The 72,089-nt window shown below is 30.9% G+C and overlaps 1 protein-coding gene across 1 annotated transcript; it reads right to left on the bottom strand.

Moving 5' to 3' along the window:
- Positions 1-42,352: 42,352 nt before the first annotated feature.
- On the bottom strand, positions 42,353-46,916 carry LOC127277395 (kinesin-like protein KIF20B). The gene is made up of 7 exons (XM_051298496.1): positions 46,764-46,916; positions 46,100-46,663; positions 45,599-45,898; positions 43,482-45,521; positions 42,928-43,421; positions 42,704-42,861; positions 42,353-42,649 (listed from the first exon to the last, which is right to left on the bottom strand). Exons 2-7 carry the CDS (start codon positions 46,649-46,651, stop codon positions 42,603-42,605), a joined length of 3,591 nt encoding a protein of 1,196 aa, XP_051154453.1. The 5' UTR covers positions 46,652-46,663; positions 46,764-46,916; the 3' UTR covers positions 42,353-42,602.
- Positions 46,917-72,089: the final 25,173 nt, after the last annotated feature.

Genomic DNA, 72,089 nt, shown 5'->3' with positions numbered 1-72,089 from the left:
TTGACCTCAAGGAATGGTGAAAAAAAAAATTTCTACTGTGAAAATGAACAAATTCCAATATAACTTGAGGCAAGTTTCCTGAGAAAAAAAAAAAAAAAAACAATGTCGAAGGATGAAAAATCTCGCGATTGGTCCAAGCACAAGTATGGCTGAAACTGGCATTGAGGATGATCATTGTTCGACACAATAATATTTGTCGCTGAAAATAATGCTTCAAAAAAAAAAAAAGAAAAAAAAAAAAAATTCTAGAAAGAAATAGAGAGGTGGGTATCCATTCAAACGCAGACAATGCGAGAGAGATTCATCTGGCTGCTCGCTCGTTCCAAACCCAGTCCTCCTCTCACTCTCCCACTTTGGGAAACGAAACGGACCAGCTCTAAAGAGTGAGAGAGAGAGAAAGAGTGAATTTTCCAACCCCCATCCGCCCCCACAATTCCAACAGCATCGTGTGCCTCCGACCCCTGTCACGTGACACGCGCCAAATTAAAAACTCGGTTTCTGTTCCGTTGCTCCTTTTACAAGCGACAGCCGCCGTCCGATATCGGTATGTTTCCTGTCCCTCTTTCTCCCGTTTTCCAACAAGAATTTTTCTACTCTTAACCAAATCAGAGATTGGGACAACTTGAGAATTTGTTTTTTTTTTTTTTTTTATTTCCAAATTGGATTTAAGTCAACGATTAAAAAAAATTACTAATTGTAAATGCTCATAAAATTTAATGAACATGCCCCGCTACCAATTATTTGGAGTCTTTTAGAAAAAATTAAGATAAAAAAAAAATTTGAGGTGTTAGGAAATGATGAGAATTCATTACTTGTATTCTTGAGTAGACAAGGAGTATTAAAAAAAAAGAAACAATTTTAATTATTATAAATAATAATGGTCAGCAGCGCGAGAAAATCTTTAAATTTTGCGTTTTTTGAAAAACGATAGGAATTGTTAATAAAAAAAAAATGTTAATAATTTTTTCTTACTTATTGCCAACTTAAGTTGATAAAAATTGTAAATTTTTTTTCTACACTCGATTTTCTAAAAAATACACAAAAATTTCAGATTTACCCCACGCGGCTGGGCATTAATTATTGCTATAAAAATTGTTACTATTTTTTTTGTTACTTATTGTCAACTAAAGTTGATAAATATCGTATTCCAATCGTTTCCTACCCCCCTAAATTTTTTCTACACTCGATTTTCTAAAAAAAACGAAAAAATTTCACATTTACCCCACGCTGCTGGGCATTAATTCTAGCAATAAAAATTGTTACTATTTTTTTTGTTACTTATTGTTAACTAATGTTGCTAAATATGATATTCCGATCGTTTCCTACCCCCATAAATTTTTTTCTACACTCGATTTTCTAAAAAAAGCCAAAAAATTCACATTTACCCCACGCTGCTGGGCATTAATTCTTTCAATAAAAATTGTTACTATTTTTTTTGTTACTTATTGTCAACTAAAGTTGATAAATATCGTATTCCGATCGTTTCCTACCACCCTAAATTTTTTTCTACACTCGATTTTCTAAAAAAAACCAAAAAATTTCACATTTACCCCAAGCTGCTGGGCATTAATTCTTGCAATAAAAATTGTTACTATTTTTTTTGTTACTTATTGTCAACTAAAGTTGATAAATATCGTATTCCGATCGTTTCCTACCACCCTAAATTTTTTTGTACACTCGATTTTCTAAAAAAAACTAAAAAATTTCACATTTACCCCACGCTGCTGGGCATTTATTCTGGCAATAAAAATTGTTACTATTTTTTTTGTTACTTATTGTCAACTAAAGTTGACAAATATCGTATTCCGATCGTTTCCTACCCCCCTAAATTATTTTCTACACTCGATTTTCTAAAAAAACCAAAAAATTTAAAATTACTCTACGCTGCTGGGCATTAATTCTGGCAATAAAAATTGTTACTATTTTCTTTGTTACTTATTGTCAACTAAAGTAGATAAATATCGTATTTCTATCGTTTCCTACCCCCCCCCCTAAATTATTTTCTACACTCGATTTTCTAAAAAAACCAAAAAATTTCACATTTACCCCACGCTGCTGGGCATTAATTCTTGCAATAAAAATTGTTACTATTTTTTTTGTTACTTATTGTCAACTAAAGTAGATAAATATCGTATTCCGATTGTTTCCTACCCCCCTAGATTTTTTTCTACACTCGATTTTCTAAAAAAAAACCAAAAAATTTCACAATTACCCCACGCTGCTGGGCATTAATTCTTGCAATAAAAATTGTTACTATTTTTTTTGTTACTTATTGTCAACTAAAGTAGATAAATATCGTATGCCGATTGTTTCCTACCGCCTAGATTTTTTTCTACACTCGATTTTCTAAAAAAAACAACAAAATTTCAGATTTACCCCACGCTGCTGGGCTTTTTTTATGGCAATAAAAATTGGTACTATTTTTTTTGTTACTAATTGTCAACTGAAGTTGCTAAATATGATATTCTGATTGTTTCTTACCCCCCTAAATTTTTTTCTACACTCGATTTTCTAAAAAAACCCAAAAATGTCAGATTTACCCCATGCTGCTCGGCATTGTTTATTAATAAAAAATAAAATAATATACCCAAAAATAATTGTATGTAATGAAAAATTAAAAACAATATTTTTCTAACCTTAGTCTGAAGCTGTTGTATCATGTATTTCACAGTTTGAGATCTGTTGGAAAACACACGCGTTTTAAAAAAATTTACTCCTGAAGCGAGGTTAAAAAAAACAATACTTTTTCTAAAAATTTAAACGATCACGATTTTAAAAATTTTTTAAACACTCCCGAAACGTAAAACTTTACTAAAATTAGACAAGAAATAAAAATTTCACTAAAATTTACTCGTTCGCGTAGTAACACATCAAGCACTCCCGAAAATATTTACTATTTAAATGTAAAAAAAAATGAGATAGATAACTGCTTTTAGAATGACAAAATTTGTACTTCCGTTAATTATGTCTAAACAGGTCAAGACATGATTTGCAACTGATTGAATTATCTTTGGTTTATGGTAACCTTAAATGTAAACAAACGATACAGGTATAAAAATAATTCCAAAATCGATATAAAAATAAAATTCTAAACTTTCTAAACCACATTTTAGAATTAAAATATTCTACTTTTTCTAATTTATCGTGATTTTGAGAATTATAAAATTAAAAAAATTTACAAGAAAATATATTTTTATTAAATAGACTCGATGTAGAACAAAACAAATTTTTTTTTCTCCTCTCTTTCCTCCTTCATTAATTAAATCCTTTAACTGATTGTTCCTTATCTAATAACAGTCAAATCATCTATTTGTCGGTATAGATGATCCTACTTGAATATCTTATGATTCTTTGCCGAATTAATAAATTCAAATAAAATTGAAACGAACAAATTTTTAGATTAAAATATTTTTATATTAAATAGACTCGATATAAAACAAAAAAAATTTCTTCCTCTTTATTAGCAAACTACTCTCTAAATCTGAATTAGTTAAAAATAACTAATTAATAGTAGAATCTTACTAATTCAAAAAGCAAAAAGTGAGTCACTAATAATTAGTAAAAACTTACTAATTCAAATAGTTATTTTGGTTTAACTAATTCAATTAGTAACTTTTTAATGCGGCTCCCGGGGGCGCAAATTACTAATTGATTAGTTAAAACTACTAATTGTTTACTAATTCATTAGTCATTATACAATTTTAACGCCAAATCGTAAATAATCAATAAAAATTTATCAACTTATTCATACTAAAATTTAAAATTTTAAAAGTCAAGTTTCAAAGATAAAATTTTTTGCATGTAGTTTCTTCATGATTGTATAAAAAATATTTTATTTTTAAAAGTCAGCTTTCATGGGTTAAATTGCATAATATTGGCAAAATTCATATAAAATTTTTTACGTTCTGGTGGTTCATTTGATATATTATTTCCGATTTTTTTTGAGTAAAGATTTTATTAAAATTTTCACTTTATAGTAATTTATTAATTTACTTAAAGACAGTTTAGATACACATACATAGTTACTTTTGGTGAAATAAAATTAATAAAAAAATTTTAACGGTTAGTTTATATCAAAAAATTTTTTGAAAAATAAATAATTTCAAAAGTAATATTTAAAGCACTAAACAAAATATTTTGAACATAGTACAAGCTATAGTATCACATAATACTTCAAAAAAACAGAACAATAATTTAAAAATAATAAATGCTTTCAAAAGTAGTATTTTAAGCATCAAACAAAGTATTTTGAATAGAGTACAAGCTATAGTTTCACATAATACTAAAAAAACAAAAAAATATTTTTAAAAAAAACCCATAGAAGATGACATACGTCATGAAAATAATAGAGGTTACGTTCAACTGACTAATTCATTTAGTAACTCGGGTGTAATAACTAATAGAATTAGTTAATTTGATTACTATTTTAAATTAGTAATGTTCAAATACTAATTTTTTACTATTTTATTAGTAAAACTTCCAAAAATAACTAATTCATTAGTTGAAATTTAATTTACTAAATGAATTAGTTAATTTTTTACTAATTCAGATTTAGAGAGTAATGTCATTTAAATGAAAATCAAATAATCTATTTATTCGGGTTATATTTCTATATATTTATCATTGTTGCAAGTATATGTGAAGCATTTCGCGTAGAGAATATGCGTCTCGTTGTCATTTCAATTGTACTTAGCGAGAGATGATCAGCATATACAGAAGGCAATATTGGAATTATTGTGATTCGCGGAACGCGGTGGGCGAACGCCCTGAGGCGAGCAATCTATAGGAAGCAGACATTATACTCCCATCCACTGGCATGGATTTGAATATTGCGCAAGTAATATCGCTCCAGGCTCTAATAGTTACTGAGAACGGAACCGTATACATTTCTCTCTCTATCTCCCTCTCTCTTTCTCTCTCTCTCTCTAGGTACGTATATACACGTTCATTCGTGCGTGCTAAGAGATATCGATTCCGATAAAGGATGAGATCGCAAAATGTCAGGAAGTCAAATCTAAGACAATATGATGAGTTCTGAATTTATGGATTGCTAGCATGTCTATCAATGCATCATATATGAACGTTAAATTGCAGTTCATTTAATAAATGAAAATTGATGAGAAATTCTAATTAAAGAAAAATGTTGAAATTACAACGATAATTTTGTATTTTCAGATTTAGGAAATAAGTTAAAGGAAAATTTCAGGGAAAGGGAAAAGCCAGGTACTTGCAGTACCTACCGGCATTTTGGGTGTTAGTCGTACAAAATCGGTCCTGCGGTATGCACATTGTACGGTTCGCCTCAGGTCAATTTCAGTCTAAAGTTATTTTTCTCAAATTTTCATGTATTTAAAGCCAATTTACAATTATTCAATAAAGTGTTAATTTACTCTATATTAATCCCTATTTTTATCTTTGGTACGTGTTTTATTCCACTCATTCTAGCTGAATTTCAACAAAAAATATAATCTATAATTAGAAAATTACAAATTTTTATCCAAAAAGATCAATTTGTGAAAAGAAAATTAAAAGGCATTAAAAGCTGCAACGCTTATTATTTTAATCCAATTTTGCTTATTTTAATTCATTTTGCTATTAAAATAAGCAAAATTGGATTAAAATAATAAGCGTTCAAGCTTAATTTAATACCTTAAAATTTTCTGTGAAATAAATAATGAAATCTTAGTAAAAAAAACAGTTCTTATGTCGAAAAATACTTTTTATATAAAAAAAAACCTTTTTATGTTCCTTTTCTCTTTTTTTTCACATATGTGCCAGAGGGAAAGTTTACACACCAAAAGTCAGTCTGATTGAGATGGAATCGGCAAATAAAAAGAGTTGTAAATAAGAAATAAAAAAGAAAAACCCAACGTGAGAGTGACTGGTCTTGTCTAGTCAGGACGAAAGTGTCCTTTTTATTGGTACATAAGAAAAAAAGAGAGAGAGAGGGAGTGTTTGCCAATAATTCCCATTTATAGCTTATAAATGATTTTATACACTCACCATTCTCCCTATTCTCATAAAAATGCATTAGTTCGTGCCCTAGTGCTACATGTTTCGGATCAACTCAAAAAAAAAAATAACCATGAGACTCTTTTCATAAATCCCTATTCGTCAAAATGTTCACAATACTCTTATATAAGGAACTATAAAAAAACATCAAAATCTTTTTAGTCGCAAATTACTCTAATAAATGGAATTAATTAATTTATAATTTCGCAAATATCGTAATCTAATTTCACGAAAAAAAAAATATCTTAGAAAATACTTAAACGATAAAAATAAAATTTTTTTATCAAAAAAAGCCACTACAAAAAATTATACAAATAGTAAAAAATATTTTAGCAAAAAAAATACAATGTATTAAAATTTTCATCACAAGAGAAATAAAGCTTTATATATAAAAGGAAAAGATAAAGATTAATTTAATTCATTAGAATATTATATATATATATTGTTTTACGACTCGTAAAAGTATATAAAAGGGTATAATGTGAAAACATTTTTTTTTCTAAAGAAATGACCACATTATATATATAAAAGTATCACATTAGTGAAAAAAAAAAAATCAGTATACAATGTTTATATTAGAAGATTTTCTGATGAGAAAGAAAAAAGGGGGGGGAAAGGAGAAACTTGATCGTAAAAATGTTATGAGTATGTTACTGCTTTTATACGAATATATACACGCATTCTATGCGTGAGAATGCTAAGAACCGGAAGTACCAACTCGAGGAAGTGGCTGCCCACGAGGAAATACGAATGGATGTAAAGCGTGGTTGTAATTTCAAAAAGGGAGTAAAATGCCAAACGCTTATTATTCCATTAGAAATAAAAAAAAAAAAAAGGAGGAGAAAAAAAATTGAGTTCGTCGCTTGCTCCTACGTCAATTATACAAAAAAAAAAAAAGCGATGCAAGTCAACGTTGAGGCCAAGTTGACGAACACCGCTTGTTTCATAAAAAGAGAAAGAAAGAAAGAAGAAAAAATGAGAAAGCAGTAATGCTGAAGAGATTCAGATGATTGTTTTTATTTTACATTTCATATTTCATTTACGTTCATTTTCTAACGAAATTACCTTCTTTAATTAAATATGGAAATATTTCTTAATGTACATACACAAAATAAAGTTTAATATATCTACTTTAATATAATGGTTAATTATTATTTGCACTGATTCTTACTTTTTTTTAGGGGTTTTTAAAACGTGGTACATACAATTCTACATGTGTAGGATTGCTAAACATTTTTTTTTAACATTTAAAAATATCACAATGGTATAGGGTTTTTAAATGTTTTGCTAAATTTGTTTGTCTTTTAAGGAGTTTCAAAAAACAATTTTTCAAGGTATTCCACTTGGAAAGATTCCCTGGAAAGTGCCACCTGGAGGTTCTATTAGAATTCCGCTGGAACTTCCAACGGAATTCCATCGGAGTTCCAAAGAATTTTCGATGGAATTCCGCCCCCTGAACGTTCTATCACAATTCCGCCAGAACTTCCAACGTAATTCCGTCGGAATTCCATCGGAGTTCCAAAGAATTTTCAATGGGATTCCGACGGAGTTCCGATGGAATTCCGATTAATTGTTATCAAAATTTTTAAATTCCTAATTCCGCCGGAATTCCGTCAGAACTCCATCGAAATCCCATCGGAAATTCTTTGGAACTCCGATGGAATTCCGCCCCCTGGAGGTTCTATCACAATTCCGCTGGAACTTCCAAAGTAATTCCGTCGGAATTCCATCGGAGTTCCAAAGAATTTCCGATGGGATTCCGACGGAGTTCCGATTAATTAAAAAAAAAATTTTTAGAGTCCTAATTCCGTCGGAATTCCGTCGGAACTCCATCGTAATCCCATCGGAAATTCTTTGAAACTCCAATGGAATTCCGACGGAATTACTTACGAAGTTCCGGCGGAATTCTGATAGAACCCCCAGGGGGCACTGTCCAGGGAATCTTTCCAAGTGGGATGTAGAATTTGTAACTTCTAAAAATATTCTTCTTTCCCTATCCACTGGATCCTATCTTAGAAAATTCTAAATTGAAACCAATGTTCCTACCTACTTGGAAAGATTCCCTGGAAAGTGCCCCCTGGAGGTTCTATCAAAATTCCGCCGGAACTTCCAACGTAATTCTGTCGGAATTCCATCGGAGTTCCAAATAATTTCCAATGGGATTCCGACGGAGTTCCGATTAATTTTTTGTCAAAATTTTTAGAGTCCTAATTCCGTCGGAATTCCACCGGAGTTCCAAAGAATTTCCGATGAGATTACGATGGAGGTCCGACGGAATTCCAACGGAATTAGGACTCTAAAAAATTTTTTAAAAAAATTAATCGGAACTCCGTCGGAATCCCATTGAAAATTCTTTGGAACTCCGATGGAATTCCGACGGAATTACGTTGGAAGTTCCGGAGGAATTGTGATAGAACCTCCAGGGGGCGGAATTCCATAGGAGTTCAAAAGAATTTCCGATGGGATTTCGATGGAGTTCTGACGGAATTCCGGCGGAATTAGGAATTTAAAAATTTTGATAACAATTAATCGGAAATGAAAAATTGAAAATTCTTTGGAACTCCGATGGAATTCCAACGGAATTACGTTGGAAGTTCTGACGGAATTGTGATAGAACCTCCAGGGGGCGGAATTCCATCGGAGTTCCAAAGAATTTCCAATGGGATTTCAACGGAGTTCCGACGGAATTCTGAGGGAATTCCGACGGAATTAGGACTCTAAAAATTTTGAAAAAAATTAATCGGAATTTCGTCGGAACTCCGTCGTAATCCCATCGGAAATTCTTTGGAACTCCGATGGAATTCCGACGGAATTACGTTGGAAGTTCCGGCGGCATTGTGATAGAACCTCCAGGGGGGCGGAATTCCATCGGAGTTCCAAAGAATTTCCAATGGGATTTCAACGGAGTTCCGACGGAATTCTGAGGGAATTCCGACGGAATTAGGACTCTAAAAATTTTGAAAAAAATTACTCGGAATTTCGTCGGAACTCCGTCGTAATCCCATCGGAAATTCGTTGGAACTCCGATAGAATTCCAACGGAATTACGTTGGAAGTTCCGTGCAGAATTCTGATAGAATCTCCAGGGGTTCAATTTCCAGGGAATCTCTCCAAGTGGTATCTGTATAGGATTTTCTAAATGTTTTGTAAAGTTTTTGTCTTTTAAGGTTTAAAAAAAAAAACATTTTTAGGGGCAAACAAGGTATTTTAGGGTTTATAAGGTCAAAGTAGAACACAGTGCGGATATGGGAAAATAAAACGTTAAAGTGAGGGAAAAAAAAAATTTCGAAGAACAAAAACGATTTTCCTTCGCTCTGTGGATGAATTTTCTAGGATAAAAAGAACGTCCGACAAGGGTAGGGTTTTTTTATTCCTTTTTAAATGACACCCGAAGGCGAATTCATAGAAGGTAAGCGTTGAATAAAAGGACAGAGGACTAACAATTTCAATTACGGTCATATTCTTCCTCCAAACGAATCTTTTAGGTTGCCTCCGGTGTCCAGAGGAGATTCGCTGCTCTAATAGTGGAAAAGTAGGAGGGGTCAAAGGTTGGGGGGACTAGCGTTGTCTACATAGAATAGGTATAGGATGATAAGCAGCGGTTGGCAGGACAGGGGAACGTGTCACGCGATCCGTGAGTAATTTGTTCGCGAGCCGAGGCCTGCCTGTTTAACAGAGTGTTATAATCTATTTACGTTAACATTACCAACGTTTAACGTGCTTGCTTGGTTCGACTCTCTCTCTCTCTCTCTCTCTCTCTCTCTCTCTCTCTCTCTCTCTCTCTCTCTCTCTCTCTCTCTCTCTCTCTCTCTCTCTCTCTCTCTCTCGGTAAATAGGGTCAAAAAGGGGGAAAGGGTTTATGGAAGCGAAACTAGGGGGTGGACGAACGTGGTAACAGTAGAGCGAGAGAGAGAGAGGATATATACAATTCTGCATTAGACAGCACTCAAGAATTGTCGCAGGCACGTTAGGGCTTTTGGAAACAAGCGTTAATTCGTGCGGTCGCTTCTCTCGCGTTGTCTGCATTAGCTATGCTTATGAGTCTCACTCTCAATATGGCCGCGCATTAAATGTCAACAGAAATTGCAACAGAGGCTGAAAATTCATGTCCCCTAGATATAATCTCCAGATGTGCGTTTAATCCAAAGATTGTAATTAGCCTTCAATTTTAAATTATAAATTTTATGAATCCTGTTCCCGGGATAAAATAAATAGTATTCGAATATAAGTATACCTGAACACGTCTTTCGTAATATTCGAAACGCATATGACAGTACACTGAGTAAACTATAAGCTGAATCTTCAAATGGATATTCTTAGTTTCCTAAGTATACCAAAGTATTCAGAGTAATCTCGATGGTCTTCAGAAGTCTCTTAAAAATATGAAAATCTTTCGGAGTAAATAAAATGAATACTGCAGTCTCTGAATTTTTGGATACTTAATTGGTGATACAACACATAGATGGTGTGAATTTTGAAGATGTAAAGAGACGAAGAAAATGTTTTTAAATGTTTAGTATTTTTTCAAAAATTTTCCTAAGGCAGGCCTTCAAGTTTTCAGTTGCTTTCTAGCATTTGCCATAGGAACAAAGGGGAACCTACAGTCGGTAGTTAGTGAGTTAAAGTAAAGAATTTATTGAGAATTTATTTATTAATTATTATTTTAATGTAATATTTACAGTTTTTTATTAAACGAAATAATTTGAAGTGTAAGATAATTCTTATAAACTAAAAAAATCCTGCACTAAGTGACACAATTCATTAATGACAAATTACCCATCGAATGGTACGAAATCATATTCTGAAAAAATTATAAGCAAATCAAGTAAGTTTTTCATATATTTTTTATTTACTTAACTAGAAATTTATATTTTATTAAATATTATAATATAATATTAATATTATAAATGTTAACCTTGTATTCACTGCCAATTGTAATAGTTTATTTAATAAATTATTGTATAAAATATTATAACACAAAAATTTTGTATAAAAAATAATTTAATAACATTAAAATATATCATTGATTAGAATGCAACTTAAAGTTGACATTTTTTTCAGGTACGAAATTATGAGTTTTATAAAGGATATACCATATATTACTTATCGCTTCAAATATTTAATTCAGATAGTTATTTTTCTTTATGTTTATCTATTTATTTATTTAACTTGTATATTAATTAATTAAGTATTACATATTATACCCAGGTGAAACGATTCTACGGAAATCACTCCACGGAAATTCCTTCCGCAAAAATTCTATACGGAATTCCGCAAAATTTTGAAAGTATTCCCTTCGTAATTTTGCGAATTTTTTTGGAAGAATTCCATACAGAATTGCACAAAATTTTTCAATAAAATTCCACAACTTTATTTTTTGCTGATTTTTTTGTGATTTTAAAATAACTGCTGCTACTATAACGAAAAAAAATACACTCTAAAACTAGTAGATTTGACTACTTTTTAACTACCCTGCATAGTTCAATAGGTCCTTAATTGAATTTAAAAAGTTGTATGGACTATTAAAAAGTAGTTAAAAAAACTAAGAATTTAGTTGGGTCAAGGAGATTTTGTAATTGTTCTAATTTTTAAAGTTGATTTAACTAGTTTTGTTAAGTACACTTAACTACTAATTCTTAACTTCATAAAAAAATAGTTAAATTGACTACACGCACATAGTTAAAATAACCAAAAAAAGTAGTTACTTCTACTACTTTCAAGTTAGTTAACTAAGGGGCCATTCATTAATTACGTAAGGGTTCTTAGGGGGAGGGGGGGTTTATAAAATCTCTACATGGTCTTACGTCGGGGGGTGGGGGGGTTGAAGCTATTCTTACGTAAGATTTTGCCAAGTATTTTCCATTTGTATTGTTTGTAATTAATTTTTTAATTACATTAATATTGTTAAAAACTTACGCAAGAAGGGGAAGGGGGGGTTCGAAAAATCTTATGTATTCTTACATGGGGGTAGGGGGGGGGGTCAAAATTAGCCAAAATCGTCCTTACGTAATTAATGAATGGTCCCTAAAGGTATTTGAGGATTTCGGCTAAATTTTTTTCAGTGTACAGTTGTGAAATTCTAAAAAAAATTTTGTGCAATTCCAACAAAAATTTTCTACAATTCTGTAAAGAGATTATGTGTGTAATTCTTATAAAAAATTCGCAAAATTACAAAAGAACTTTTTTCAAAAATTTTGCGGAATTCCGTATATAATTTTTACGGAATTCCGTGTGGAATTTCCGTACGGAATTTCCGTGGAGTAGTTTCCGTAGAATCGTTTCACCTGGGTACCATCAATTTACTTTAGTAAATTTTCTCAAAGTATTACACAGTCTACCTTTTGGCACGGAGGAATACTTATTCGAATACTATGTGCGACTCAAGTTTACTTTTGGAATACCTACATTTTTCATCCCGGGTTTTGTCAAGCTGATTTTTCCCACCTTGCCAAAAAAAAGGTCCTTGTTAATTTTTTTTTTTAAGACAAAACTTGGAATGGACATTTTGCACTGGGTATCCAAGCTTGTCGTTTGTGTATTCCTATATATATATATGGACAATAGGGGCTAAATGCCCGGTTCCCAAACCGACGACTAACTGTTGCGAAACGTCCCCAAAACTTTGGAATATACACGATTATCTGGAGGTTATGTCGTAACAATTATGAGGCTGCCACTCTCTAAAATCATGAGAGTGAGCAAGAGAGAGAGAGAGAGAGAGAGAGAGAGAGAGAGAGAGATGGCTTAGTGAATGAATGAAACTGCAAGAGAAGGCTTGCTAACTTGTTTGCTGTTTGTCCTCGCGTGCTCTAGTCTATTGTCCCTCTGTCACAAATAATTTTGTGTGTAATGGCATTATATATGGCCATGGGGTTCAATTTCAAAATTCATCCCTTTTTATAAATCGAACCACCAAATAATTTCCTCTATTTTTTTAAAAAAGAGTAAATTCTAAATTTTTTTCCCAACTAGGCAAATATTCAAAATTCACCATTTAATGAACGTAATTACAATCTATAAAGTAATAAGAGAGATAAAGTAGAAGAACGCAGTGGTATTCTGATCGTAAAATTCGAACGTCCAGGAACAGTAAAATTTTATGATACCTCGTCAAGGAAATGATGTTATCTATGCTATACCAAAATCGCGGGGGGGAGGGGGGTTTGTTATGTTTGGCGGTTACGGATTTCTCAAAAGCGTGTGTACTGGACACACTCGATTCAACACTATATACCTCTCTCGCAAACGATAAGCCCTGACGGACTGAAATAAAATCTGTACAAATCTGTTTCCATTGTTTATCAAAATATATGCGGATTTGCTTCACGGAGAGATTTAAATATATAGTTATTTTATCTGAAACAAAAATTAAATATTTTTGTTCTCCAAAAAAAAAGAGAGAAAAATTATTGAAATTATTTTTCCTTCTCCTTTTTAAAGGACGATATGAGTAGCACGTGTGCGTTGAGACTATAGAATAGTTGCGGTATAATGCATGTGAAGATGGAGGAAAGGGAAAAGCGCAGGGTGAGAATTACTTGGAAGTTGGTCCTTCGAATTATATGATTCACCTGGTTCCTATTTTACGACGTTTATATTACATCGCGCTGCGGCAGAATTTTGGCTCCTCTCATACAATTCTCCTCTCTAAAAAAAATCCTCTTTTACTTTCACACTCTCTTTATTGCACTTCAAAACTCTTTTGCTCAAGAACCCCCTCCCCCCAAAAATAGGGTGAAAAATAAAAATTTTCATTATTATTTCAATTTTGAGTACCAATGTATTTAAAAAAAAATTAATCTTCTTATATTACAAAAAGATATCGCCACCTCCGCCGACGCTGTTTCAAGAATTCTTGACCTAGGAGGGGGGGGGGGAATCCCCCCTCTTAAATTTTGATGTTATGTTCGTTACAAGGCTCTGAATATAGCCGCAAGTCCCCCCTACCTCCTCCGCCAAAATGGTCTAAATTTTGAGGTTATGTTTGTTTCAAGGCTCTGAATATAGCCGCAAGTCCTCTCCCCTCCCGCGCCAGAAATGACCTAAATTTTGAGGTTATGTTTCAAGGCTCTGAATATAGTCGCAAGTCCCCTCCCCTCCCCTGCCAGAAATGACCTAAATTTTGAGGTTATGTTCGTTTCAAGGCTCTGAATATAGTCGCAAGTCCCCCCTCCCTCCTCCGCCAAAATGGCCTAAATTTTAAGGTTATGTTCGTTTCAAGACTCTGAATATAGCCGCAAGTCCCCTCCCCCGCCAGAAATGACCTAAATTTTGAGGTTATGTTTCAAGGCTCTGAATATAGTCGCAAGTCCCCTCCCCTCCCCTGCCAGAAATGACCTAAATTTTGAGGTTATGTTCGTTTCAAGGCTCTGAATATAGCCGCAAGTCGTCCCCCCTCCATCCTCTCATTTCCCCTCCTCCGCCAAAAATGACCTAAATTTTGAGGTTATGTTTGTTTTAAGACTCTGAATATAGCCGCAAGTCCCCTCCCTTCCCCAGCCAGAAATGACCTAAATTTTGAGGTTATGTTCGTTTCAAGGCTCTGAATATAGCCGCAAGTCCCCTCTAGTATATATATATTAAAGGGATTTCTATAAAACCTTAAAAGACAAAACATTTTAGCAAACAAATTTTAAGAAAAAAATTACCGATTTTCAAAATTATTGTTGTTTTTAATTTTTTCAAAAAAAAATCGACATTTCTCCAAACTATAATTTAAAAAGGCTTATCTTTTATGAAATTCAGTAAAATTATTCCCGTTCTTTCTGTAAAGCAAGAGAGAGAGAGAGAGAGAGAGAGAGAGAGAGAGAGAGAGAGAGAGAGAGAGAAAGCTCAGTAGCAGAAAAATATATCAGTGGCGGATTAAAAGGACCTAAGCTTTAGAAAAAGGTTCAGTAAGGTGGATCGCGAGAACGCAGAAATGTGCCCAAATAAATTCTAATGTGGCGGGCATTATAATTGCGCGGTTTATACTAACATATACACCATCTCCACGTGAATTCAAAAGGGGGGTTTTCCTGCGGAGGCCAAATTAGCAACGATCATTATTTATGTGTGGACCAAGGAAAAGGGGTTAAAACGGCCACTCGTTCCTGTGGTTATACTATTCTGAACGCCAAAGACAAAGGGTAGTTACGGATTTTAAGTGTACTATCCATACTCTAGAAATTATTCCCCACTAATAAATTAGATATCGAATTACGAGACTCTGGGGATGATTTTCCTTGTTTTTCGTTCTATATATGTATATATATATATATATATCTTCCAACTTTTTCAATAAGTAAAACAAAAATTATAAATAAATTTTTTTTTTAAGTAATTTTAAAAAAGTAAATCTCTTTATCTGTTTTTTTTTTTCATATTTGCATGCGGTGAATTCCATCAGTTTTTTTCATACCTGAGGATCGTAAAATTGGTTCTATATAAATGCAACCGTCAGGGACGTTTATCAGAACTGTTCCTGCGGCTGTGTTTGCATTTTTTTTTTTTTTTTTTCAACAAAAATGCTGTAATTCACGGTGACACCATGACAGTTCGTGTCTGGATTTTATTACACATTTTATGGTGTAATACAAACACGAGACCGTTTCTGATAAGTAGCTATCTTCCAGTTTAAACACATTATGCTAACGTTTTTACTGACAAGTCTAAGCGATGTTTTTGATAAGCATGTAAATCTAAAGGAAAAAAAGAATTATTTTATAATTTTCAAAATTTTACTCAATTTGTATATAAAAAAGTATTTAATTACAAAAAAAGAAAGAAACGTAAATCATGCTTGGAGTAAAAGAAAAAGGATTTTCGCTCTTGTATAACACAAAAAGAGACAAGAATGATCGCAAGTCACATCCGAAGGCAGTATTTCAAAGAAATAGCCGATGAAGCCTCCTTATGGCCAGCAAATATAATAAACTTGGGGTCCATATTTCCACGCTTATATGTTGGATGGAACCCCAAGAAAACAACGGTCTGGAGATGAAATAAAAAAAAAAAAAAAAGAGGGATTCCACATAGTATCGTCATATTTTCTGATTTTCCGCCAATAAACTCCATTACTATTTATCAGGCTAATGCGTCCTTATAACTATACCATATTATTAACTACAATCTATTCCTTTCTAACGCATTAGCGTCTCTGAATCGTGCTTTCTGAAAATTTATTATTACAAATTCATTTCCCCTAATGTGCCTCTCTATTAAATATTACGTTTAATTTTATTCTATCATTTTTTTTTATATTCTCACATACATTTATTATCATTTTTATTATTAGAATTTTTTTTTTTATTTCAAATAATTTATTTTTATTTTAAAATTAATTTTTTTTAACAATATTTTCCGGACAAAATTCCAAAAAGGATCAAAATAAAATTAACGTAAATTGGCTAAATTTTATTCTAATACATACAAAAACCTTTTAATAATGTTTTTCTAAATCTTAATTTTTGTCTTTTCTGGTTTTCGAATAATTTTTTTTATCTGGAACAGCAATTTTCTTAATGTAGACACAAAATAAAATTTAATATCTACTTTATATAATGGTTATTATTTGCACTGATTCTTACTTTTTTACTCTCTAAATCTGAATTAGTAAAAATGTTTACTAATTTGAATTAGTGACTCACTTTTTGCTTCTGAATTAGTAAAATTTTACTAACAATTAGTAAAATTTTACTCACTTTTTGCTTCTGAATTAGTAAAATTTTACTAACAATTAGTAAAATTTTACTAATTCAGAAGCAAAAAGTGAGTCACTAATTCAAATTAGTAAAAAATTTTACTAATTCAGATTTAGAGAGTAGGAATTTTTAAAGCGTGGTACATACAATTCTACATGTGTAGAGTTTTCTATAGCATTGCTAAAATTTTTTTTTAACATTTAAAAATACCACAATTGTAGGGTTTTTAAATGTTTGCTAAATTTGTTTGTCTTTTAAGGAGTTTCAAAAAACAATTTTTCAAGATAGGAACATTTGGTTTCAATTTAGGATTTTCTAAAATAGGATCCAATGAATAGGGAAAGAAGAATTTCCGATGGGATTACGATGGAGTTCCGACAGAATTCCGACGGAAATAGGACTCTAAAAAATTTTTTTTAAAAATTAATCGGAACTCCGTCGGAATCCCATCGGAAATTCATTGGAACTCCGATGGAATTCCAACGGAATTACGTTGGAAGTTCCGGCGGAATTGTGATAGAACCTCCAGGGGGCGGAATTCCATCGGAGTTCCAAAGAATTTCCGATGGGATTTCGATGGAGTTCCGACGGAATTCCGGCGGAATTCCGGCGGAATTAGGAATTTAAAAATTTTGATAGCAATTAATCGGAATTCCGTCGGAACTCCGTCGGAATCCCATTGAAAATTCTTTGGAACTCCGATGGAATTCCGACGAAATTACGTTGGAAGTTCCGGCGGAATTGTGATAGAACCTCCAGGGGGCGGAATTCCATCGGAGTTCCAAAGAATTTCCGATGGGATTTCAACGGAGTTCCGACGGAATTGTGACGGAATTACGACAGAATTAGGACTCTAAAAATTTTGAAAAAAGTTAATCGGAATTCCATCGGAATTCAATAGGAAATTCTTTGGAACTCCGATAGAATTCCAACGGAATTACTTTGGAAGTTCCGGCGGAATTATGATAGAACCTCCAGGGGTTCACTTTCCAGGGAATCTTTCCATGTGGGATCTGTATAGGATTTTCTAAATGTTTGTAAAGTTTTTGGGTTTAAAAAAACAATTTTTAGGGGTAAAGAAGGTATTTTAGGGTTTATAAGGTCAAAGTACAACACAGTAAATTGACTAAATTTTATTCTAATACAGCAGCTACAAAAAAAACCTTTTAATAATATTTCTCTAAATTTTAATTTTTGTCTTTTCTGGTTTTCGAATAATTTTTTTTATCTGGAACAGCGATTTTCTTAATGTAGACACAAAATAAAGTTTAATATCTACTTTATATAATGGTTATTATTTGCACTGATTCTTACTTTTTTAGGGGTTTTTAAAGCTACATACAATTCTACATGTGTAGAGTTTTCTATAGCATTGCTAAAATTTTTTTTAACATTTAAAAATACCACAATTGTAGAGTTTTTAAATGTTTGCTAAATTTGTTTGTCTTTTAAGGTTTTCAAAAAACAATTTTTAAGATAGGAACATTTGGTTTCAATTTAGGATTTTCTAAAATAGGATCCAATGAATAGGGAAAGAAGAAAATTTTTAGAAGTTACAAATTCTACATCTGTATAGGATTTTCTAAATTTTCGTAAAGTTTTTGTCTTTTAAGGTTTAAAAAAACAATTTTTAGGGGTAAAGAAGGTATTTTAGGGTTTATAAGGTCAAAGTAGAACACAGTAAATTCACTGCAAAAAGAAAGTACTAAAATAGTACCGATTTTAGGTATCAAAATAGAACCAAATGACAATTTAGTACCTAAAGTCGGTATTAAATTAATACCTTTCGTTTTACAGTGTTAGATAAATTTTATTCTAATACAGCAGCTACAAAAAAAAACCTTTTAATAATATTTCTCTAAATCTTAATTTTTGTCTTTTCTGGTTTTCGAATAATTTTTTTATCTGGAACAGCGATATGAATGTTTCTCTAGAGTAGCGAAAACTTTCGCTGATTTAATAAAAACATATCGCTGTTTTAGTGAAACTTGTTGTTTCTATGCAGTCTTTTCTGGTTTTCAAAAATTATTTCCTTTTTTTTACATTTAAATTTCTTTACGACATTTAAGGAGTGAATTGATTATACACCAATAGGAGAATGGGAAATGGCAAATATCGAATGCGCGGATTTTCGATGTGAATATATATATACATATATATTTGTACGAAGCAATTGAACGGCGAATGATTCAATTTGTCAGCCCAATGAGTTTGTCAGGTGCCACTCCACGCCTACACTACTACCATCACTTCTGTTCTGTAGATATATACAGAGAGAGAGTGAGCGAATCTCTCGAATTGAATTTGATTTAACGTTGCGCGTATTGCCGCGCATTACACACTAGAAATATCGCAAATCTCTCGCACGGCATCCAATTACTTGTTCGTGGAAACAATGCACGAAGTGCCAGCATCGCATTCGAGACACCAACATAATGGAGTGTCTATATATATATATATAGAGAGAGAGAGACGATTGTATCAAACGCGCGGGGCGTTTCCGTTTCCGCGATTCTACGCAGACACACGCACGCGTCCACATAATTGCAATTTACACACGAGACCACATTTTATTACAAAAACAATTTTTTATTTTTGTTTCGACAAAAAACTTATTTTTTTCTTCAATAATTTTTTTTTTTAATAAATTGTTCTTTCCAATTTTTTTTTTATTTATTTAATTTTCATTCTCTCAAGTGCCTTCTGTTGTTTAGAAAAAAAAATTTTCAAATATATTTAAATATTTTCTTTTACTTTTGTGGGAAGTAAACATTCACACGGGCGAGAACTGAAGAGACCCCTTGAGCTTCTTGGGAAGCTTTAATGTCAGTTTAGACCGATGTAATCAGTTGAAATTAGAATTTGGGATAAATCAACGTCAAGAGGCTTCTCTCCTAGCTTGACTTAAAGGATAGAGAGAGGGAGAGAGAGACGATATCCCGAAGTCTCTGGACCTTTCAAATGTCGCCTGATTACTTAAGAAAGTTAGGGGTACTTGACGTTTCGAGTGGAATTTGTAAGATCGAGTATACAAATCTTCAGTTTATGTGATATATACGCAAACTCACATCCAAAAACCAATCGAACTGCCATTTAATACAATTTTTGGAGAAAGTAAAATTTTTGACACTCTTAATCTGTAAACTGCTGAAATGTCACTTTTTTTTGCTGGATGTACTACTTTTCCGTACTAGTGAGTAAAGTCAATTTTTCCGCCCCATTGCAAAAACCATCTAATCTAATTTGTTTTTTTCGATTTTTTAGAATTATAACTTTTTTTACGTAAAGTTACACAGTATTTTAACCCCTTGGGTGTCGATGACGTATATATACACGTCATGGAATAGGTGGGCTCAAAGTGTGCTCAAAATATACACGCACATAAATTTTGAGCCCAATAATAAGACGGAATTGGCCTAAAATTTGTTACTCGGGGGTTTTTGGGGTCGCTGCTTCCGAATTTGATATCAGAATTACAAAATTTCAAAATTCAAAATGGCGGATCCAATATGGCGACCAAAAATTTTGAAAATTGACCATATTCGCTTGAAACTCGTTACTCGGGGGTTTTTGGGGTCGCTGATTCCGAATTTGATATCAGAATTACAAAATTTCAAAATTCAAAATGGCGACCAAAATTTTTGAAAATTGACCATATTCGCTTGAAACTCGTTACTCGGGGGTTTTTTGGGGTCGCTGATTCCGAATTTAATGTCAGAATTACAAAATTTCAAAATGGATCCAATAATAATCACACCCATACTATGCTATTTTGAATTTTCAAAATCTGACTTGAATATCGTAATGAGCGACGTTCAAAACCCCTGAGTAACAGATTTTTAAGTAATTTTAATTAATTTTTAAATTTTTAGAAAATTATCTGCCACATTGGTAACGCCATTTTGAATTTTTGAAATCTGACTTTAGATTCGCAATCGCAGCGACCCCAAAAACCCCCGAGTAACAATTTTTAAGTATTTTTAAATCATTTTTGCCATTTTTTAAAAAAATTGTCCGCCATATTGGCTCCGCCATTTTGAATTTTTGAAATCTGACTTTAGATTCGTAATCAGCGACCCTAAAAACCTCCGCGTAATAATTTTTAAGTATTATAAAATCATTTTTGTCTTTTTTTGAAAAATCGTCCGCCATATTGGCTCCGCCATTTTGAATTTTTGAAATCTGACTTTAGATTCGTAATCAGCGACCCCAAAAACTCTCGAGTAACAATTTTTAAGTATTTTAAAATCATTTTTGTCATTTTTTGAAAAAATCGTCTGCCATATTGGCTCCGCCATTTTGAATTTTTAAAATCTGACTTTGAAATCGTAATCAGCGACCTTAAATACGATAGTATACACATTTGCACAAATTTTGGTCATTCAAAAATTTACTGACATTTTGGGCCCACTTATGAAATTTTGGCCTAGACTGCGAAGGGGTTAAAGTAAAAAAAAAAAAATTAAACCGTATCAATTTAGTTACAGTTGAATAACTAACAGAGGGTTTTGCTGTGATTTTCGACGCCACCATAAAGCACTTGTTTCCGAGTGTCGACTCTCTCTCTCTCTCTCTCTCTCTCTCTCTCTCTCTCTCGATTCGCACTAAACTGTATCCTGTAATTCGGCGGGTTAGTAATACCGTCCGCCCGAAAAATCTCCGGGTCGCCGCTAATAAACTAAATACGGCATCGGAAATGACCGCGGGTATTATTTATACTCGGTTCATGACGGTGGGTTTAATGTGCTTCGCGGGCTCAGAGTTTATACAACGCAATAACATTATTAGGTGGCTGGCATCCGGTATAAATTTCCAACCACCATCACGTTTTTTTTTCAAAATTAGTTGAAAATAATGCAAATTGACATCTTTTTCAAAATTTGAAAATCATTTTTTTCTTCGTTTAAAATATTTACAATGGAGAAAAATCTTATGGGATTTAATACAGTGGATTAAATAACAATTGTCTGGCAATTGACTCCGGATATGTTGCAAGAGTGGAGTTGATGAGAGAGAGAGAGTGAGAGAGAGTGAGAGGGAATTGCAAGGGGAATTGGACGATATTCACGCATGTGGTGCATTGGTTCACTGTTAGCTGTTGAACGGTTGTATTGCATCGGTTGCACGAAGAGATAGCGATAGGGGAATAGGATACATATAATTACCGGGGACCGTGCTCCATTTCACACATCACACACCGTGTGATCACGTCACACGGCTGACGCCTCCTCGCTCTATGCACAGCAATTCTACATTCTGAATCGATTCCAATTTCATTGTGGATGGCAAAACACGCTTATTATTATTATTACACAATATCATCAAAATCCTTTCATTATTCAATTTTCTTTTACATTTCTGCATTTTTTCATCAAATTTTTCCCAAAATTCTAGGATTATATATAGTTTTGAAAAGACCTTTTTTTCATCCTCGTTACTATATAATTCAAATATATGAAATCATTTGACAATTGGCTATTGGCCATGGATATTAACGAGCTCGTTGTTGTTGAAATAATACACTAACGCCACATGTGCTCCGTGTGTGTTTTGAGGCGAAACGATTTCACAATGTGTGGCGCCGGCTGTACATGCACCTATTGCACAAATCACATGCATTATTGACTTTATTATTGTTTTTGATTTTATTTATCTAGAATCGAAAAAATTTTCATTTTTACAATTTATTTGTTTTTCATTTGACTTTAATCACTCTCTAGAGAATGTTATAAAATGACAATCTATTAGCTCAATTATTGGCGTAGTGATTATAATGATGATGAAACATTCATCAGTGAATGCAATAACATTTGGTGCACTTATAATGCAAATTAGTGACACTCTCTCTCTCTCTCTTTCTCTCTCTCAGTGGATAACAGAGAGTAATGTAATGCGCAAATAAATAGCAACAACTGGTAAAGCCGCACACTGTCAAATACGCCTCTAAATTCGCACATAAAGCACTGGCCCGTCGCACATTGCATACTCATCGTGGGCGTGAATTTGTAGGTATGCTTCTGATGGAAATATTGACTATTACGCAACTGGGAATATGGTTTGTATCATTGAATTGCCCATCATAAATATGCCCTCAAAATACCGCGCGCCTGTACCGCATTTCGTACTTTTGATGATTTATTTCAAGTCGGAAAGGACCTGCCATTCTCTGGGTCTTTCGCGGTTTCATTTCAACCTCTGATAACTATTCTATGATGACAGTAACAGTCAACACAAAATCCTTTGATTCATTAGCTTTGTATTTGCTCTCTTTTTTTGTCTCAAAAAAATTATGTTTTATTTTATATCGAGTCTATTATAAATAAATAATTTTTTTGAAATGCTCCAAAAAAAAGGAACATTTGAATAATTGCATTGAAGACAAGTGCCCATACATATAGGGTAGAGATAGATTGCGTTAGTGATTCACCTGCAGCATAAATGATACGCGTTTAATCCAACGGCTGAATTAATAAAGACAAATAATGGGTAAGAAGTCCCAGGCCGTGTCGTGACTAATGACGTATTTACCGCTTCGAGTTCAGTCAAGTCGAGTACATACCGGTTCATTAAAATTTACTTTATAAGCCAGAGCAAAACCGTTGACGCATTCACCACGGACATAATGAAGCAACATTTCAATAGAGATATATATATATATATATCGCACAACTTCTCTCGACGACCATCTCTCCTACCAATATACTGATTTCTATTTCACCCCTAACTTCTTATTTTTAATTTCCCTTTTTTTCCCTCCAATAAAGAGAAACTAATTTTCCGTCAATTATATATATCTGATTCATGAATAAAGATTTCAATTGTAAATTTCAAAATAGAGTAAAAGTACCTGTATAACATTTTTATTGTCATATAAAATAGTGTTGTGTCTATCTTTCTCTCAAATATAATGGAATTTGCAACCGTTACACTTGTCATTTCATTTTCGTATAGTTGTTGATCTAATAAAATCAAATTATTACTCGATATGATATAACAAAAGTGTAGAAATTTTACATGAAAGAATTTTATGATCCATGAAAAGTTGTTGCGCACAAATGAAAACAATTTTGCAAACGGGAAAGATAAAAGTTAATATCATTGTTTGGCGAAATGAACAGCCCAGTGGATATTATTATTACATTTTATATACGCCATCATAGATATTATATTGAATTTATATCGGAATTGATTTAAAAAAAAAAATCGGTATCTAAACATTTTTTTTAAATTCATTTAAAATTAAAATTCATTTCAAATGTTCCCTTTGGTGTTAAGTTTATCAAGAATGTGTAAGAAAAAATCTCTTTTGCATTAGCGTAATTTGGAAAGATAAAGAGAGTTCATCAGTAAAAAATTTTTTCACATTACAAAAAACAAAACTAAAGAAAAGCATATTGACACACGCCTTTTATCATCTCGATGTGGAATCACAGTGTTGTAAGCCATCTCGGATTATTTCATTTGCGAGAGTCGTGACGCTTGCGTTGGTGTCATTAGGCGTCGGTAGTAATTACTGTTAAATAATTTCCCCCTCCCCCCCATTACCTTTCTGCCATCATCTCTTTTGCTTTTCGCATAACTCCCTTTTCTAGTGTATGTGTGTGTGAGAGAGAGAGAGGAGGGTCATTCAAAGAGGTCTCTCTATACCCAGTGCAGATGTAAATTCCCCAACGCAAGCACTATCGTCCGGTCATATGAATTCCCCATGAGTATCCAACCTTTCGGTGTCGCTGTTCAGCGGTTGAAGTGGAAATTGAAGTGAAATATGAAAATGCAACCGTAAAACAGACTCGCCAACACCCCGAGAATGTCGCAACGAGTTACGGATCTCTATTCTTCATTTGATGCTGATTTTACTCTTTGGCAAAATTATTCATTTGGGGAGAAATCTAATTTTATGTTCCAAAAAAAAAAAAAAAAAAAAAAACTATACCGAGATGGTAAAATTGATTTTAATCCAACTTTGATTCCAAAAATGTGATTTAATTGAATTGTTAAGAATTTTTTGGAGAATTTTAGAAAATTAGAAAAGATTTTATAGAAAACCAGAAAAGACAAACAAAGTTTTTATAGAAAACCTTAAAAGACAAACAAAGTTTTTATAGAAAACCTTAAAAGACAAACAAAGTTTTTATAGAAAATCTTAAAAGACAAACAAAGTTTTTATAGAAAACCTTAAAAGACAAACAAAGTTTTTATAGAAAACCTTAAAAGACAAACAAAGTTTTTATAGAAAACCTTAAAAGACAAACAAAGTTTTTATAGAAAACCTTAAAAGACAAACAAAGTTTTTATGGAAAACCTTAAAAGACAAATAACCTAAATACCACTAAACCCTTAAACACATCTATCTTATCATACATTAAACCTACCCCAATGTAAATCAAAAAAAAAAATTCTACTTCTTCAGTGTTTTTAAATCATTTTTTTTAAATATACAAGTTAAAAATGAAAACAAACTGTCGATAACAGAGAAAGAGAGAGAGAGAGAGAGAGAGAGAAAGAGCATGACAACTGTACAATATAATATACAAAACAGGGTGTGTGCAACAACACAGAGAGCAGTTGAATTTGAACATCGTTAATCTCGTACCGAATTCCCACTTGTCCTTCTCTCTTTTTCCTCCCTCTCATCACTCGAACCCTCACGCATATGCGCGGAAACGAGTAGCAAAACTGTGGAAAGGGTGACCTCTCCGAGAGCACTCTCCATTCGCACCAGGCAAGTGACACCAAACAAATCTGCATTGCATCCCCAGTACACAACTATGTATCCATGACACTTGGGCACGTGCAATTCAACAACAAACAAAACTGTAACTATTTTTTTTTTTTTTTTTTTTTTTTTGACAAATTAAAATTAGTTTTCATTTTATTAAGAGAATTTTTTTTTATATAATCCTAGTTTGAATCAATTTACTCTTTTTTTTAAACTTAATCCAAAATTAAACTTACTACTTTTATCACTAATTTTTAATTAATCCTACTTAGAACCTATACTTAATTTTACTTATATTGTCAGAACCTACTTAATACGACCTAGAACCAACTTTGAATCTGCTTAACTCTGAATAGACTCTAGATAACCCTACCGAGAACCTACATAGTCCGACCGATAACCTACTTAATTCTAAATAGACTCTAGTTAACCTTACCGAGAACCTACTCAGAACGACCGAGAAACTACTTAATTCTAAATAGAGTCTACTTAGAACCTACTTAACCCGACGTAGAACCTATTTAGAACCTGATTAATCCTAAATAGACCCTACTTAACGCTACATAGAACCTACTTAACCCTAAATAGATCCTACTTAACCCGACCTAGGACCTAGTTAACTCTAAAAAGACTCTACTTACCCCTACTTAACTCTACATAGGACCTATTTAACCCGACCTAGAACATACTTAACCCTACTTAGAATCCGCTTAAGTCTAAGTAGACCCTACTTAACCCTACCTATAACCTACTTAACTCGACCGAGAACCTACTTTATTCTAAATAGACTCTACTTACCCCTACTTAATTCTACTTAGAAACCTACTTAAACCGACCTAGAACCTATTTAGAAACTGCTTAAACCTAAATAGACTCTACTTAGAACCTACTTAACCTGACCTAGAACCTACTTAACCCTATTTATAACCCGCTTAACCCTAAATAGACCCTACTTAACCCGACCTATAACCTACTTAAGTCTAAATAGACTCTACTTACCCCTACTAAACTCTACTAACAACCTAATAACCTGACCTAGAGCCTACTTAGAACCTACTTAACCCTACTTAGAACCTACTTAACCCTACTTTTAACCTGTTTAACCCTAAATAGACCCTACTTAACGCTATCTAGAACCTACTTAAGTTTTAATAAATCCTACGTAATCCGACCTGGGACCTACTTAACTCTAAAAAGATTCTACTTGCCCCTACTTAACTCTTTATAGGACCTACCTAACCCGACTTAGAACATACTTAACCAAACTTAAATTCAGCTTAACTCTAAGTAGACCCTATTTATAACCTACTTAACTCGACCAAGAACCTACTTTATTCTAAATAGACTCTACTTTGAACCTACTTAACCCGACGTAGAACCTATTTAGAACCTGCTTAAACCTAAATAGACCCTATTGACCTTATTTAACTCTACTTAGAACCTAATAATCCGACCTAGAGGATAGTTAGGATCTACTTAACCCTACTTAGAACCCGCTTAATCCTAAATAGACCCTAATTAAGCCGACCTATAACCTACTTAACTCTAAATAGACTCTACTTACCACTACTTAACTCTACTTAGAACCTAATAATCCAACCTAGAGCCTACTTGGGGCCTACTTAACCCTACTTAGAACCTGTTTAACCTTAAATAGACCCTATTTAACGCTACATAGAACCAACTTAACCCTAAATAGACCTTTACTTAACCCTACCTATAACCTACTTAACTCGACCGAGAACCTACTTTATTCTAAATAGACTCTACTTAACTCTACTTAGAACCTAATTAACCCGACTTAGAACCTATTTAGAACCTGCTTAAACCTAAATAGATCCTACTTAGAACCTACTTAACCCTAATTAGAATCTACTTAACCCTACTTAGAACCTACTTAGAATCTACTTAACCCTAGATAGACCCTACTTAACCCGACCAAGAACATACTTAGAAATAAATAAAATATTATTTGAACAAAGAAAAATAGTTGAATTTGTTGACTCTTTAAAAAGTTTTGAATAAAATTTTCCAAATCAAAGTGCCGACGATTTGTCGAAATTTATCGGGTGCACCGCGCAATTAGGCAAATAAGCAGAGTCTAACTGGGATTAGGAATGGAAAATAATGGAAGGGTGTAACTACAAACAATCCATCTTTCGCTTCCTTCTCACTTTCTCTCTATATAACTTTTTGACTAATTCAGTCGCTTCTCTTGTGTCTCTTTGGTAGTAACGACATTTCATTTCATTTGTTCATTTGTCTCCCTTCTGTGCACTATTTGGTTCTTCTGTCTTTCTCTCTGTCTCTCTCTCTCTCTCTCTCTCTTCTCTAAACCGAATACCCTTATCCCTTTTCTCGAGACACCCTCTAATTTGCTCCTAGGCCAACCTGAAACCATTCTCTCCTTCCACTGGATGTGAGAATTCAGATCTTGTGGTGCGACACGTCGAATCTTGATTCTGGTAAATGGATGCGCAAATCGGTTCTCTATTTGTATTATAGAATTAATCAATGAGAAACAAACGAGAAACTTTGAAATCTACTTAATAGTGGGTTACTTGAGAGTATATACTAGTTTCAAACATTTTGTGGTTTCAACGAAATTTTGTATCTTATTTCAAATATCTTTATTATAACACGGAAAATTTTTTTTTTTAAATTTGAACCACGATATGTTTCTTTAGAATAGCGATAACTTTCACTGTTTTAGATATGAAACATATCGCTGTTCCAGGTGAAGTTTTTTTGTTGTTAAAAACTATAATTTATTAAATTTTACTAAATTCAATTAAAATTACAGTTAATTAATATTTAAAGAAAGATTTATGAATCGATTTTTAAATCTATTTTCTTCATTTTTTTTTTTTTTTTTTTTTTTTTGAAGAAAAATTAAGAAAACTTAGGTGACTTTCTAGGCATATGAGAAGATAAATCCTATATTTGCCAGCGGAAGCAAGCTGCGAATTGAGAGTTCGCGACGAAAGACTTATGAGAGCATCACAGAGACAGATACTCAACATAAAGTGAGCTTGGTAGCTCGTTTCGTTTCGTTCGTCCCGCAGCTAATTCAATAAACCTCTCGTTCTGCCGCGAGGGCCAGATGCAGCTGCGCCGATAACTACATGAGGTTTCTTTTTTTTTTTTACCTCATTAAGAAAGTCCGCACGATATGAGGAATAATAGATTTTCAGCGAAATAACTTTGTACATAATACGTGACTTGTAATTTTTTTGCCTAAAGGTACGAAATTTCTTTTATATTTTTCAATTTCAAAAATTTAATTCTCCATTCAATAATAAAAATCATAAATTACTAAAAAAAAAATAAACCCACTACTTAAAAATTGTCATATTTTTCCTAATTAAGATAAAAAGAAAAAGGAGTAGATAAAAATCTCACGATCCGGTTTTATTGCCAACACAGTTTTTTTTTTACGGTAGGAGGAAGGAATATACATATAGACAATAATCCATGTATATAAAGGCCTGCAAAATGGCCTCGTGAATATTCACCGAATGCGCGGAAAGGATGCACCAATGCGCAAATAATGACACGAGAAAGAAATAAAGCCTTATAGTACTTCGAGAACTTAATTACAACGATGCCCTTTTTTCACATATATACACACACGCGATCTTATTCATCAGTCCGGAAATCTTTAGTATATCCAAAATGAAATTCCCTCTCTTTACAATTATAAAAAAAATCAAAATTATTTTTGAAAATTATTTTTATTCTTTTTGCCTAATCAAAATTTTTCCTAAGTTACCGGCAATATATAAAATGTTTAAAAAAGAAAAAAAGAAAATACCATCAGTGCGCATGTGGGACGTAGAATTGTGGTTTATTATGATGGAATTTCAGGTCAATTGCTAAATTGATCGGCAATTTTCATTCCAAGAATTGAAATCTTTATCTTAAACCGCCCGCAGGGTTGTTGCTCGGAAGTGCAAGATTGCTTCAAAGCAACTCCGAATGCGAGAAACAGAGAGAGAAAGAGAGAGAGAGAGAGGTCTCATAAAAAGCAGCAATTATCGGTGTCTGCTATTTTATTACGACTATACACCATACGTGACTCGATGAAGATCGTGCCGATAGAGAAATCCACAAGTCTCAATGTGTCTCTTTCCTCTTTGCGAGTTGATCCGATTAACGCTTTTATAACGCTTTCACTTTTTTTTATTTCCCCCCGTATTGTATTATTTAGACATTGAGAATTATTATTATTTATTTTTATTATTTTTCAAAACTAAATTTATTGACAATTATGTGTTTCAATAGAATTTTTTAATTATTTTCTTATTGATTGTAAATTATTTTCTATAGTTTTACATTATTTTCTATATAAATGGAATTTAATTTTTATTTTCATAAAAAATTTGATACAAGAATCTACTTTGAAAAAAGGGGTATTTTTAGAAATCCTTAAAAGACAAAACAAATTTTTTAGCAAATTTAGCAAAATTTCATGAAAACGGTTGCTATGGTAACTGTTATTATAGAAACCATACGAGTGTGAAACGGACGGACGGACAGACGCCAAGCGAAATTATTCGGCTTTCGGGCCTGAATCACGAAACTCTAAAAAGTCTGATTTAATCTTACATTGATCATACATTGAAGAATATTTATTGAAAATCTTAAAAGACAAAGAAATTTTAGCAGATTTAGCAAAAACGTGTCGAAGATTTCGTGGCTACTATATGTAAGAAAAAACCTAGTTTAATCTTACATTGACCATAACGTGCAAATAAAATATTTGTTGAAAACCTTAAAACACAAAGAAATTTTAACAAATTTAACAAGAACCTGTCAAAAATTTTGTGATTATTATGTAAGAAAAAACCTAGTTCAATAACCTGAGCTTGCAAAAAAATATTTGTAGAAAACCTTAAGACAAACAAATTTTAGCAGATTTAGCAAAAATAAGTTGAAAGTTTCGTGACTGCTATGTTAAAACATTGACCTCCCTCATAACAAAAGGATATTCCTAGGATATCCATATCAATGGTCGATATCCTAGAATGGTCCACAGGATATCTTGGGATATTCATAGGATATCCCTAGGATATCCAAACCGCTGGTCTGTGGAACATCAACAGGACATCAATAGGATATCTACAGGATATCCCTAAGACATCCACAAAATATCTATTGGATATTATATCGCAGGATATTCTCAGGATATCCTCAGGATAACCAGATCTTGCAAAAAAATATTTGTAAAAAACCTTAAGACAAACAAATTTTAGCAGATTTAGCAAAAACCAGTTGAAAGTTTCGTGACTGCTATGTTAAAATATTGACCTCCCTCATAACAAAAGGATATCCCTAGGATATCCATAGGATATCCATATCAATGGTCGATATCCTAGAATGGTCCCCAGGATATCTTGGGATATCCATAGGATATCCCTAGGATATTCATAGGATATCCCTAGGATATCCAAACCGCCGGTCTGTGGGACATCCATAGGATATCCCTAAGACATCCACAAAATATCTTTTGGATATTATATCGCAGGATATCCTCATGATGTCCGTGGGATATTCTTAGGATATTCACGGGATATTTAATATCTCAACATATATTTTTAAAGGTTAAAATTGTTAAGCTAATATAATGAATAATAAATATAATATAAGTTTTTAAATAAACTCATGCTCTTAATGTATAATTAATATTAATAAGTTATTCGTTATTTGCGGGGAAGAATTTTTATTGTTTAAAGCCAAATTTATTTTCTGACAATATTAAGCATATGAATAAAGGAATGAATCACGAATGAGAAAAAAAATTAGTTAATAATTTTTCAAATTAAACGCAACTTTCTCGAAAAACAAGTTGCATTTTATTTTATTTATATAAAATTTAATTCACAGAATATTCTCACTCGTATAGTCTTATAATGAATTTAAAAACAGTATCCTGAGAATATCTTCTTGACATCCAGATGATATACTGAGAATATCCTGAAAATATCTGTGGGATATCCTGACGATATCTATGGGATATCCTGATGATATCTATGGGATATCCTGATGATATCTGTGGGATATCCTGACGATATCTATGGGATATCTGGAGGACATTTATGAAAGTCTATAGAGATATCTAGAAGATATCCTGTGGATATCCTCAAATATCCATGAGATATCCAAAGGATATCCAAACCGCCGATTTTTTGGTTATCCTCAAGAGATCCTTTTGATATCCATAGGACATCCCTAGGATATCTGCGGGATATTATCAATATATCTCAAGATATCTTGTGTGTTATTAGGGAGCTAGTTCATAAAAGTATTTCTAGAAAACCTTAAAAGACAAACCATTTTTTAGCAAAGATTTAGCAAAATCAATTTGTATCTTCAAATACATATGAAAGCAATTTTAAAAAATTCTAATATAAATTTAATTCTACATCTAATATAGAATTCTCCTGAAAGTTTTAATAATTTCTATGTCATTTTTGTATATTAATAAGTATAAATTTGCAAAAAAAAGGTACTTAATGGGAAGTAGAAAAAAATATGGTACATGAGAAATTAAACAAACTTGAACGAGAAGATTCCACTTGTAGTTTATTTTTATTTGAACATGAGGTCGTTAGTGAAATTGGGATCAATGGTTTCGTCGCGGTTTCACGTAATTTTATGGAATGTTTCACAAGGATGAGGCATCGATTTTGAATACCAACATAGAGAGAAGAATATACATATATACATATATATATATATATATAGATATATTGAAGGGAAAATGTATAAGGCAAAATATGGTTAGCAGGGGGGTTGTTGCCGGAGAATGGAATCGTCTTGTTAAAAGTAGCTTGCCTCATTGCCTCCAATATCTGGATACTGCTCTCTTCTCTCTTGGCAGGGGTAAGTCGAGAACGGAGCATCTCAATAGCCACTCAACTTCTACACGTGGCATGTCATCTTGTTACACACATACATATATATATTGAAATCTATCCTATACACAAGTCCTAAGACGTAGTCCGTTCCATTCTTGCGTGACACAAGAACCTTGAATTAAAATTTAACCCCTTAAAATATTGATGCTCCAAAGCGCTTCTTACGCTTTTTAAAAAAAAGTTTCTATATTTTATTTGTCCAAAACAAAATTTTTTTTTTTAAAGTCGAAAAGATTATAGATAGTTCTATTTTCTTCCCTCCTCATTTTTCTTCTTTGAATATTGTCAAAAAAAAAAGAAAAAGAGCCGGAGGCTATACTTATTTCCCATATCAGTTGGTCCTTATATAGTCCAGAACAGAAACAAAACCGGCCAACACCTCAAGGCTAACATGTTTAAAAAGATAAAATATGGACAATTTTCTTATCGGAAGAGTCAAATATGTAAAAACGAATAATAGTACGGTTAAATTGTGTCGAGGGATCCCTTTTTTTTTTGATACACTGCTTCAGGCAATTTCTATATCGAAATTTGTTACTAAAAAATTATTATCATTGAGATATTTCGAAAAAAAAGGGGAAACATTCTGATGGCAAAATTTTTCCTTTATATTTAGTCAAAAAAAAAATTTAGTATTAACTTATATCCTTCTGAGGAAAATAAAACTAGGAAAAAAAAAATTTCAATCTTGGAAGTAAATTTTTTTTTTTTTCCCCCCAAGAAGACAATCGGTGGTGAAAAAAGACAGCAAAATTAAAGTACCATAACAGCGACAACAATTGCGTATAATAATGGCGCTGCTCATGAAATTGCGTAAAGGCAAATATGCAATAGACTCTGAACAATTTTCGGTATTGTACGATTGTCTCTGCTTTTCCCGTTTTCAGGAAATGCCTGCCTTGCATTTCCCGTTATTGTGGCCCAGTATGTATATATATATATATAGCAAGATTTTCGAAGGGTGAGTATTGCCAGCCTCAACGTTTGAATTGCATTACGTATTATTGCTTATTGTTCAGTGTTCTCTCGCTTCGTTCATTCGTTCGTTTCTCTTCCATCTGTGAACATTTTGTCGTATTCCTTCTCTTTTACTCATATTCGCCAAAAACCATTTTCCTATCACTCCTTCTCATTCAAAATTCATTCTACATTCTACTATAATTCCAACAGATATTTATGCGGCATTTATTTCAACAGACGCATCAAACCATAATACATGTACTTTGTAAATATATCTCAATTTTTAGTGAGTTATTTATGCTGTAATTTTCATTTTTTTTTTGGTCTTTAGAAATGAAATAAGTATTTAAGAACAGAGTTTTATTGTTAATTGTTGGGAAATAATTTTTCTTTTAAAAATCAGTTTTGAATATTAGATATCCAAAACAAGAAAGAAAGAAGGATATTTGACCGAGAACCTACTTAGCCCGACCGAGAACCTACTTAATTCTAAATAGACTCTACTTAACTCTACTTAGAACCTACCTAACCCGACCTAGAACATACTTAGGACCTACTTAACCCTACTTAGAACCTGTTTAACCCTAAATAGACCCTACTTAACGCTACATAGAACCAACTTAAACCTAAATAGACCCTTACTTAACCTTAAATAGACTCTACTTACCCCTACTTAACTCTACATAGGACCTACCTAACCCGACCTAGAACATACTTAGGACCTACTTAACCCTACTTAGAACCTGTTTAACCCTGAATAGACCCTACTTAACGCTACATAGAACCAACTTAAACCTAAATAGACCCTTACTTAACCCGAACTATAACCTACTTAACTCTATATAGACTCTACTTACCCCTACTTCACTCCACATAGGACCTACCTAACCCGACCTAGAACATACTTAACCCTACTTAGAATCAGATTAACTCTAAGTAGACCAAACTTATAACCTTCTTAACTCGACCGAGAACCTACTATATACTAAATAGAATCTACTTAACTCTATTTTAAAACCTACTTAATCCGACGTAGAACCTAATTAGAACCAGCTTAAACCTAAATAGACCCTACTTGACCTTATTTAACTCTACTTAGAACCTAAAAACCCGACCTAGAGCCTACTTAGGATCTACATAATCCTACTTAGAACCCGCTTAACCCTAAATAGACCCTACTTAAGCCGACCTATAACCTACTTAACTCTAAATAGACTCTACTTACCCCTACTTAACTCTACTTATAACCTAATAATCTGACCTAGAGCCTACTTGGGACCTACTTAACCCTACTTAGAACCTGTTTAACCTAAATAGACCTTTCTTAACCCTACTTAGAATCAGCTTAATTCTAAGTAGACCCTACCTATAACCTACTTAACTCGACAGTGAACCTACTTTATTTTAAATAGACTCTACTTATTTCTACTTTGAACCTACTTAACCCGACGTAGAACCTATTTAGAACCTGCTTAAACCTAAATAGACCCTACTTGACCTTATTAACTCTACTTAGAACCTAATACCGCGACCTAGAGCCTACTTAGGATCTACTTAACCCTACTTAGAACCTGCTTAACCCTAAATAGACCCTACATAAGCCGACCTATAACTAACTTAACTCTAAATAGACACTACTTACCCCTACTTAACTCTACTTAGAACCTAATAATCCGACTTAGAGCCTACTTGGGACCTACTTAACCCTACTTAGGAGCTGTTTAACCCAAATAGAACCTTCTTAACTCTACATAGAACCAACTTAACCGTAAATAGACCCTTAATTAACCCTACCTATAACCTACTTAACTCGACCGAAAACCTACTTTATTCTAAATAGACTCTACTTAACTCTACTTAGAACCTATTTAACCCGACCTAGAACCTATTTAGAACCTGCTTAAACCTAAATAGACCCTACTTGACCTTATTAACTCTACTTAGAACATAATAACGCGACCTAGAGCCTACTTAGAACCTGCTTAACCCTAAATAGACCCTACTTAAACCGACCTATAACCTACTTAACTCTAAATAGACTCTACTTACCCCTACTTAACTCTACTTATAACCTAATAATCTGATCTAGAGCCTACTTGGGACCTACTTAACCCTACTTAGAACCTGTTTAACCCTAAATAGACCCTACTTAACGCTACGTAGAACCTACTTAACCTTAACCCTTAGAACCTACTTCTACATTCTACTATAATTCCAATAGATATTTATGCGGCATTTATTTCAACAGACGCATCAAAACATAATACACGTTCTTTGTGAAAATATCTCCCAATTTTTAAGTGAGTTATTTGTAATTTTCATTTTTTTTTTTTTTTGTCTTTAGAATTCAAACAAGTATTTAAGAAGAGAGTTTTATTGTTATTGAGAAATAAATTTTCTTTCAAGAATCAGTTTTTACAATTGAATATTATATAGATATTCAAAATAAGGAAGGAAGAAGGATATTTGACTAAGAGGATGAATATAGAATGGGGGTAGTGGAGAAACTTGAGAGATTCTCATTCGAGGAAAGTTTCCGCGAGACATTAGTTTATAATTCGGCAATCCCGGATCAGTATTTGTCACGATTAGCCGATCCAACTCTCACAAACGACAATGAGTTCCCTTTTTGGGGGGGCGCGCTTGTGTGTGCCACTATTCGCTTTCCACAAATTCTCTTCCTTTGAATTTTCATTAATTTCGCCAATCCTACTGACAAAACTATTGTCCTAACTGTTACGCACAATTTGAAAACGACAAAAGCCTCACGAGACCCTTTGCTTGATTTCTCTGGGATTGACGTCAGTGAACAGAGAAACGTGTGTAAGGAGTTATAATAAGGGATAAGAAAGTCGACCCCATCCAGGGTGGCATATATATAGATTATATTTCTCCTTTGCCATTTTGAGTTAAAACTTTCGAAATTTTTACATTTGATTATTCAAAATTTATTCTGACAATTACATGGAGAAAAATGAATATAGCAACTTTTATTATATTTTAAAAATATAACCTGAATTTCTGGCAATTTTTACTTTGAAAATATTAAAAATTATTTCGGAAATAGTAAATTTTAGTATTTTTTGAGTAAAAATTACAAGAAATGCGCAGAAATTTCGTTACATGCTAAAAATCTTCACCTGGAACAACGATATATTTCTCTAGAATCGAGAAAATTTTCTCTATGTTAGTGAAACATATCGCTGATCTAGGTGAAGATTTTTTTTCTTTGCATGTATCCTAAAAATATTTATTGAAAACCAGAAAAGACAAACAAAATTTTTTATCGATATTTTTTCGTAATCGTTTTCTATTTTGGAGAAATAATTTTTGATATCAATTTGAGGCAAAAAAAAGAAAAACATGATAGCAAAGTTGGTTATTTGAAAAAGGGTGCGGCAACAATGGTAGCTTGTAGAAAGCGCGAACGCTTATGTGTTTTCTAACTCGTGAAATGTTGGGTGAGAAAGGAAATTGGATGATATTTCCCGCAACGATCAAATCTTATTGCCAATTGAAAGAGGAAAAGTTCGCGGTACATTTGCCACAGAGAAATCGTCAAGGCTCACAAAAATATAAGAGAATATAAAGAGAAAATAGCTTTTTGTGATCTGTGAAAATTGTTATAAAAATTGTATTTTCCCTTCTCGATAACGATAATTTCGCAGCAGATGTTCATTCATAGACAAAAAATTAATAAAATTACATTATTAAATTTTATTTCATTACCCAACCAAAAATTTCAGTATTATACCTGAGTTAACTACTGGCGCAGTACTGGTTCAGTATTGGCTGCTGAGGCTGGGCAGTCAGTACTGAACTAGTATTGGTATTTTCATTGTATCAATAGTCATGCAGTACCACCCTTCCAGTACTAAGGAATTTTTTCATTTTCCAGGAAAACATTCTATTCAAAAAAATGGAATAAAATTGATTATTCTTAGTTCACTGCAATTTAGGTTCAATTGGTAGGTTTTTTTGAAGGTATTACGTGTTGTTTTAAGGTAAAAAAATAATAGAGACATGCTGATTAATTTTTTTTGAATTTGTAAGGAATTTTTTCATTTTCCAGGAAAACATTCTATTCAAAAAAATGGAATAAAATTGATTATTCTTAGTTTTTTGCAATTTAGGTTCAATTGGTAGTTTTTTTTTAAAGGTTACCAATGTTGTTTTAAGGTAAAAAATTAATAGAGACATGCTGATTAATTTTTTTGAATTTGTAAGGAATTTTTTCATTTTCCAGGAAAACATTCTATTCAAAAAAATGGAATAAAATTGATTATTCTTAGTTTATTGCAATTTAGGTTCAATTGGTAGATTTTTTTTGAAGGTTACCAATGTTGTTTTAAGGTAAAAAATTAATTGAGACATGCTGATTACTTTTTTTGAATTTGTAAGGAATTTTTTCATTTTCCAGGAAAACATTCTATTCAAAAAAATGGAATAAAATTGATTATTCTTAGTTTTTTGCAATTTAGGTTCAATTGGTAGTTTTTTTTTAAAGGTTACCAATGTTGTTTTAAGGTAAAAAAATAATAGAGACATGCTGATTAATTTTTTTGAATTTGTAAGGAATTTTTTCATTTTCCAGGAAAACATTCTATTCAAAAAAATGGAATAAAATTGATTATTCTTAGTTTATTGCAATTTAGGTTCAATTGGTAGGTTTTTTTTGAAGGTTACCAATGTTGTTTTAAGGTAAAAAATTAATTGAGACATGCTGATTACTTTTTTTGAATTTGTAAGGAATTTTTTCATTTTCCAGGAAAACATTCTATTCAAAAAAATGGAATAAAATTGATTATTCTTAGTTCACTGCAATTTAGGTTCAATTGGTAGGTTTTTTTTTAAGGTTACCAATGTTGTTTTAAGGTAAAAAATTAATAGAGACATGCTGATTAATTTTTTTTAAATTGTAAGGAATTTTTTCATTTTCCAGGAAAACATTCTATTCAAAAAAATGGAATAAAATTGATTATTTCTATTCTATTGCAATTTAGGTTCAATTGGTAGGTTTTTTTAGAAGGTTACCAATGTTGTTTTAAGGTAAAAAATTAATAGAGACATGCTGATTAATTTTTTTGAATTTGTAAGGAATTTTTTCATTTTCCAGGAAAACATTCTATTCAAAAAAATGGAATAAAATTGATTATTCTTAGTTTATTGCCATTTAGGTTCAATTGGTAGGTTTTTTTTAAAGGTTACCAATGTTGTTTTAAGGTAAAAAATTAATAGAGACATGCTGATTAATTTTTTTGAATTTGTAAGGAATTTTTTCATTTTCCAGGAAAACATTCTATTCAAAAAAATGGAATAAAATTGATTATTCTTAGTTTTTTGCAATTTAGGTTCAATTGGTAGTTTTTTTTTAAAGGTTACCAATGTTGTTTTAAGGTAAAAAAATAATAGAGACATGCTGATTAATTTTTTTTTAATTTGTAAGGAATTTTTTCATTTTCCAGGAAAACATTCTATTCAAAAAAATGGAATAAAATTGATTATTCTTAGTCTACTGCAATTTAGGTTCAATTGGTAGGTTTTTCTGAAGGTATTACGTGTTGTTTTAAGGTAAAAAAATAATAGAGACATGCTGATTAATTTTTTTGAATTTGTAAGGAATTTTTTCATTTTCCATGAAAACATTCTATTCAAAAAAATGGAATAAAATTGATTATTCTTAGTTCACTGCAATTTAGGTTCAATTGGTAGGTTTTTTTGAAGGTATTACGTGTTGTTTTAAGGTAAAAAAATAATAGAGACATGCTGATTAATTTTTTTTGAATTTGTAAGGAATTTTTTCATTTTCCATGAAAACATTCTATTCAAAAAAATGGAATAAAATTGATTATTCTTAGTTCACTGCAATTTAGGTTCAATTGGTAGGTTTTTTTGAAGGTATTACGTGTTGTTTTAAGGTAAAAAAATAATAGAGACATGCTGATTAATTTTTTTTGAATTTGTAAGGAATTTTTTCATTTTCCATGAAAACATTCTATTCAAAAAAATGGAATAAAATTGATTATTCTTAGTTCACTGCAATTTAGGTTCAATTGGTAGGTTTTTTTGAAGGTATTACGTGTTGTTTTAAGGTAAAAAAATAATAGAGACATGCTGATTAATTTTTTTTGAATTTGTAAGGAATTTTTTCATTTTCCATGAAAACATTCTATTCAAAAAAATGGAATAAAATTGATTATTCTTAGTTCACTGCAATTTAGGTTCAATTGGTAGGTTTTTTTGAAGGTATTACGTGTTGTTTTAAGGTAAAAAAATAATAGAGACATGCTGATTAATTTTTTTTGAATTTGTAAGGAATTTTTTCATTTTCCAGGAAAACATTCTATTCAAAAAAATGGAATAAAATTGATTATTTCTATTCTATTGCAATTTAGGTTCAATTGGTAGGTTTTTTTTGAAGGTTACCAATGTTGTTTTAAGGTAAAAAATTAATTGAGACATGCTGATTACTTTTTTTGAATTTGTAAGGAATTTTTTCATTTTCCAGGAAAACATTCTATTCAAAAAAATGGAATAAAATTGATTATTCTTAGTTCACTGCAATTTAGGTTCAATTGGTAGGTTTTTTTTGAAGGTTACCAATGTTGTTTTAAGGTAAAAAATTAATAGAGACATGCTGATTAATTTTTTTGAATTTGTAAGGAATTTTTTCATTTTCCAGGAAAACATTCTATTCAAAAAAATGGAATAAAATTGATTATTCTTAGTTTATTGCAATTTAGGTTCAATTGGTAGGTTTTTTTTGAAGGTTACCAATGTTGTTTTAAGGTAAAAAATTAATTGAGACATGCTGATTACTTTTTTTGAATTTGTAAGGAATTTTTTCATTTTCCAGGAAAACATTCTATTCAAAAAAATGGAATAAAATTGATTATTCTTAGTTTATTGCCATTTAGGTTCAATTGGTAGGTTTTTTTTGAAGGTTACCAATGTTGTTTTAAGGTAAAAAATTAATAGAGACATGCTGATTAATTTTTTTGAATTTGTAAGGAATTTTTTCATTTTCCAGGAAAACATTCTATTCAAAAAAATGGAATAAAATTGATTATTTCTATTCTATTGCAATTTAGGTTCAATTGGTAGGTTTTTTTTGAAGGTTACCAATGTTGTTTTAAGGTAAAAAATTAATAGAGACATGCTGATTAATTTTTTTTGAATTTGTAAGGAATTTTTTCATTTTCCAGGAAAACATTCTATTCAAAAAAATGGAATAAAATTGATTATTCTTAGTTCACTGCAATTTAGGTTCAATTGGTAGGTTTTTTTGAAGGTATTACGTGTTGTTTTAAGGTAAAAAAATAATAGAGACATGCTGATTAATTTTTTTGAATTTGTAAGGAATTTTTTCATTTTCCAGGAAAACGTTCTATTCAAAAAAATGGAATAAAATTGATTATTTCTATTCTATTGCAATTTAGGTTCAATTGGTAGGTTTTTTTTGAAGGTTACCAATGTTGTTTTAAGGTAAAAAATTAATAGAGACATGCTGATTAATTTTTTTGAATTTGTAAGGAATTTTTTCATTTTCCAGGAAAACATTCTATTCAAAAAAATGGAATAAAATTGATTATTCTTAGTTCACTGCAATTTAGGTTCAATTGGTAGGTTTTTTTGAAGGTATTACGTGTTGTTTTAAGGTAAAAAAATAATAGAGACATGCTGATTAATTTTTTTGAATTTGTAAGGAATTTTTTCATTTTCCAGGAAAACGTTCTATTCAAAAAAATGGAATAAAATTGATTATTTCTATTCTATTGCAATTTAGGTTCAATTGGTAGGTTTTTTTTGAAGGTTACCAATGTTGTTTTAAGGTAAAAAATTAATAGAGACATGCTGATTAATTTTTTTGAATTTGTAAGGAATTTTTTCATTTTCCAGGAAAACATTCTATTCAAAAAAATGGAATAAAATTGATTATTCTTAGTTCACTGCAATTTAGGTTCAATTGGTAGGTTTTTTTGAAGGTATTACGTGTTGTTTTAAGGTAAAAAAATAATAGAGACATGCTGATTAATTTTTTTTGAATTTGTAAGGAATTTTTTCATTTTCCAGGAAAACATTCTATTCAAAAAAATGGAATAAAATTGATTATTCTTAGTTCACTGCAATTTAGGTTCAATTGGTAGGTTTTTTTTTAAGATTATAAATTAATATTTAATTTGTGTTGGGTTACTAAAAATTTGAAACACTTTTTCCCAAAAAAGAGTATTACCTGGAGCAGAGATTTCACTATTGCAGTGAAACTTATCTCTGTTACAGTTAAAGCTTTCTTTTCGTATAGAATAAATTACAAAACTACTAGTACTCACCCAGTACTGAACCAGTAGTGGTGCCAACTCTGGCAGCCAATACTGATAAAATGTTATCATCCCAAAGTTACGCCAACTCTGGCGCCAATACTGGGTGCCAGTACTGCGCCAACACTTGTCAGTACTGCGCCATTAGTAAATTTTTGATTGAGTAAATATATATGTAATTGTAATTTAAAAAAAAGATTTTCCTCATTTTTTAAAGATTTATTTTTGTTTTCCCCCAATGATAAATTAATTATTAGGATCTTATCCGTAACTCGTGATTTCTTATTTGTACGTATATTTTTTTTTCTTCTTCTGAAATATATATTTGATTTTATGGCGGGTTTCTAAAAGGTGGAAAAGTAGCTTTCTGAAGGAAGTAGCCAGCTTCGATAATGGCTTGTCATAATTTCCTATCAGATTCTAGAAAAAGGATGGGATAGTCGTCGTCGTCGTCGTCGTCGCTTTGGCAAAGATCACGTAATGCCATAAGGGTAGTAATGAGTCGAAAAGCGTCAGCAGCATCTAATGTCAGAAATTATAGCATATTGCCAATAAAAACTGACGGGCTACCCTCAAACAAACTATAGCCAAAGAACATTCGTTGAATTGGAGGGTGGCCAAATCTTATTGTAACGAATGATAGGAAAAAAGATGGGGGGGTTCGTTTTAATGTAACTAAATATCAATCGATAAATACTATTCAATTTTTTTCTTTTTTTAATCAAAAATAATTTTTTTGCAAAAACAAGTTTAAGTTTATTAATTACTGTTTATAACAAGGTTTCGAAACTTAAAAAAAAAGAATGGTATTTTATTTTTTTTTATAAAACAATATTTTCCCTAGGAAAAAAAAGGAATATGGAGAAAAAAAAATTTTAACTGTTCCAATTCCAATTGTCAACTATTTGGATTAACGTTGTCGACAATATTGCGATTCATTATATTATTATAAAAGCCATTTTTAATTTTCTCTTCAATAAGAAGTCTGGGAATTATTTTTTTTTACATTGACATGTCTGTGAACTCCAAATTTTTGAACCTTTTGAAAAAAAATGTGATTAGATTCAAAAACTCTTTTTATATCATCAATTACCTTTTGTATGAAGTGATTTTGATTTTCTTTTCTTAAATTTAAATGTCTCGCTAATACTTTTTTTTAGTTGCTTATCGGGTTCTTGAAATGTTAAATATTCTTTGTTTTCTTTTATTACATTAACATCCATTTGTAATTGATCAACAAGTAAATCATACCTTTATTAAAGAGAGAGAGAGAGAAATTAAAAAGATATTCCAGAAAAAAAAAAGAAATAATTTTACCTCTGAATAGTTTCATCTCGATTTTTCTTAATTTCCCCAATTTCTTTATCTTTTAGATCTAAATTTTTTTTTAATTTTATCACATTCGTTAGAATATCTTCATTTTTCTCGTACATGAGTGATAGTAAAGTTCCTTGTTTTTCAAAAATTGATAATTGTGATCGTAAAAAACCATATTCCTGTGCCCAATTTCTATCCATATTATTACGAGATTCTTCAGATCTTGATAATTCAGATTTTATATCATTCATCTTTAATAATGATTCAGAAACAAGATGGCTTAATTCATTGGAATTTTTATAATTTATTGAATTTGTTATTTTTGCCTGATTATAATTTTCTTTAATTAATAATAATTCAGAATCACGTTTAGTAATTTTTTCCCATAAATTCGAAAATTGTGTTAACAATTCTTTTTCTCTTTCTTCAAAAAAAATTTGTAAATCTTGTTTTTCTTGATAATTTCCATCAAGTTTAATTTCAAATTTTTTTATCTATTTAAAATCAAAAAAAAATTAGTTAAAAGAAAATGTAAATAAACAAAAATTTTATACCTTTTCATGAATTTGATCAATTTTTTTCATATCAATTTTCATTTCACTAATCTCTTTATTTAGATGAATAATTATTAAATTCTTCTCAATTAATTCCTGTTCTAATTTTCTTATTTTTGGCACATGTTCAGTGATAATTTTCTGTTCCAATTGTGCTTGATCAATTTTTATTTGATTTCCAAGATTAACAAATTTTTCAATATAATTCTCCAAATCATCGGGTAAAATTGAAATTTCTTCATTAATAAAATTATTTTCAAATTTTTTTTCATAATCATTTATTTTTTCTTTCCAATTTTCAAACATTTTATTATATTTTGTTGATAATTCTTTTTTATCCAAATTCAAACGTTTTAAATCATTATCCTTTGATGCCAATAAAATTTCATATTCTTCCAATTGTTTATAATCAACAGTTGAATTTGTTTCTAATTTATAAATTAAATTTTTAAATTTTTCCATTTCTCGCTGATAATCATCAAGTTTATTTGATTTATTTAAATAATTATCGCCCAATTTTTTGTATTCATATTTAAGTGATTTGATTTTTAATTTAATTTTTTCTAAATCATTAAAATCAACTTGTATTGATTTATCATTATTTTCAAAAATTTTCTTATTTAATTCACTGCTATTTGATGATGTTCTTATTCCTGAATCATCGTCACTTATTCTTAGGCTTTTCTCTGATTTTTCAATTGATGAATCCAAAAAGCTTAGTCTATTTTCTTCTGATGAGAAATCAAGTGTTTCTAAAATTGGAACAGTTATTAATGTTCGAAGTGATATATGTGGTGTTTCTAAATTTTCCTCTTCGATAATTGAAATTTTATCCATGGAAATTGGTGACAATGACACATTATGTAAATGAGAATTTAAATTTTTATCATCAATTGCTAATTCATTGATATTATCATTAATGGAAAAATGTTTTAAATTAGAATTTTCATTAAAATTTTTTATTTCCAATAATTCTTGATTCATTTCATTTAATTTGAATTTTAATTGATTGATTTCTTCATTTTTTTTATTAATCTCATTTTTAAGTTCATTTGTTTCTGTCAAATTTTCAAAATGAAATGATTCCCTATGTTCATTAAAAGAATTTTTTATTTCATTTTGAAATTTTATTTTAATATCATCTAATTCCTTTTTTGTTATTGATAATTCAAAAATTAATTCACTTTTTTTAATATTTAATTTTAAATTTTTTTTCCTTAAATTTTCAACAATTTCATCAAGTGCAATTATTTTTGTTGTTGCTTTTAAATTTTCCTCTTCTAAATATTCAATTGTTGACTCTTCAAAATCACCATGACCATCATGATTATTTAAACGTTTTCGTTTTCGATTTGTCATATTATTAATTTGTTCTTTATAATAATCATCAACTTGTTTAACAGACCATTTTAATAAATCCTCACGTTCCTCATTGAGTTCATCATTTTTTTTTCTCCAATCCATCTCAAGATCATTCATTTTTAATAAATAAATTTCATTTAATTCTTGACGAATTTTCGATTCTTTTTTAAAATTATTATTCTTTAATTCTAATAATTCTTCTAATAATAATTTATTTTCATTTTTTAATTTTTCCATTTTCATATTCTTTGGTGAATTTACTATTAATTTTATTGATGTATTTGATGATAAAATTTTTTCTGAACTAATCCAAGTTGAACTTCGTATTGTTGATTTATTTTTTAAATTTTCTCCAATAATGATTTTATTATTGAGAGTTGAAAAGAAATTCAAGACATTTTGTGTTTCGATATAAAGCTCAGGAGATTTATTAAGATTAACTAAAATAATTAAATTCTCCCTTCCCGATAGAGGATTTTGTAGGTATCTGGTTAAATTTGATTCTCTAAATGGTCCAGTGTTGTTTCGTAAAATTGAATTTCGTTGAATTGTCTTTAGACATCTACCAAGAACTAAAAGACTTGCATTAATGCTTCGTGATTCTTTTATTCTTTGGGAATTTTTTGTCATTTTTAAACCACCACTTCCGGCAAGATCACAAAATGTCAATGTACTAACCTTAAAATTCAAATTCAAAATTAAAATTCAAAATTAAAATTCAAAATTAAAATTGCTTTAATTTAAAAAATACTAACAGATACATCTTGAGGTGATGAATTTTCCGTGTACTTTAATAATGTTACAGTGAAAATGGCATGTGACCTTGAACTTTTTGAATTAATTGCTGTGGATGCAACTTTCAATCTCGATTTACCAGCCATCATAATTTGAAAAGCTTCCTCGGCAGTTGCTGCAAAAACTTTTCTAACTCCCTTCAAATAATTATTTCCCTTTTCATCTGTAACTAACTTCAAATGCACATTCTTACCCTCTTCACTTGTCGTTAATAAGTCAAAAATAGATTCATTATAAATTTCAAAAAATGATATCCAAATTGAATAAAAATAATCATTAAAAATATCTTCATTTTTTTTCATTTTTAAATTTATTTCTAAATTTAAAAAACTATTCACATTCAATTCTCGTTCAATAAATAATTTTTCTTTAATTTTTTTATCAAAAATTTTTTCAATTTCATCAAAATTTTTAACACTATTCATTAAATTATTATTAATTGGCTTATAAATTGATGACACAGTGCTTTCAATATTGAAATAAAGAAATTTTAAACACCTTGGAATTAATCCTAGACAATCATTTAAACCAAAGAGAGAATAAGTTTTACCCGAATTACTTGTACCATAATTCATCAGAGTTAAACTTTCACCTTTTATAAAATTAATTACATTTTGTATTCCAATTTCATTAAAAAATTCATCCTGTGAAATTTCATCGTTAAAAATTTGGGTAAATTTATATTTTCTTAAATTATCATTATTTTTAATTTTTTTCGATTGTCGTGCAATTGATGAAAATAATGTATTATCGTTGATGGGTATTTTTGTTTCAAGATTTGTTTTATTTAATATTGTAAAAATATCATTTTTATTTATTCGTGATGATGTTGAATCAACATTATTTGTTGGTCTTATTTTTAAATATACTTTTATTTTATTTCCATTATTATTTGACAATTCGGAAATTGAATCCAAAGAAATTGATGACGACATTTTTTCTAAATTCACTGAATCATTTTTATTGCATTTTTCAGAATTTCTTTCGATAGAATTAATTACACCTGATTCCATTTTTGACTATTTCTGCAAGGTAGTATTTTTTTTTTGGTTAGATTAATAAAAAAAATTTCATTATTTAAGTAATAGAGGGAAATTAAAAATTTTTAAATGAAAAATACTATACCGTTTAGAGAGAAAAAAATATGTTGAAATAATCTCAAAGTCTGACAGTTGTTATAAAAGGAAAATCCAAAAAGAAATTGAAAACACTGTTCATATGAGAGAATTCTCAATTATTTGTATATATTTTTTTTTTCAGACATCGCGCTAATTTTTTTTCTGTCCTCAATGAAATTACAAATACTATATTCTTATAGAATGATAAAATTATTTTCAAGAAACATTTTTCTTGATAAAGAAACAAATTGTAAACAACGTGAATACAAAACGTTAGTCTTTTTTTTCTCAATATTTTAACACCATTTTACATTTTATTTATTTTTTAATATAAATTAATGAAAGTCAAAAAAAAAATTCCCATTTTAGCTGAAAAATTTTTGTATTTATTTAAATTCAAGTTTAAATATAAAATAATTGTGTTCCTTGCATTGAAACAAATCGATATAATTGTAAATAATTATAATTATAAATCATCAATTATTGAAAGAAATTTTTTTCTAGATATTAAAATAAATGTAACATATTAAATAAGAATAAAAAATAAATATGAAAAAAGAATTAATTATGATGGCTATTAATATATAGGGGATTCAAAAATTGATGCGGGTAAATACATCGATCACATATTATCTTTGATGACTAACGAATTATGAATATAACGACAGATGTGAAAATTCTTTTATGCCATAGTAAAAATGAATGACCCTTTAAACAAAATCGATATAATTGAGAATATTGTGATGATAGGGATCTGTTAACTAATATATATATATATATATCAAATGAGTTTTAAAAATGAATTCCAGCCCTTGTTTATTACCCTAATGACGCCAACTGTCATCCCTTTGACTTTTGTCCTTTATCTTTATTAATATATACACAAAAAAAAAAAAATTTTAATTGACACAAGAAAATATTAGTTTAAGAATCTTTTAAAATTTTCTATATTTTCACATTTGCATGATTTAGTTTTTATTTTCTTGTTCATTCAGGAAATCAATTAATCAGTAGAACAAACGGTTGAATTATGATGTATGCAGATAGAAATCTTTTCATTGTTATATGTGGTAACTTTATGCCCGATAAATGAGGAGATAAAAAAAAAAGAATCATCATTATACGATGAGTAAGAATATCATTAAGATCAAAAAGTAGTTTCTCAATAGTAATAATAAAATATTTTATTAAATGGAAAGTTAATGGAATTCAGTTTTTTTTTCGAAAAAGTCACTTCCCATCATCTACGGAAATGATATTTCCTTAATCATTAGGTCGTTGACTTGAAAATGATAATATTTAAAATTTACCTAAATTATTATTAAAGGAAAGAAAAAAAAAATTTCCTATGATTGAATAATTAAAAATATTTATCTTCTCCCTTGAAATTAACTTTCCCAAAGGAACATTAATTATTCTTTTTCGATTACTTGGAGCATTATCCCCCTCCTCGAATTATTTATTTCCTTTCTTTTTTAGGATGTTAAAGACATTCGTAAAAAAAAAAAACTGGAAACATTATTCGCGATACGATTATCATATTTATAAATAGCTAATCTCTCTCTCGTTTGTGTACAGCTTTCTCGTCCCACCTCCAATTTGCTTGGATCCAAAGCTGATGAAAGGGTCTTGTTAATTGGGAATACTGATGCCAGCACGAAGGACTATTGGATCGATCCCCTTTTTCCTCCACCGTTGGTCCTCCACCACCACCACCACCACCCCCCCAACCTCCCCCTTGCCACATTGGGTGAAAGATCCTTGCATTGGATAAGGTTCGTAGGACGACGTCAAAGGGACCTTATTTATGAGACTTTCGGCAAACAAATGGATAAATCTAATATCTTCATCCGCGTGGGGTTGAGAATGTTCCTTAAAGAACCTTGCAACAAGACAGAGGAGAAAGAGAGACTGATCTTCCAAAGAGAGAGGGTGGTAATCCCAAAATTTCGCGATACCTTTCCATTTTAGTCGCAACGATCGGCACACCCTTTGACTCCCATCATCGTTTATTATTTCCCTTAAAAAACTTTTTTTTTTTTTTTTTATACCCAAAAGAAGCTAAATTATTTCAGGGGGTCGATTACGTAACTTTTCCACTTCCCACATCTCACTTCCCACATTTTACATCCCACTTCCCACATCTGACTTCCTACATTTTACATCCCACTTCCAATATCCCACATCTCACTTCCTACATTTTACATCCCACTTCCCACATTTTACATCCCACTTCTCACTTCCCACATTTTACATCCCACTTCCCACATCTCACTTCCAACATTTTACATCCCACTTCCCATATCCCACATCTCACTTCCTACATTTTACATCCCACTTCTCACTTCCCACATTTTACATCCCACTTCCCACATCCAACATCTCACTTCCTACATCTCACTTCCCACATTTTACATACCACTTCCCACATCCCACATTTTACATCCCACTTCCCACATCTCACTTCCAACATTTTACATCCCACTTCCCATATCCCACATCTCACTTCCTACATTTTACATCCCGCTTCTCACTTCCCACATTTTACATCCCACTTCTCACTTCCCACATTTTACATACCACTTCCCACATCCAACATCTCACTTCCTACATCTCACTTCCCATATTTCACATCCCACTTCCCATATCCCACTTGCGATAAATCACATGCCACTTTCCACATTTTACATCCCACTTCTCACATCTCACTACGCATCTTTCACATACCACAAATGTGGGAAGTGAGATGTGGAATGTGAAATATGGGAAGTGGGATGTGGGAAGTGGGATATGAAAAATGGGAAGTGAGAAGTGGGATGTGAAATATGGGAAGTGGGATATGAAATATGGGAAGTGAGAAGTGAGATGTGAAATATGGGATGTGGGAAGTGGGGTGTGAAATATGGGAAGTGGGATGTGGGAAGTGGGAAGTAGGGTGTGAAATATAAGAAGTGGGATGTGGGATGTGAAAGATGGGAAGTGGGATGTGGGAAAGTTACGTAATCGACCCCTAGTATTTAAAAATTTTTGTTTTCCTATAATCAGCGTTTAGGAATTTTTCCAATGATCTGAATTGATTTAAATAAAGAAAAATTTATAACGGTTTAATTTTTGGACCCTCAAGAATTTACTGAACTCGATCTTTTTTTATATGAAAAATGGAAGAATCAGGAGGTTCATTATAGAGTCGATGTAAAACAAAACAAATTTTTTTTCCCGGTTTTGATTTTTAGATCCTTTGGATCAGTCAAAAATTTATTTAGCTTCATCATCTTAAATTGATGGACCAATTATAATTTTTTATAGACTGGGTATAAAACAAAATAAATTTTTTATATTTTTTGGATCCATTTAATTAGGCATAAAAGTTCATTTTGTATTCTTTGAATTAGCCAAAAATTTATTTAGGTTCGTTATTTAAAATGGCTGAACCAAATAAATAATTATTATTATAGACTCGATATAAAACAAAACAATTTTTGTTTCTGTTTTGCTTTTTGTATTCTTTAAATTATAGCCAAAAATTTATTTAGGTTCCTTATTCAAAACTGCGTGATCAAGTAATTTATTATAGACTCGATATAAAACAAAATTTTTTTTCCCCGTTTTGATTCTTGAATCCTTTGAATTAACTAAAAATAAATTTTTGGTCCCTCATTCAAATTATTTATTATAGGTAGACTCGATATAAAATAAAACAAATTTTTTTCCGTTTTGATTCTTGAATCCTTTGGATTAACCATTAATTAATTAGGTTCCTCATCCAAAATTTGCTGGATCAAATTATTTGTTATAAACTCCGATATATAAAACAAAACAATTTTTGTTTCCGTTTTGTATTCTTTGAATTAGTCGAAAGTTTATTATAATATTTTAATATTTAAATATTTTATTTAATATAAAGAAAAACAATTTTTGTTTCCGTTTTGTATTCTTTAAATTAGTCAAAAATTTATTTAGGTCCCTCATTCAAAATTTGCCGAACCAAATTATTTATTATAGCCCCAGGTGAAAAAATTAACGTTACTAACGTTACTAATGTTACTAACGTTAGTACCTAGAAAAAATTAAGAGTTTCTAAAATATATTTTCACAGAAACTTTGCCACTACTTTCCCATTACCACTTTCACTTCCACTTAAACTTTTTATAATTTTCATTCCCATTTCTACTTCTACTTTTTCTAGTTCTCATTCGCACTTCCATTCTCACTTCTACTCTTTCTAATTCTCATTCCTACTTCACTTCCACTTTTTCTAATTCTCCTTCACACTTTCACTTCCACTTGTTCCAATTTTCATTCCCATTTCATCTTCCACTTTTTTATTTTCATTACAACTTTTTTATATTTTTACTCCCATTTCCATTCCTATTTTTTAAATTTCCATTACCACTTTCACTTTTTCTAATTCCCATCCATTGTAATTAAAAAAAGTGGAAATGGTTGTGTAAATGGAAACTAGAAACAGTTTTAGTCAAAATGGCAACAGCTAATGAAAATTAGAAGTGGAAAAAATGGGAGTAGAAGTGGGAATGAAAATTAGAAAAAGGGAAGTAGGAATAAAAATTAGAAAAAGTGGAAGTGGTAATGAAAATAAAAAAGTGAAAATTGGAATGAAAATTAGAAAAAGTGAAAGTGGAAGTGAAAGTGGAAATGAGGATTAGAAAGAGAGGAAGTAGGAATGGAAGTGCGAATGAGAATTAGAAAAAGTAGAAGTGGAAGTGGTAATGTAAATAAAAAAGTGGAAGTGAAAATGGGAATGAGAATTAGAAAAAGTGAAAGTGGAAACGGTAATGAAAATAAAAAAGTGAAAGTGATAATAGGAATGAAAATTATAAAAAGTGCGGGTAAGAACATTAAATACTTCCTGGTGATCGATTTTCGACAAGTTTCTGCACAAATACAATGTAGAAACACTTTCTTAATTTTTTTATAGGTACTAGCGTTAGTAACATTAGTAACGTTAGTAATATTAGTAACGTTAGTAATGTTAATTTTTCTACCTGGGAGACTCGATATAAAACAAAACAATTTTTGTTTCCGTTTTAATTTTTGAAATCACTGGCCAAAGGTATCTACTTTGGCTTATAAAGAAGATTAACTTAAAGAAAATTTAACAGCATCCAATGAATTCTTCTCTCTTTCTTATCCTATATAGAGTAAATAAATTTCTAACTGAATTTGTTTCTTCCTTAGAAAAAAGAAAAAAATTATTTTTATTATAAAAGAAAATAAAATTTGCCATATCGCATCAATCATTTTTTTTTTCCAAGGTCATGGAAGTGGAATCTCGTGAAAATCGTGCTCACCAAGTTGAAAGTAACGTTGCCTTGAGTTTACGTTAGAAAACCCGATTGAGCATCGAACTTGACAACATGAGCACTGGCATGTGAGTTTGCCAATGCGAAAGGGGTTGGAAAGTGGGCGTAAGTAGCGAGTGAAGAAAACGCGACGGCGGTAGATGACGAGAGATCGAGAGGATTGGGAGAATGAAAGAGAAGGGGGGAGGGAGTGAAATGGTACCCAGGGTCTTGGTAGACATTATAGGGGCGTCGCAAAAGCTGATCAAAGACGATAGAGCTTTGAGGAAGAAAATTGGTAAAGAGGGACTTCGAAACGAGCTACACAAGAAGGTATGAGAATCTACGAGCTTTCACATAAACGAAGAGAGGAGGAGAAATGGCATCAAAACTAATACACCGTTATACAGGGAGAGTTAAAGGTGTTAGCAAATTATGTCATTTAGATGAATAAGGTTATGATTTTATCACCGTTAGTGTTAAATTCTTCATCTTTGGATTTTATATATTTTTTATATTTAGTATATAAGAATATTAGAAAAAGAAAGTGATAAATGAAGAAAAAGTCCTTTTTTCTCTATTGGGAATTGTAATCACGTTTTTCTTAAAGGTGATCTTTTTCCACAAATCATCGAGAGAGGGCAAACTCACCGAACGGTAATCAGTGTTCATTAGCTATATGAAACGCGAAACATCAGGGTTTCGCCCATGGGGGTTCTTTTTCAATAACTCTTGGTCGTCGGTAATTGGTGACCAGTGATATGTTTTCTCTCTCTTTCTTTCTTCGGTTTTATTTTTCCAACCTTTTTTTCTTTTTTTTTCTTCATGGCGACAATGTCGTATATAACAATATCCCTAGTTGTGTCCTGTCCACTATATAGATAGAGAAACATTAAGTGTCCCTGATAATCGATCTCTGTATTCTTTAATTTGTTGTCTTATTGATTCAATTTGGAGGGGAAATTTTTTTTTTTCTTTATTTGCAAAAAAAAATTCGAAATTGATAGAAAAAAGTAATATGAGAACCACTGTTGGATAGTGGGAAAAGGGAACTTGGGGAGTTTGAATGGACGCACATTGGGTCATAAACGTTTATATTGCGCTCAGTACGCTAGTAATACCCGATATTGGCAAGTTATTGGTCCCTTTTATCCGAATACACCCTCTTTCTCTCATATCAATACCAAGGCGATGTGTCTTTTTTTTTTTTTTTTTTTTTGTTAATCCTCAAAAGAATTCAATTGACATTGATTAAAAGAAATTACATCTTCAAACTGTTTTTTTCTTTATCATTAATATTTCAAAGTATAAAACCCTAAAAAAGACAAACTAGACCATGATTCCAAAATTCCAACAAATTTAAATTTTTCCAATTGATCCAAGGGTTTTTCAATTCTATTTTTTTTTTTTTAAAGAGAATTTTCTCCCCTGACGAAATTAGTTTTTCATTATATCTGTTTCTTTTTAACTGTTTTTTTTGGGGTGGACCCAATCAACTGATATCGTGGTCTTAAGCCCTCTAAGAGCTGAGGCTCCTGATACTATGGTAGTTGGGAAGGTGGTTAGGTGGTCTGATCACGAGTTAGTGGTTCGATGTGAAACCTCGGAAGGAAGAGAAGCCAAGTCGACTTTATGTCTGGACGTAAGCCGGTTATAGGCGCTGCCAATGTTATTTGATGGCCAAATGCACTTCGCCAAGGCGAAACAACCATCCCCCTTCTCCTACAAAACCACACCATTCTATCTGATCTCTTATCATTTTATCACCACCCACTCGTTAACCTTGAAATAACTCTCCTCTTAGAAACAATAAATTTATATTATACCTAAGAAAATCATTAAAATACAAAAATCAAATCAAAAATTAGTCACCAAAAATTCTAATTTCTTTCTTAAAAAGAAAATTTTTCTCTTTCAATTTAGAGGGGATAAAAAAAAAATGGAAAGAATGAGATCAACTCTCAGGACACAAGCGAGGCATAAAGCGCTTTTGGTATTTTCTTGCGTATTAATATCTAACCGCACCAACCCCGCGAAACTTAATGAATTCTTAACCGAGATCAAAAAGAAACTCCACGCCGTCGATAAGGCGCGCAGGGCACTTTTAAAAAACGTAAGAGGAAAGGGAGTGTAACTGAACGACGATTTTCTCGGCTCGTTTAACGATCCAAGTATCTTTCTCTCTCTCTCTCTCTCTCTCCCTTCACCGATATCAACCGACCCTAAAAATAAAAAAAAATTAAATCCTGATATTAAAAATTTTAATTAAAATTCAATTATTATAAAAATAAATCTCTAAATTAAATTCCTTCGATATGGAAAAATTTAACAAACTTCAAAGAATTGAAAAATTAGTTAATAGTTCTATATATATATATGAAAGGAAGGAAAGTAAATTGTCTTAAGGTGATTGGGAGTTATGACTCCTAAACTGTGGTAAGGACTTGACACAGGTCAGATAACTCGTAAAATGTTATGAGAATTAATGTGACTATCCCGTACTCTTGTCATCCCTTCGCGAATACTATACCGTCTCCTTCCTATTCACCCTCACCCCCCCTCTCTTATTTCTAGAGCCAATTTTGTCGTTACGGTGACCACAACTTTTACGTCTAATGGAAATGTCAATACTCGATTGTCGGGACATACACAACAAGTATTAGAGGAACTTACATATCAACCCCTCACTATCTTTCGAAAACCAATTTCAAAATCCTCAAATTATCTCAATCCAATTTTATCGTTAGGAAAAAAAAAATAAAATCAATTAGAAATCTTATTTTTAATTTACTTTTTAAATGAAAATATTTTTTTTCGATTTTAATGATAGATTTCCGAAGGTGTCATGTGAGAGGTGATAAAATAGAGTAATTGTGATGTAACAACAATTCTCAATGTTCGATGGCGTGAAAGTGATGTTCATATATATATATACATCGTTTCAGAGAAGTACTCACGAGCAATGACCCAATGAAAATTATATATGTGAGAGAGAGAGAGAACCGCGAGAATTTGTGTATCGTTGATAGACTGAGCGCGTAATATAGCCTCATAAAGACGCCATGCATCGGCAATCACTGGATGAGTGACCTTTTCCGGTCGCCCACTAACACATTAAATATATATATATATATATGTATATGTGTAGCCGTCAGTTTAGACGATGATTTAGTGGATGCATTGATTGGGTCGATCAGAGGCCATATCATCTTGTTTAAAGCTTTCATCATCAGTGTATTTAACTATTTATAGACATCGCAATGATGATCCAATCAATTTTGTCACATTTGCTTTTGTGTCGATTTGTCTAACTTAATTAGAATATATATATATATATACAAGAGTTTAATATAGTTCTGGGTCACATAAATGTAAAATAAAAATATCACTTTACAAGATGATGATGTAAAAACAAAACAATTATTCCAAAAATAATTGGAATTTTAATCATTTTACTCTGTAGAAAATAAATGGACCTAAAATTTATTTTGACCCAACTCAGCATCCGCTGGACCAATCAAAATTCCATATATACATGCAAAGAATTCCAGATTAAGATTTTACTAAATTTTCTCATTTCAAAAATAGGAAAAAAATTTTCTATAAAAAATAATTTATTTCTCGAAATTTGAATTTATTTTTTTCATTAAAATATGGTTAATAAATAAACTATACAGAATTTATTCACAGAAAATTATAAGATATTAAAATAAGCTACAACGCTTATTATTTTAAATCAATTTTGCTTATTTTAATACCAATATGGATTAAAATAATCAAAATTGGATTAAAATAATAAGCGTTGCAGCTTATTTTAATGCCTTTTAATTTTCTGTGTTATCACATTTCAAAATTATAAATTTTACTTTACCTCAAATGTATACATTATATATACCAATTATATATTCGTTTTCATGCAAGGAATAGAATTATTTCATATATAAATTTCAATTTAAAAAAAAAATTTTCAAAAAAATTCAATTTTTCTTAGGCACACTATTTTATAGCAATTTCATGCACAACATACACGTAAAAGTGTAGAAAAAAATTGGCAGCCAAATCCGAGTAGAGGAAGACACCTTTTACCACCTAAAAGTCATTTAACCCATAAATCCAAAATTACAAAAAAGTTCCCAAAATAATTAAATTTTTCTTAGGCAGACGATTTTAATGCATTTTCTTGCACAAAATACACGTAAAAGTGTAGAAAAAAATTGGCAGCCAAATCCGAGTAGAGGAAGACACCTATTACCACCTAAAAGTCATCCAACCCATAAATCCAAAATTACAAAAAAGTTCCAAAAATAATTTAATTTTTCTTAGGCAGACGATTTTAATGCATTTTCTTGCACAAAATACACGTAAAAGTGTAGAAAAAAATTGGCAGCCAAATCCGAGTAGAGGAAGACACCTTTTACCACCTAAAAGTCATCCAGCCCATAAATCCAAAATTACAAAAAAGTTCCCAAAATAATTTAATTTTTCTTAGGCAGACGATTTTAATGCATTTTCTTGCACAAAATACACGTAAAAGTGTAGAAAAAAATTGGCGGCCAAATCCGAGTAGAGGAAGACACCTTTTACCACCTAAAAGTCATTTAACCCAAATATCCAAAATTATAAAAAAGTTCCCAAAATAATTAAATTTTTCTTAGGCAGACGATTTTAATGCATTTTCTTGCACAAAATACACGTAAAAGTGTAGAAAAAAATTGGCAGCCAAATCCGAGTAGAGGAAGACACCTATTACCACCTAAAAGTCATCCAACCCATAAATCCAAAATTACAAAAAAGTTCCAAAAATAATTTAATTTTTCTTAGGCAGACGATTTTAATGCATTTTCTTGCACAAAATACACGTAAAAGTGTAGAAAAAAATTGGCAGCCAAATCCGAGTAGAGGAAGACACCTATTACCACCTAAAAGTCATCCAACCCATAAATCCAAAATTACAAAAAAGTTCCAAAAATAATTTAATTTTTCTTAGGCAGACGATTTTAATGCATTTTCTTGCACAAAATACACGTAAAAGTGTAGAAAAAAATTGGCGGCCAAATCCGAGTAGAGGAAGACACCTTTTACCACCTAAAAGTCATTTAACCCAAATATCCTAAATTATAAAAAAGTTCCCAAAATAATTTAATTTTTCTTAGGCAGACAATTTTAATGCATTTTCTTGCACAAAATACACGTAAAAGTGTAGAAAAAAATTGGCAGCCAAATCCGAGTAGAGGAAGACACCTTTTACCACCTAAAAGTCATTTAACCCATAAATCCAAAATTACAAAAAAGTTCCCAAAATAATTAAATTTTTCTTAGGCAGACGATTTTAATGCATTTTCTTGCACAAAATACACGTAAAAGTGTAGAAAAAAATTGGCAGCCAAATCCGAGTAGAGGAAGACACCTATTACCACCTAAAAGTCATCCAACCCATAAATCCAAAATTACAAAAAAGTTCCAAAAATAATTTAATTTTTCTTAGGCAGACGATTTTAATGCATTTTCTTGCACAAAATACACGTAAAAGTGTAGAAAAAAATTGGCAGCCAAATCCGAGTAGAGGAAGACACCTTTTACCACCTAAAAGTCATCCAGCCCATAAATCCAAAATTACAAAAAAGTTCCCAAAATAATTTAATTTTTCTTAGGCAGACGATTTTAATGCATTTTCTTGCACAAAATACACGTAAAAGTGTAGAAAAAAATTGGCGGCCAAATCCGAGTAGAGGAAGACACCTTTTACCACCTAAAAGTCATTTAACCCAAATATCCTAAATTATAAAAAAGTTCCCAAAATAATTAAATTTTTCTTAGGCAGACGATTTTAATGCATTTTCTTGCACAAAATACACGTAAAAGTGTAGAAAAAAATTGGCAGCCAAATCCCAGTAGAGGAAGACACCTTTTACCACCTAAAAGTCATTTAACCCACAAATCCAAAATTATAAAAAAGTTCTTAAAATAATTTAATTTTTCTTAGGCAGACGATTTTAATGCATTTTCTTGCACAAAATACACGTAAAAGTGTAGAAAAAAATTGGCAGCCAAATCCGAGTAGAGGAAGACACCTATTACCACCTAAAAGTCATCCAGCCCATAAATCCAAAATTACAAAAAAGTTCCCAAAATAATTTAATTTTTCTTAGGCAGACGATTTTAATGCATTTTCTTGCACAAAATACACGTAAAAGTGTAGAAAAAAATTGGCGGCCAAATCCGAGTAGAGGAAGACACCTATTACCACCTAAAAGTCATCCAGCCCATAAATCCAAAATTACAAAAAAGTTCCCAAAATAATTTAATTTTTCTTAGGCAGACGATTTTAATGCATTTTCTTGCACAAAATACACGTAAAAGTGTAGAAAAAAATTGGCGGCCAAATCCGAGTAGAGGAAGACACCTTTTACCACCTATAAGTCATTTAACCCACAAATCCAAAATTACAAAAAAGTTCCCAAAATAATTTAATTTTTCTTAGGCAGACGATTTTAATGCATTTTCTTGCACAAAATACACGTAAAAGTGTAGAAAAAAATTGGCGGCCAAATCCGAGTAGAGGAAGACACCTTTTACCACCTAAAAGTCATTTAACCCAAATATCCTAAATTATAAAAAAGTTCCCAAAATAATTAAATTTTTCTTAGGCAGACGATTTTAATGCATTTTCTTGCACAAAATACACGTAAAAGTGTAGAAAAAAATTGGCAGCCAAATCCGAGTAGAGGAAGACACCTATTACCACCTAAAAGTCATCCAACCCATAAATCCAAAATTACAAAAAAGTTCCAAAAATAATTTAATTTTTCTTAGGCAGACGATTTTAATGCATTTTCTTGCACAAAATACACGTAAAAGTGTAGAAAAAAATTGGCAGCCAAATCCGAGTAGAGGAAGACACCTATTACCACCTAAAAGTCATCCAACCCATAAATCCAAAATTACAAAAAAGTTCCAAAAATAATTTAATTTTTCTTAGGCAGACGATTTTAATGCATTTTCTTGCACAAAATACACGTAAAAGTGTAGAAAAAAATTGGCGGCCAAATCCGAGTAGAGGAAGACACCTTTTACCACCTAAAAGTCATTTAACCCAAATATCCTAAATTATAAAAAAGTTCCCAAAATAATTTAATTTTTCTTAGGCAGACAATTTTAATGCATTTTCTTGCACAAAATACACGTAAAAGTGTAGAAAAAAATTGGCAGCCAAATCCGAGTAGAGGAAGACACCTTTTACCACCTAAAAGTCATTTAACCCATAAATCCAAAATTACAAAAAAGTTCCCAAAATAATTAAATTTTTCTTAGGCAGACGATTTTAATGCATTTTCTTGCACAAAATACACGTAAAAGTGTAGAAAAAAATTGGCAGCCAAATCCGAGTAGAGGAAGACACCTATTACCACCTAAAAGTCATCCAACCCATAAATCCAAAATTACAAAAAAGTTCCAAAAATAATTTAATTTTTCTTAGGCAGACGATTTTAATGCATTTTCTTGCACAAAATACACGTAAAAGTGTAGAAAAAAATTGGCAGCCAAATCCGAGTAGAGGAAGACACCTTTTACCACCTAAAAGTCATCCAGCCCATAAATCCAAAATTACAAAAAAGTTCCCAAAATAATTTAATTTTTCTTAGGCAGACGATTTTAATGCATTTTCTTGCACAAAATACACGTAAAAGTGTAGAAAAAAATTGGCGGCCAAATCCGAGTAGAGGAAGACACCTTTTACCACCTAAAAGTCATTTAACCCAAATATCCTAAATTATAAAAAAGTTCCCAAAATAATTAAATTTTTCTTAGGCAGACGATTTTAATGCATTTTCTTGCACAAAATACACGTAAAAGTGTAGAAAAAAATTGGCAGCCAAATCCCAGTAGAGGAAGACACCTTTTACCACCTAAAAGTCATTTAACCCACAAATCCAAAATTATAAAAAAGTTCTTAAAATAATTTAATTTTTCTTAGGCAGACGATTTTAATGCATTTTCTTGCACAAAATACACGTAAAAGTGTAGAAAAAAATTGGCAGCCAAATCCGAGTAGAGGAAGACACCTATTACCACCTAAAAGTCATCCAGCCCATAAATCCAAAATTACAAAAAAGTTCCCAAAATAATTTAATTTTTCTTAGGCAGACGATTTTAATGCATTTTCTTGCACAAAATACACGTAAAAGTGTAGAAAAAAATTGGCGGCCAAATCCGAGTAGAGGAAGACACCTTTTACCACCTATAAGTCATTTAACCCACAAATCCAAAATTATAAAAAAGTTCCCAAAATAATTTAATTTTTCTTAGGCAGACGATTTTAATGCATTTTCTTGCACAAAATACACGTAAAAGTGTAGAAAAAAATTGGCAGCCAAATCCGAGTAGAGGAAGACACCTATTACCACCTAAAAGTCATCCAGCCCATAAATCCAAAATTACAAAAAAGTTCCCAAAATAATTTAATTTTTCTTAGGCAGACGATTTTAATGCATTTTCTTGCACAAAATACACGTAAAAGTGTAGAAAAAAATTGGCGGCCAAATCCGAGTAGAGGAAGACACCTTTTACCACCTAAAAGTCATTTAACCCAAATATCCTAAATTATAAAAAAGTTCCCAAAATAATTAAATTTTTCTTAGGCAGACGATTTTAATGCATTTTCTTGCACAAAATACACGTAAAAGTGTAGAAAAAAATTGGCAGCCAAATCCCAGTAGAGGAAGACACCTTTTACCACCTAAAAGTCATTTAACCCACAAATCCAAAATTATAAAAAAGTTCTTAAAATAATTTAATTTTTCTTAGGCAGACGATTTTAATGCATTTTCTTGCACAAAATACACGTAAAAGTGTAGAAAAAAATTGGCAGCCTAATCCGAGTAGAGGAAGACACCTATTACCACCTAAAAGTCATCCAGCCCATAAATCCAAAATTACAAAAAAGTTCCCAAAATAATTTAATTTTTCTTAGGCAGACGATTTTAATGCATTTTCTTGCACAAAATACACGTAAAAGTGTAGAAAAAAATTGGCGGCCAAATCCGAGTAGAGGAAGACACCTTTTACCACCTAAAAGTCATTTAACCCAAATATCCTAAATTATAAAAAAGTTCCCAAAATAATTTAATTTTTCTTAGGCAGACAATTTTAATGCATTTTCTTGCACAAAATACACGTAAAAGTGTAGAAAAAAATTGGCAGCCAAATCCGAGTAGAGGAAGACACCTTTTACCACCTAAAAGTCATTTAACCCATAAATCCAAAATTACAAAAAAGTTCCCAAAATAATTAAATTTTTCTTAGGCAGACGATTTTAATGCATTTTCTTGCACAAAATACACGTAAAAGTGTAGAAAAAAATTGGCAGCCAAATCCGAGTAGAGGAAGACACCTATTACCACCTAAAAGTCATCCAGCCCATAAATCCAAAATTACAAAAAAGTTCCCAAAATAATTTAATTTTTCTTAGGCAGACGATTTTAATGCATTTTCTTGCACAAAATACACGTAAAAGTGTAGAAAAAAATTGGCGGCCAAATCCGAGTAGAGGAAGACACCTTTTACCACCTAAAAGTCATTTAACCCAAATATCCTAAATTATAAAAAAGTTCCCAAAATAATTTAATTTTTCTTAGGCAGACAATTTTAATGCATTTTCTTGCACAAAATACACGTAAAAGTGTAGAAAAAAATTGGCAGCCAAATCCGAGTAGAGGAAGACACCTTTTACCACCTAAAAGTCATTTAACCCATAAATCCAAAATTACAAAAAAGTTCCCAAAATAATTAAATTTTTCTTAGGCAGACGATTTTAATGCATTTTCTTGCACAAAATACACGTAAAAGTGTAGAAAAAAATTGGCAGCCAAATCCCAGTAGAGGAAGACACCTTTTACCACCTAAAAGTCATTTAACCCACAAATCCAAAATTATAAAAAAGTTCTTAAAATAATTTAATTTTTCTTAGGCAGACGATTTTAATGCATTTTCTTGCACAAAATACACGTAAAAGTGTAGAAAAAAATTGGCGGCCAAATCCGAGTAGAGGAAGACACCTTTTACCACCTAAAAGTCATTTAACCCAAATATCCTAAATTATAAAAAAGTTCCCAAAATAATTTAATTTTTCTTAGGCAGACGATTTTAATGCATTTTCTTGCACAAAATACACGTAAAAGTGTAGAAAAAAATTGGCGGCCAAATCCGAGTAGAGGAAGACACCTTTTACCACCTAAAAGTCATTTAACCCATAAATCCAAAATTACAAAAAAGTTCCCAAAATAATTAAATTTTTCTTAGGCAGACGATTTTAATGCATTTTCTTGCACAAAATACACGTAAAAGTGTAGAAAGAAATTGGCAGCCAAATCCGAGTAGAGGAAGACACCTATTACCACCTAAAAGTCATCCAGCCCATAAATCCAAAATTACAAAAAAGTTCCCAAAATAATTTAATTTTTCTTAGGCAGACGATTTTAATGCATTTTCTTGCACAAAATACACGTAAAAGTGTAGAAAAAAATTGGCAGCCAAATCCGAGTAGAGGAAGACACCTTTTACCACCTAAAAGTCATTTAACCCATAAATCCAAAATTACAAAAAAGTTCCCAAAATAATTAAATTTTTCTTAGGCAGACGATTTTAATGCATTTTCTTGCACAAAATACACGTAAAAGTGTAGAAAAAAATTGGCAGCCAAATCCGAGTAGAGGAAGACACCTATTACCACCTAAAAGTCATCCAACCCATAAATCCAAAATTACAAAAAAGTTCCAAAAATAATTTAATTTTTCTTAGGCAGACGATTTTAATGCATTTTCTTGCACAAAATACACGTAAAAGTGTAGAAAAAAATTGGCAGCCAAATCCGAGTAGAGGAAGACACCTTTTACCACCTAAAAGTCATCCAGCCCATAAATCCAAAATTACAAAAAAGTTCCCAAAATAATTTAATTTTTCTTAGGCAGACGATTTTAATGCATTTTCTTGCACAAAATACACGTAAAAGTGTAGAAAAAAATTGGCGGCCAAATCCGAGTAGAGGAAGACACCTTTTACCACCTAAAAGTCATTTAACCCAAATATCCTAAATTATAAAAAAGTTCCCAAAATAATTAAATTTTTCTTAGGCAGACGATTTTAATGCATTTTCTTGCACAAAATACACGTAAAAGTGTAGAAAAAAATTGGCAGCCAAATCCCAGTAGAGGAAGACACCTTTTACCACCTAAAAGTCATTTAACCCACAAATCCAAAATTATAAAAAAGTTCTTAAAATAATTTAATTTTTCTTAGGCAGACGATTTTAATGCATTTTCTTGCACAAAATACACGTAAAAGTGTAGAAAAAAATTGGCAGCCAAATCCGAGTAGAGGAAGACACCTATTACCACCTAAAAGTCATCCAGCCCATAAATCCAAAATTACAAAAAAGTTCCCAAAATAATTTAATTTTTCTTAGGCAGACGATTTTAATGCATTTTCTTGCACAAAATACACGTAAAAGTGTAGAAAAAAATTGGCGGCCAAATCCGAGTAGAGGAAGACACCTTTTACCACCTAAAAGTCATTTAACCCAAATATCCTAAATTATAAAAAAGTTCCCAAAATAATTAAATTTTTCTTAGGCAGACGATTTTAATGCATTTTCTTGCACAAAATACACGTAAAAGTGTAGAAAAAAATTGGCAGCCAAATCCCAGTAGAGGAAGACACCTTTTACCACCTAAAAGTCATTTAACCCACAAATCCAAAATTATAAAAAAGTTCTTAAAATAATTTAATTTTTCTTAGGCAGACGATTTTAATGCATTTTCTTGCACAAAATACACGTAAAAGTGTAGAAAAAAATTGGCAGCCAAATCCGAGTAGAGGAAGACACCTATTACCACCTAAAAGTCATCCAGCCCATAAATCCAAAATTACAAAAAAGTTCCCAAAATAATTTAATTTTTCTTAGGCAGACGATTTTAATGCATTTTCTTGCACAAAATACACGTAAAAGTGTAGAAAAAAATTGGCGGCCAAATCCGAGTAGAGGAAGACACCTTTTACCACCTAAAAGTCATTTAACCCAAATATCCTAAATTATAAAAAAGTTCCCAAAATAATTTAATTTTTCTTAGGCAGACAATTTTAATGCATTTTCTTGCACAAAATACACGTAAAAGTGTAGAAAAAAATTGGCAGCCAAATCCGAGTAGAGGAAGACACCTTTTACCACCTAAAAGTCATTTAACCCATAAATCCAAAATTACAAAAAAGTTCCCAAAATAATTAAATTTTTCTTAGGCAGACGATTTTAATGCATTTTCTTGCACAAAATACACGTAAAAGTGTAGAAAAAAATTGGCAGCCAAATCCGAGTAGAGGAAGACACCTATTACCACCTAAAAGTCATCCAGCCCATAAATCCAAAATTACAAAAAAGTTCCCAAAATAATTTAATTTTTCTTAGGCAGACGATTTTAATGCATTTTCTTGCACAAAATACACGTAAAAGTGTAGAAAAAAATTGGCGGCCAAATCCGAGTAGAGGAAGACACCTTTTACCACCTAAAAGTCATTTAACCCAAATATCCTAAATTATAAAAAAGTTCCCAAAATAATTTAATTTTTCTTAGGCAGACAATTTTAATGCATTTTCTTGCACAAAATACACGTAAAAGTGTAGAAAAAAATTGGCAGCCAAATCCGAGTAGAGGAAGACACCTTTTACCACCTAAAAGTCATTTAACCCATAAATCCAAAATTACAAAAAAGTTCCCAAAATAATTAAATTTTTCTTAGGCAGACGATTTTAATGCATTTTCTTGCACAAAATACACGTAAAAGTGTAGAAAAAAATTGGCAGCCAAATCCCAGTAGAGGAAGACACCTTTTACCACCTAAAAGTCATTTAACCCACAAATCCAAAATTATAAAAAAGTTCTTAAAATAATTTAATTTTTCTTAGGCAGACGATTTTAATGCATTTTCTTGCACAAAATACACGTAAAAGTGTAGAAAAAAATTGGCGGCCAAATCCGAGTAGAGGAAGACACCTTTTACCACCTAAAAGTCATTTAACCCAAATATCCTAAATTATAAAAAAGTTCCCAAAATAATTTAATTTTTCTTAGGCAGACAATTTTAATGCATTTTCTTGCACAAAATACACGTAAAAGTGTAGAAAAAAATTGGCAGCCAAATCCGAGTAGAGGAAGACACCTTTTACCACCTAAAAGTCATTTAACCCATAAATCCAAAATTATAAAAAAGTTCCCAAAATAATTAAATTTTTCTTAGGCAGACGATTTTAATGCATTTTCTTGCACAAAATACACGTAAAAGTGTAGAAAAAAATTGGCAGCCAAATCCCAGTAGAGGAAGACACCTTTTACCACCTAAAAGTCATTTAACCCACAAATCCAAAATTATAAAAAAGTTCTTAAAATAATTTAATTTTTCTTAGGCAGACGATTTTAATGCATTTTCTTGCACAAAATACACGTAAAAGTGTAGAAAAAAATTGGCAGCCAAATCCGAGTAGAGGAAGACACCTATTACCACCTAAAAGTCATCCAGCCCATAAATCCAAAATTACAAAAAAGTTCCCAAAATAATTTAATTTTTCTTAGGCAGACGATTTTAATGCATTTTCTTGCACAAAATACACGTAAAAGTGTAGAAAAAAATTGGCAGCCAAATCCCAGTAGAGGAAGACACCTTTTACCACCTAAAAGTCATTTAACCCAAATATCCTAAATTATAAAAAAGTTCCCAAAATAATTTAATTTTTCTGAGGCAGACAATTTTAATGCATTTTCTTGCACAAAATACACGTAAAAGTGTAGAAAAAAATTGGCAGCCAAATCCGAGTAGAGGAAGACACCTTTTACCACCTAAAAGTCATTTAACCCATAAATCCAAAATTATAAAAAAGTTCCCAAAATAATTAAATTTTTCTTAGGCAGACGATTTTAATGCATTTTCTTGCACAAAATACACGTAAAAGTGTAGAAAAAAATTGGCAGCCAAATCCCAGTAGAGGAAGACACCTTTTACCACCTAAAAGTCATTTAACCCACAAATCCAAAATTATAAAAAAGTTCTTAAAATAATTTAATTTTTCTTAGGCAGACGATTTTAATGCATTTTCTTGCACAAAATACACGTAAAAGTGTAGAAAAAAATTGGCAGCCAAATCCGAGTAGAGGAAGACACCTTTTACCACCTATAAGTCATTTAACCCACAAATCCAAAATTATAAAAAAGTTCCCAAAATAATTTAATTTTTCTTAGGCAGACGATTTTAATGCATTTTCTTGCACAAAATACACGTAAAAGTGTAGAAAAAAATTGGCAGCCAAATCCGAGTAGAGGAAGACACCTTTTACCACCTAAAAGTCATTTAACCCAAAAATCCTAAATTATAAAAAAGTTCCCAAAATAATTTAATTTTTCTTAGGCAGACGATTTTAATGCATTTTCTTGCACAAAATACACGTAAAAGTGTAGAAAAAAATTGGCAGCCAAATCCGAGTAGAGGAAGACACCTTTTACCACCTAAAAGTCATTTAACCCAAAAATCCTAAATTATAAAAAAGTTCCCAAAATAATTTAATTTTTCTTAGGCAGACGATTTTAATGCATTTTCTTGCACAAAATACACGTAAAAGTGTAGAAAAAAATTGGCAGCCAAATCCGAGTAGAGGAAGACACCTATTACCACCTAAAAGTCATCCAGCCCATAAATCCAAAATTACAAAAAAGTTCCCAAAATAATTTAATTTTTCTTAGGCAGACGATTTTAATGCATTTTCTTGCACAAAATACACGTAAAAGTGTAGAAAAAAATTGGCGGCCAAATCCGAGTAGAGGAAGACACCTTTTACCACCTAAAAGTCATTTAACCCAAAAATCCTAAATTATAAAAAAGTTCCCAAAATAATTTAATTTTTCTTAGGCAGACGATTTTAATGCATTTTCCTGCACAAAATACACCTAAAAGTGTAGAAAAAAATTGACAGCCCGATCTGAGTAGAGGAAGACCCCTATTATGATCTTTAAATCGTTTATGGTCAAAAAAAAATTTTCAAAAAAATTCAATTTTTCTTAGGCACACTATTTTATTGCACTTTCTTGCACAAAATACACCTAAAAGTGTAGAAATTAAAATAAACAAAATAAATAAACACACACACACATACATACACTTACATACATCCCGACAATTGCTCAGGATCTCATATAACATGTTTCTATATAGAAAAAAATTTTTTTCTGCCACTTTGAAAATTTTTATAAACTATAGGAGGGGGAAGCAAAATATTGTGTTTCAAAAAAAAAAATTAGTTTAATAAATATTGTAATAAAAATAAAGATACAAATTGTCATAAAAATTTTAAGTATATCAATCGCATTTATCTGTGTATATAATTCTTGTTGTCCAATATAATACTAAATGCTATTAAAGATCCCATAAAAGATGTTACTGGGGATATTATGTTCAGAAATGAAATTGATCCATTAATAGAATGCACATGGAATGAAATATCATGAAAAAAAAAATATTACAATTTTCAGAAATTGGTATGGTAATTATGCAATTGCAATAATAGAATTAGATATAACTATGAAATTATTTTTTTTACAGTAAAATAGCTCACGAATGTTTAAATTTAAAAAAAAAAGAAAGCAGTATTTTTAAAAATTGTCGAATGGTGAAAATTTTTCTTCCTCCACTTTTTTTTTTTTTGGGGGGGGGGGTGGAGTAAGAAGAGAGTATTAAATAAATAACCCATAAAAGCAAAAGTCAGGACATCAATCCCGGTGGAAGCATTAACACCCCAATACGGGCAAAGGTTTGACTGTTATTTTTCATATACAATATCAGTAGTAGAGTCTTGCCTTTTATTTTCCCATGAAAGAAACTCTTCGAACTCTCATTTAGCCCCTTCTACTTTTTATATATAAATATATACTGCTGATTTATCATAGTCCATAAGTTTGCTTATATATATATATATATATATTGCTGATCAAAAATGATGTTTATTGTGATTAATAATTCAAAAATTCAGGAGCGGCTGAAGCGGGGGTACCAAATTTTGATAGGGGGATAAAATTTTCCTGCCTGATCCGACTAGGACCACATTAGGCGCCAGTTGGGCTCAAATAGGGATTACTTAGGGTTCAAATGGTGCTTCTTCTGAGGCCCTGACTAGATTTAGTGTTTCTTTGGGGTTTAGGACTAGGGTCACATCAGGCCCTAGTTGGGGTCAAATGGGGATTAATTAGGGCTCAAATAGGGCTTCTTCTGTTGCCCCATGACTAGATTTAGTCTTTCACATGAATTTGGTGTTTCAAAATTTCGATTTTGTGAAATAAAATTTGACTGATTTAAATATAGACTCGTGTTTTTGAAAAATATTGGTCGGCTTGGCTTTTGTGGTATAATTAAAAACAAAATAGAAAGAGAGGCGTTTGTGATGAGGCGAGATATGAAGGCAAGCGGTAAAGACGAAAAGCGAAAATATCGTTTGGCAAAAAGGGCCGGTCTGTCGATACACAAGGAGATGATTGTGGAGGTCTCTTTGTGAAAGGTACCGCACACTAATGTTCTGCTAAAAGAGAAAGAGAGAGAGAGAGAAATCTTAAGCCAATGTACACAGTGGATGCTTGTGTACCAATAGATTCTGATGTTGCGATACCAAATGGAACATCATTCGGACCAATCTTCAACGGCGGACCAAACGCGGTTTTGCGGAGCTATTAGCTCTGGCTTTGATTGGCTTCGTTTAATGGGGCCAGGCGACACGCATATAAATTGCCGCATTTCTCCTTTGAAGATATTTCGAGCTTTCTCTGATCCCTTCTAGTTTCTCGAATTTCTAATCTTCTCTTTTGGTATATATATATATATTATAAATACATTTTGCTTTTACTTGCTGGAGAAATTATGGAAAAATTTACTTTAAAATATTTATTGAGAAAAAAATATATTTCCCTCTTCCATCAAAGCCTGTTTTTTTTTCTTTTTTCCTCTGTTACCATCCCTTAATTTAATTTTACACAGCTATGCCTGATTAATGGATAAAAATTGGCTTGTTAAGATCGAAGCTGCTTACATTAATTTTCCAGAGGGGAAAAAAAATAAAATAACAGCAACTTGAGATAGAAGAGAGAATATTAATTATAATCTCGCTGAAAATCAATGTATCTGGAGTTTATTGAAAATTTCAGAAATGTTTAAATTTTAAATTGATTCTAATTTACTATTAATCTATTTTTGTTTAATAATAAATAAATACACCTTTTCTTTCTCACATTTTTTCGTCCCGGTTATATTTTAATCAATATATACTTTTTTTTTTTTTTTAGCTACCGACGTTGTAAAAAGCTCTCTTCCTCTCTCCCCTTGTTGATAGGTATATAGGTAATACTCGCCTTTGCGCCACGATAAAAATTAATATTAGAACCCGTGCTTCTTCGCGCAGAAAATATTTGGCCCATCCCTCACGTTCCTGCTGCCTGATCATTCGATTTGAGAGTTCTATTGTATTTTTTAATCCTTGCCTTAATAACCGAAAAAAAATTTTATTTTACCTTCCTTTGAAAATAGGAAAAAAAATATTTTTTTTAAAATTACATTTAAGTAGAAGAATTATTATTTAATAGAAAAATTAAAATGAGAAATTGAAAAAAAAAATTGTGGGGACTAATTTATAAAAAAGGACTCGATTTGTGTAAAGGTAATTGGAAGACTACCGAGTATACATAAGTATTTCATCGTTTGCCCCTCGCCCCCCCCCCCTTTCTCATTCTTCTTATACCTTTGCGCCATCACTTCTTCTTCTTCCTTTCCTTGGGGATTTTTTGAGCGGAATTATTCCGAGGGGTAGATTCAAACAGTGGCGAGAATTAACGTTTCTTGTGGCATAAAAAATCTGTGTAATCAATTATCGAACCTTTTTACCCAATATTTCACGGCCAATGAGTCCCCTTTACCCAACCTCACCCCCCTCTTTTTTATCCTTCGCCAAAACCACTCACTTTTTAGCTACTCTTCCTCTTTTACTTCTTTATACTTTATTTTTCTGCAAAGTCAAATCTTTCCTTTTGCATTTCTTACAGGGAAAAAAAAAACATTCATTTCCAAATATACGAAAATGAACGATTTTCAATTTTTAAAGGAAATAAAAACTGAAACTAAAGGTATAGTATTAGGGGAAAAAAAAAATTAAAAGGCGAGAAATATATCATTTACTCGTTGTTGAATGATAATAATTATTATTATTATATCGTTCACGTTCAAAAATCTCTAGGGGTTTGTTCGGACACGTTCAGAAGGGTGAACACAAGGGTGTGTTCTCTTTGGCACTGTATACAACGGCCATTGATATAATATTAATGTGAATGAGAGTAAAACTCAAAGGACACACTCCAGTGCTTTCGTTTTGAATTTTCCTAAACTTTAAAGAAAAAAGAACACACACACACCGACGATTAAAATTGAATTTCAATAAAATTATTATTATTAAATTATTTATATTTAAAAATAATTAAAATTTTGCCATCTCGGATTGATTTTGCATTTTTTTTTCCATTTGGCACACATATTTGTTTTTTTTTTTTTTCTAGTATATATTTGCAAAAAGGGAAATTTTTTTTTTCTATATATCCTACTTTGTACACGTTGTATGTATATATCCACCTTTCAACAAACCGACCTCTCATCTTTTCTGCTGGAGCCATAACGTTTATTTTCATGCTTACTTTACTCCAACGAACGAAAAACCTCAAAAGTACACTACACGGCACCCTCGTTCATACTCAGTCGTTCGACCCTTGACTCGCACTTCGTGGCAAGATTTTCCGATGGGGCGAACTAAAAGAAAGCTGAGTTGAAATAAAAAAAAAAAAAAAAAAAAAGTTTTGAATGAGAAAAATCCTCAATTTTTTTTTTTCGACTGCGAATAAAAATTCCCCTCTTTTAAAAAACAGCTTTCCCGACTAAAACGATATCTATAATGAATAGACAATATTGTAAACTAATATATTTTTTCGATGTAATCAACAAAAAAAAAATTTTTTTTTATATAAATATATTTTTTAATATATATTTTTTAAATATAAATTTTTTTATAAATATATATATATATTTATTTATATATATTAATATATATATATATATATTTTATATATATATTTAAATATATATTTTTTTATATATAGGTAAATATTTATATTTTTATCAATATTTTTTTTAAATTTAAATATTTTTCTAAATATATTTTTTAAAATATATTTTTTTTAAATATAAATTTTTATATTTTTAAAAATTTAATTTTTTCATATATAAATATTTATAAAATTAATTTTTTAAAAATACTTATAGACATTTTTATAAATATATTTTTTTAAATATATATATATATTTTTTTATTTTATAAATATATTTTTATAAATGTAAATACTTTTATAAATATAAATATATTTTTTTAATATTAAACCTATATTTTTTTTAATATAAATATTTATAAAATTAATTTTTTTACAATATTTATTGATATTTTTCAAATATAAAATTATTCTTTTTTCTAAATATATTTTTTTTAAATATAAATATTTATATTTTTATAAATATAATTTTTTAAAAATATTAATTGATATTTTTATAAATATATTTATTTTAAATATACATATACATATATTTATTTTTATATATATATTTTTTTCAAATATAAATATTTTTTTTATAAATACATTTTTTTAAATATATTTTTTTCAAATATATATATATATATTTTTTTTTTATTTTTATAAATATATTTTTATCATTGTTTTCTTTTTCAAGTATAAATATTTATGAAAATAATTTTTTTTTTTAAATTATCATATTTCTATTTCGTCATAACAATAATTATTTCACAAACCTTGAAATTTCCATCTACCTGAATTTGAAGTCCAGTCCAAAAAAAAGTCGCACAAAAGCAGCTGCCACATTTAAACAATATTGTGAATTTAAAAAAAAAAAAATCGAGCAAAAC

This window comes from Leptopilina boulardi, unplaced genomic scaffold, assembly GCF_019393585.1.
Source record: "Leptopilina boulardi isolate dan_hultmark-lab unplaced genomic scaffold, ZJU_Lbou_2.1 LbouV2_165, whole genome shotgun sequence".
Classification (NCBI taxonomy): Eukaryota; Metazoa; Arthropoda; class Insecta; order Hymenoptera; family Figitidae; genus Leptopilina; species Leptopilina boulardi.
The sequence above is the reverse complement of the archived record's forward strand: the minus strand, read 5'-3'. Positions and strand labels throughout refer to the sequence as shown.

What these genes read in the sequence shown, in the direction of transcription:
- LOC127277395 (XM_051298496.1), bottom strand. Translation starts at nt 46,651, where the DNA reads ATGGAATCAGGTGTAATTAATTCTATCGAAAGAAATTCTGAAAAATGC. An exon ending in CATCACCTCAAGATGTATCT is followed by an intron (nt 45,522 to 45,598) that starts GTTAGTATTTTT and finishes TTGAATTTTAAG; the next exon opens with GTTAGTACATTGACATTTTG. An exon ending in TTGATCAAATTCATGAAAAG is followed by an intron (nt 43,422 to 43,481) that starts GTATAAAATTTT and finishes GATTTTAAATAG; the next exon opens with ATAAAAAAATTTGAAATTAA.